This window comes from Neolamprologus multifasciatus, chromosome 7 (assembly GCF_963576455.1).
Source record: "Neolamprologus multifasciatus chromosome 7, fNeoMul1.2, whole genome shotgun sequence".
NCBI classification, from domain to species: Eukaryota; Metazoa; Chordata; class Actinopteri; order Cichliformes; family Cichlidae; genus Neolamprologus; species Neolamprologus multifasciatus.
Genome location: NC_140445.1, coordinates 29,736,370 through 29,799,602, shown reverse-complemented (window position 1 = coordinate 29,799,602; position 63,233 = coordinate 29,736,370). Strand labels below are relative to the sequence as shown.

The 63,233-nt window shown below is 38.6% G+C and overlaps 1 protein-coding gene across 1 annotated transcript; it reads left to right on the top strand.

The window, feature by feature from the left end:
* Positions 1-26,026: 26,026 nt before the first annotated feature.
* Positions 26,027-49,279, top strand: LOC146514527 (uncharacterized). Its single transcript, XM_085167531.1, has 4 exons — positions 26,027-27,219; positions 27,358-27,609; positions 28,106-28,195; positions 28,369-49,279. Exons 1-4 carry the CDS (start codon positions 27,090-27,092, stop codon positions 28,626-28,628), a joined length of 732 nt encoding a protein of 243 aa, XP_085023657.1. The 5' UTR covers positions 26,027-27,089; the 3' UTR covers positions 28,629-49,279.
* Positions 49,280-63,233: the final 13,954 nt, after the last annotated feature.

Below are 63,233 nucleotides of genomic sequence, written 5' to 3'. Positions count from 1 at the left end.
TAGAAAGAAAGAGAGCAGAACCTCCTTCTGTGGCACAAAGCACCCCTGGTAGTTGCCTCATCTACTTAGTTCCAGCACTATGACAGCTCTGTTAGATATTTCTGTGTGGGAAGGTGTTTATGTATATTTGGGTTTATTTCAGTGAATAGTTATGGGCAGTTATGGGAATCGAGGACTGACTCTTGTAGAGAATCAGTTCCCAGTAGTCAAATTCTGAGGCATCGATCTGCCTGAGTATCAATACAGCTTATGGATTCTACTTGCACTTCAGCTACAATCAGCTGATTTCAGTTAGTGTGTCAGAGTAGGGCAACAGCAGAGGAGTCTACAGCGTGGATATGGACATATTTTTATTCCACAAAAGGACGGTGCAGCATTATTCTGCTAACACAGCTTAGGCTCTTTGCAAGCATGTGTGCAGACGGCATGCTAATGCTAAGCTAGCCAAGAATCCATACTAATATCAAAGCTGAGGGAATGCTAATCCCAGCACGGCAGCCAGATCCTGAACTTCAACAGGTAACACAAACCTAATGTAAAGAGTAGTATAATTAATTACTTTTTCCTGAGAGTAATTAAATAACATAATTGAACTCATAAGAAATTGAATTGATAAGTGATATCGATAATGGAACTGGAATCACTAAATTCTTACTAATTCCCAACCCTATGTACATGTATATACAGCAGGTTCCCTTAAATGCCATTTACAGTCTGGTAGCTAAATGCTGTTTATCCTGGTGAGGCAGCTCTCGCTCATCATTTGGGGGGAAGAGGCTTTTAACCAGTGGTACACAGACAGGTCCTGTTCCTAACAACACACATTTTAAGCTCTGTAAACCCTCCATTCCTAAAAAAGAGGTGAAGGAAAGAAAAAAGGAGGAGGGGAGGAAATCACTAGGAAAATTCAACAATGGAGAAAGAGAGATGTAACAACTTAAAAAACAAAGACAAAAATAAAAAAACGCATAAGAAGACAGAAAGGGGTGGGGGAAGTGCAAGAGAACACAATTTCATTTTTGTGATTAATTTCAAGAGAAAGAAGACATAAAAGAATCATACAGCAAAGTAGTGCAAAGTAGCAAGGAGGGGGGAAGTCACTGGGTTGGTGACAGCTTTATTAAGGGTTTTGTGACTCTGCCAGTGGTAATATCCACACAAACTCACACAAAAGCACAGACTGCCAGACAGGGAATACTAGTGCAGAGGAAGTGTGATGTCAGTTGACCCCAATACAAACAAAGACCCACCAGTGTCAAATACATTCACCCGCACACACTCACACACACGCACTCTCTCACACACACACACACCCTTGGGGCACTTGGCAGAGCCTGAGCTTCAAACTGCAAACAGCCTGATACAGGAAACGACTAATTACAATTAGCACGCTTAGACACACAGATACATTTACATGCACTCATTGACATATGCATAATACCCATGCAGCTTTCAAACACACATACAGAGACAGACAGGTATTTCTAATAACTAAGTAATCATTTGAAATGCTACATGGCATTTTCTTACAGGGGCTGTCAACCTACCGCCTCAATGTTAAAAAAAAAAGAAGAGACCGAGACAATGAAGATGGAGAAAACAAGCAGACAATGCCACAAGTTAAACTTAAACCTGTCAAATAAATGAGTTCTAAATCATTACTGTGTGTGCATTGCTGTACTCATAAAGTGAGAACAATGTGAGAATCTTTTCTAGTCTTATGAGGAAGACATAAGAGTATATGATTATTTCTACATCTTTTTGTGGTTTTTTTTTTCAGTTTGAAAAAATCACATTGACTCTAAAGATCTATTAGCTGCTTGCTACCGATTGGACAAATCACACCCCAGTGACACCAAAATGTGTTTTTGCTATTTATTTATAGCTACAGAATAAGATTATGTGGTAAAAACAAGCGAATCAACTCTTCTGGAGCTTTAAATATTATATTGTGTCTTGCCATATTCTCTTTTTCCTTTCTGCAGGAAATCAATACCAGTGTATTGTTTCTCTGAGGTATGGATAAAAGGGGGGTTCAGACTGGGATTTTGTATTTTTCTAGAATTGTAATTTACAACATTCATTCCATGAATCCTTTAAGTCTCGAACAGCCTAATCATGCACTGTATTTACTACCAGCTTGTAAAATTTGCAAATTAGTTTACACAAAAGTGATCAAGGTTCTGTAAATACCTTCTGTTGACATGGGATGTGGCATTAAAAGTGTTTCCTCAAGTTGAAAACATGACCTGGTTTTGGAAGTCAGCCAACATCATCTAACACATCATTAAATTAATCTAAGTGAACACTGGTATTATTAGATGTTGGCCACAGAAAGTGTAATGGACAATGCAATTTTTAAATCCAGGTGAGCTCACTATTTGTCTCTCTGTCTTTTTTCTTAACACCTTAAAGCCTGAAGTATAAAATAACTGTCAGAAACATATATATATATATATATATATATTAAATATATATATTAACCATTTGACAAATTTGTTTAAAAACAAAATCCATATATGACTTTTAATTTGCACCATATTAGCTACATCTGGCTTTGCCTAAAAGCCAGATGTAGCAATTTTTACTCTAAATTGCCTAAAAATGTTTTGTGCAATTTAATTAGGATTTTGGGGGAAAACAATCCCACTAATGATGTAGAAGTCTCAAAAACTGTATATATCAAATATATCAGACAGACAGACAGCAATTAATTGTTCTATATAAAAGAAATAAGTCACTAGTAGTTTTGCATCATTTGACCTACTAAAATTTTAGGGGTATATTCTTTTTTCTTTGCATATAATGAGAAATTACAAAATACAATGACAAAACCCAACACTTCCATTAAGTGATACTATTGATCTTTAAAGGTGGCACTGTCTCACACTATTGATTTCAAATGGGTGTGTTCCTATCCAAGGCCTTCTAAAGTTTCTGCTGAGTGCTTATCCAGGGGTTTTAGGTGAAGTGAAAAAGAAATATTACTTCTTAAATAACATACTTAAGAAATCAAGTTGGAGTAGATTTTGCTTCTGACCTTGGGTGACCCCGCTTTCCAATGATCTGCGACACAAGATGACCCTTTCTACTTCTCTTATAGATGAACTGTGAATTAGAGTAAATTACTTTTTTATAAATGTAAGTATACATCTCCAAGTAAATAACACACCAACGGGCATTACCTCACTCCTGCCAGACCTTTTTTTGACTTTCAATAAAATCGCTGCTTTTTACTTCAGATTGGAGCGTATCAAAATATATAACTGCTTTCAGTACTCTACATGCTTAAAGATTACTTAACTGCCTTTAAGGATATTGATTGTAATTTTTCTTTTTTTGCGATGTGTTAATGGCCTTACAGATTTATTTTGCGTGTAACATACACTGTAATATGAGAGACAAAGTACATCACTGCATTAGAGAGAAACAACAGTGATCAAATATATGAATGAGTATCTGTTTATTCTCACATAGACATACTAGGTTAGGATTGGGGACAAAACATAACATTATTAACATACACTGACACAGGTAGAAAACTGACATACAGTGCTGTGAAAATGTATTTTCCCTCTTCCCCGATTTTTTTTGTTATTTGTTGACAGACCTGTTGAATCAAGAAATCGCTTAAATAGAAACTTTCTGACAAAGTGAAGTAGGCTAGTAGGATATCGGAAAGAAACACATCATGCCACATGCTAAAGACACTCAATAACAGATGAAAAATAAAGCCACTGACATCTATTAGTCTACAAAGGGTTACAAACATATCTGTAAGGCTTTGGACCTGCAGTGAACCACAGTGAGAACCATTATCCAAAAATGGAGGGGCCAGCCTATCAAAATTACTCCAAAATTGACTGATGAGTCATCCACGAGGTCACAAAAGAACCCAGAACAACATCTAAGTTAATATAAGATTTAACAATAAGAAGGATGTTTAGAAAACTGTGTACTTATTTATTATTTTTTTATTGGCCACATGGAGGCAGCAATAAAAACAGTGCATTTGTTTTGTAAATAAAGAAGGACTATCTAAATAACACTCGCGGAAGACTACAAATTTAAAAATTAATACATTAGACATCAAATAAAATAAAAAAAATTAAATATAATAAAAAGTGCCTGGAATGTTTTCCAAGATAAGTACCAAGTGGTAAAATTTGCATATAGAAGGACTTTAATCATAGATAACTCAGTTTACCAGTGTTTGAAAGATAATAAGGATTTGAAACACAGATTTTAGCTGGCTCAAAAACACATCATAATGGTGTTTCCTATAGTTTTCTAAACTCATTTTTGAAAACAAATATTCTAGCATGTCTGTCTGTATAAATTTCTAAAATCGTTTTTTTCCCAGTTGTCTATAAAGCAGAAGGTTGCACAGTGATTAGCTTTCCAAGTGTGTGTGTGTGTGTGTGTGTGTGTGTGTGTGTGTGTGTGTTTGGTGTATGCTACCAGGGTGGTATGTCATTGCCACAATTTAGCATTCTGTTCCTTTTTCCTCAGCTCCTCTAGGAATTCTCAAGTGACACATGACCGAGCCTCCAGTATAGTAAAAATGCTCTGCAATGCGTCCGTCAGTTTGCTTAGTTGTGCTGTGGTTCCCCCACCACCACCTCAGTGCATTCTTCTTGTAGGTTCTGAACAAAATACTATTCCTGGTGTGCTTCCACCCAACAAGCAAAGATGCACACACACAGTCACAGCTGCTCTGTCTCAGTCTAAGAAGTCATTGGAATTCAGATCATGCATGTACTTTGGGGTCGTGACTTTCTGCTGTGTACATGGCTCAGAGCTATATAGCAGGGGAAAAAGTGCACACTCTCTGTGATCTCACTCTCTCTCTGTTTTGGCCTGTCATCCGTCTCTTCCTCAAACACACATACACACACAGGGCTGTTTGAATTCTGATCTTTTTTTGCTCCTAATACCAGACCAAAGCGAAGTGGGCTAAACTTTCGTCTCGTTCTTCAACCAGATAATTACACCTGTCTCTTTCTTCATTTACGTCTCTCATCTTCCTCTTTCTTGGAGATTCAGACAGCACTGACCACAAGAGGAAGATTGAACTGTTTTACGTCAGATGTGTTAGAGAAGCTTTGCTAGCAAAGCTTTCTAAAGACGAAAATTAAATGCAACTGCATTAAGGAGAATTTCTCCTGAGCAACCTATTGTCAAGTTAAGAATAATAATGGAGTTTTCATGACTATTAGATCACAAGATGGCTTCTCTTGGTATAGATTCTGTGGAGAAAAATCCACAGGAAATCCATTTGTCTCACCACCACAGTAGTTAAGCTCAAACAAATGTATTCCTCCTTTGCTTTGGTAAAACGAAGCACCAATGATAAACTTCTCTTTTTACTGTAGGCTCCACCCCCCCCCCCCCCCCCCCCCCCCCCTTTGCCTGATAAAGATGTCTGTCACATCAGCTAGACGCAACCTCCTCCCCTCTTTTAAGCTCTCTTCCTCCTTTTCCCCCCTCATCCCTATCTCTCTGTTGCTCTTCTTCTCCTGTATTTCAATCTTCCAAATTCCATCTTTTTCTCTCTCTGTGGTGAACTGGAACAGGCTATGCGGCATGTTTCCCCACATTTCTGTAAACCCAGATCCTGTTGCCTCTCTTCTTCTCTCTCACCTCCTCATCCTGACACCCTCTGTCTTCATCCTTTTCGTCACCCTCTTTCTCACTCAGCCCTCTCATCCTCCCCCCCTCCTCTACCCATTTCCCCCCTCTTTGCCTGTATCTCACTCTGTCCTAGTTTCCACAGCCTGCGTTATGAATTATGTGCAACTAGCTTGCCTCATGAAAGAATCATCTTGGCCAATGAATAATAGATGTTGAGGAGAATAGAAGTGTAGGTTACAAACTGTGTTTACCCTCACTGCCTCATCTACTGCCTTATTAATTTCATCGTAGTTAAACAACTGGATAACTGACTCCTTTTTAGATGACTTGTTAATGCTAGTTAAGAACAGGAACCCACTATGCTCTCAAATCTGCTATAGATGGTAGGGCTAGTATACTGGGTCACTGCTTCACACATCTTTGATTTCATCATATAAAGGACTGACTGATTTAGTTGAGTTTATATTCCATTTAATGCTGTGATTCCCAGTGTTCCGGGTACCAGCTGCAGAGTTAAGTATTATATCAAACAAACCTGTGTTTACTCATTTTCTCCTTCCCTAAAATATTGGCTGAATGTCTCAGTGTATATCCGTATGAGGACTGGTGAGTGAGAAGTCTAAATTTCTTCATGTGCATTCATAGTAATGGGACAAAATATTTGACAGTTTTGAAAAAGCATAATTATAAAATGATAACATTTATGACAGGGGAACTAAAATGTTCATTTTACGGTAAGGAAAAGATTTTGGTCATGGCTGATAACTACCATTAAAATGGTTATGGTGCATGCGCGAAACCTGTACTGCATGGCATTCCCACTATTACTGCATATTTCAGTATTCACACTCAAAGAAGGTACAAATACACTAAAAAAATAAAAGGTTTACACTCTAATTAATTTTTAAAAACAAAATATTAGTCCAATAAAACAAGACAGGATCTCTACACCTTCTTGCAGACCATTACATGGGGAAACCTTTTGAATACAAGCGCGCTGATCCACACAGGTGTGCACACGGGTGTTCACTGTTCATAGACATAAACTACACCTTTATTGGCTGCTATTTCCAAGCACATTGTGCGCTGTCGGTCCTGCTTGCTACACAACAACATTCAATATTTAGTATTTACTGCTGTTTACACTTAGCTAGATTAACGTGATGGTGTTGTGTTTAGTATGTTGCTCTGTTTTTTTGGCTTGTTTTCTCTTCTTTTTCTTTCAACAGGTGATCCAGAAGATTTTTTTCTCTTCTTTCTCTTTTTAAGTGCCCTTTCTCACTGTCCCTCTTCCCTTCTGTTTTTCTTTCCTTCATCTTTCTTTCTCCCTTTCCTATCCCTCAGTCATGTCTGTCCCGTCTGTAACAACTGAAAATAAAATAAAATAAATAATAACAACAAAGGTTGATCAAATGGACCAATACGGCAAGGCCGTGATGATCTATTTGGCAAAGCAAATCCATTGGGTATTCTTGTTGGTCTTCAGACAACAATTCTGATGGCTAAAGAACGAAAAAAAAAACCAACAACAAAATTTAGATATGCAGTATCCCCAAAACAAGACAGTTTAAAATTACGTAATTATGTTAGTGAAGTAAAAGTCAGAAAACCAGTAGGGTCAATAGGATTCTGACTTCAGGGATTTCATCCGAAGCAACATTTCAGTCCACATAGTAATAGGTATAGAATGAATGAATGAATTGCCCAGCTAACACTGTGATCCCCACTGTTCATCACTATCATGGCTGAAAAGGTGAACATTTACTGCAGACTTGTCAGAATGAAAGATATAGTCTTCTGTATGTGGACTTAGACTAGGCTGACACCATTACGTTCCATCTCACTAGGTATCAAAGGCACACAGAGACTCAATCTCAACGCATTCCCACGCCCTCCCCCAACCCGCTCCCTCTCCGTTTGCACACTTGTATGGAGAGTCTGCTACATTAAGTGCTATTCCAGACCAACTAGTGTTAAGTGTTGAGTGCATTATAAAGGCCTCCAACAGAGAGTCTGCAGGCCTAATGACCACAATTTTCAAAAGTGCAGTGGTTATATATGTATAAAACAGAACAAAATGCTACACATAGTAACACTTCATAATAATGGCACATTGTTAGATCATTAAAGTTTATTTGCTAAATTTCTTTTAATATTGACAATAAGGACTCAGTTATGTTTACTAAGTGTTAGTTGATTTTTTTTTATTGAGTTATCTCTCAGCATAATTTTGATTCTTTACAAAGTTGCAGCTGATATTCATAAGAATTATTTTAAATTGGCAATGTACAAACAGGCAAGTAAGCAGATCAACACTAAGAACCTCTAGCCATGGGTTTGTGTGCTGCTTCTATTTCTGTTTGGCTTCTTCACTTATAGCTTACTTTTGGTTTTGCAGATGTTTTTATGGCCTAGTCACACTACAGAAAAAACAGGATGGCAACCTCCTTGTGACTGAGGAAAATCATTAGTTGAGCAGTGATTGAGTGAGTTTTCTTGGAAGTAGTTGTGGCATCTAACCTGCCAACAGTACTTTTCCAGATGTTGCTCACTCAATCTCTGAGTGACCACTTTTGACCACAAGGCGATTGCACAGGTGGCCTACTATAAGGCAACTTTATAAGGATCATCATTCCAAGCAGATAGCGTGTATGTGCTAACTTGACTCTATTCAGTCATAAACTGATAAAAGACTGATGACACTTACTGTTGTTTAACCACCGGCGTGAAAACACCAACGCTGCTTTGAAGATATGAAATGACTGGCAATGAAAGGCAATGATTCTGCAAGTTTATTGCATGGTTGCAATAATTTTGGCAATATTATGGTCTCCAGGCCACTGCATTGCTGAATGTTTGAAGTTTGGCAATACAGCTGTGACTAAACTATATGACTGAAACACTAAAGTCCTCTCCCTTATAAAAAGAAAGTGAATTAGAGCTAGACTTCACATACACCACAAGACATTTTTGGCAAGCTAGCTTCTTGTTGTGGTAGTGCTCCCTGGTCTCTCTGGGCTGTGGGTGAATGGCTACATTTCTCTTAAAAATATTTTCTAGAACAAACACCAACATGGCAGGTAAGTGTGCATTCAAAATTTTACTCAATGATCTTCCCAATACTCAGAGCATGTTACACTCTAAAGAGTCCCACCATAAACACTACCAGGTAGGAACCAAAATTACCTTTCATAAGGAGTTATAATAAATAACTTAAATGTCACACATAAATTTTAAAGTGCAGTAAATAATAATGAATTAAATATATAATGCAAAGTCACAAAATAATATTGTACAATAATATTGTTCCAGTCTACATAAATTAAATGATACAAAATTGAAGGGCAGTAACTAAAGTTACACTAAGATAACAAGCTATCATTAGAAGTCGTTAGTTAAATAAGGAAAAGGCACAAAACGTTGCCATAGATATAAGACCTGCACAGTTGGATATGCAATTAGACAATTAGACTCCCACAGAACATTACCTTGTATTTATATGAGCTTTTATGAAAATTAAAAGATGTGATGGCAGACATCATGTATTCGTTCTTGTTTATTCAATATGTTGGTTATTCTATCACACACTTGTCATACATATGCTCAACAATGATGCATGTATCCTGTGTACAATCTGAGACTGTCTGGCAAGTAAGCAAGGAGAAAGGGAGCCAGGAGTAGAGAGAGTTGTGTGGTAATTATAGATCAAGAGGATGGTAATTCTACTGAGTCTCTATCCCTATAGATTGGGGGTGGGGGTGAAAAAGGAAAGACAGTAGAGAGGAGAAAGAGGGAGACTCAAGGGGAGTGAAAGAGTGGAGAGAGGGAGCACAGACTTTGGAGAGAAGTGAAAGGGAGGAGAAACAGAAAAGTAGATCAGCGGGAAGAACAAAAGTGCAAAAAGGAAGGGCAAACAGGACTGGTAGGAAGTAGAAAGAGGGGAGGTGAGAACAATAATCATATAATCTTTTAAGGATATTTTCTTCTTTTTTTAACATTTGCACTTTTCTACCAGTCAGTTATTTGGCTTTTCATTCTGTGATGACACCATTTGATGTGACATAACTGTAAATATCAATATATGAACTCATTATCCACCAGAGTGAAGGGCACACATAAGTTCAACCACTGCGGGTACTCTGACATTCTATAGGGCCTGTAATAAATGGGCCTGTGTTTTTTTTGTCTTTTGGTTGTTTGTCTTACACACATACTGACTCAAGCTTCAACCAAAAGGATTAAGGACAATTTCAGACCCATTGCCATAAGATCCTACACTCTAGCCTCGGTTTGTATTATCCATGTCTGCCATAACCTTATTACAAATAATATATCTTGGGTTCATCAGTGGCAAAGTATTTTCTTAAACAATACTGACCAAAAAAAGAAGAGATAAATCCTACTAACCTTATCCCAGATGAAACCAGGGTCATACTGTATGGTATATAAGTCTTCCTATCATGTCATAGTCCCGTAACATGCAGTCTAACTTTGTAGGGAATAATATCAGACAACACAGCGAAGCCTTATTATAGCAGATTGGACAGAATCAGACAGCCACACATACTGTAGATATCTGGGATCATGAAGGCAGCTATGTGTTGTACGGGTTGTCATTACATTGTCAAACAAGGTGAGAGAATGTGTATAAAAAATGTTAAGCTGTCCATCTGTTTGGGCCCTTTGAGGTGTGACACGGTGGCTGTGACACACTTTGCAAGATAACAAGACAGGGTAGAAATTGTCATACCCAGCTCTCAGTTATGCTCCTGACACATGAGTGCTGTTGATCATGCCATTATCAAGTTAATATTATGCAGCCAGACTGTTGCATAAGGGCGGTGTGAAAATTTAATCAATGCTCAGTCGATTCCACCTAACTCATGTCAGTGTGTAATTTATATCTCTCCACTGTAGGTGGTAAGAAATAGTTTTAACTTTCAGTTAGTTTTGATTAAAATTCTGCTTGTTTGATTTGACATTTTTGCACTATTTAAAAAAAAACAAAAAACGTTTGTTTTACTCAAAATTTTAAGCTGTTAAAAGTTATAATGTGTCTTAATAGCAACACTGAAGTACTTAAAAGGCATTGATTTGCTGTTTATGTAACAAAGTGCTCAGAGATAATAGTTTCATCATAAACAGATTTCCCTTAGATTGTTTCACAATTATATCCACGCTCTTTGGTTCTGTCCACCAGTTCAGAAGTTTTGGTGCGAGATATGTGAAGACTTATCAAAGTGTCTGAATGTAACATTCCAACTTCCCCTTTAGTGTTTGTTGGGCAGCTTAGATCATGTCACTACAGAAAAGAATATAGCCCATATGGTTTTTCACTGCCCTATGCATAGCCAAGAAAACAGTCCTCATGAACTGGAAAAATAATCTTAATTCTAACCAATATAGAAATTATCTATTAGATTACATTAGTCTTGATACAGCCTCTGCCACCACATCAGATCAATTGCTCTGGGCTCCTTTGATCAGCTCCATCACCTAATGAGGGTGGGGGGTCTTAGTTTGGTCCTACCTTCGCTGTTGTGATTGGTGTGGGGGTAGGGACAGGGACAGGCTTAGGGTGTCGGGGGGGGGGGGGGGGGGGGGGCCTTAGGAGGGGAGTTGGCCGTCCGATTGGGGTCTGGAATGTGGGGCCTCCCTGCTGCTGTGGAGTTGGGGCGGTCTGCTTCTCTCCACCCCCAGGGAAAAAGGTAACACCACCTGGGTCTGGGTGCAGTTTCCCCCTCCAGGGGCAAGGGTACCTAGACCCGGGGTTTAGAGTACGCTTGGAGAGTGTGAGTTGTGTACAGTGTCTCTCTATGTCTGTCTCCACCGTTGGGTGAGTGCTGAGTAATTGCATATGAGAGCATGAGGGTGGGAATGGATGTTTGTATCTGTGTGTGCCTGTATTGTCTCTGTCTATATGTCAGGTCGGGTATCAGACGCCACCTCTCTAGGGACATCTCAGGCCCTCCAAGGTATGGAGGCCTATCTCCCCCCACCACTTCCCCTACCAGTGGCAGACGCCCTCAGACATTCGGTGCGTTGGTGGTTCTTTGTGTCCAGGGCGTCCAGGTACACACCGGCTCACTCCTTGGTGGCTGCTTATCGGGACCTGGAGCCTGGGGGGTCGCTCAGGCCACTTCGGGGGTGGGGTGGCCTCGGCCTCTCGGCCTGGGGCTCGGTCACTCTGGCACAGCTGGCTGCCAGCGGAGCTTACGGGCACGTCACTGCAACCCCCCCTGGCTTCTGCTCCACGGCTGTCTGAGCGACCCCTCATCTGGGTCTCTCCTCAGCTCTTTCTGGGATAGTGGCGCGGCTGCCCCTCTGTTGGTCTTCCTTGGTCTCCTTTGCTCTTGGGGCCTCTGGATGTCTGGAGTTTGATCTCCTCCATGCCTGCTTCATGCCCTGGGAGGACGGGGGCTGTGGCTCCCCACACCCTCTAGCAGATCATTACATGAAGGAACTTTTAAAAATAAGCGCGTTCATGCTCACAGGTGTACTTTTTTGTGTGTGACCCTTTTTGACTCCTACCTCAAAGCACACTGTGCGCTGTCGATCTTACGTGCTGCACAATAATGTTTAATATTTAGTATTTACAGTTATATTCCCATATATCATCGTGATGTTGTTTATTCTATTGCTCTCGTTTTCTTCTTGCTTGTTTTTTTTTTTCATTCTCAACAGGTGAACATTAAAAAAGTATCTACTGTTATCTATTATTAGCTAGTTTATTGTAATGGTGTTGTTTTTTATTATGTTGCTCTTTGGTGATCGTGGTGGATCCGGTGTTTTGATTGTTTTTCTTTTCTCTTCCCCCCTTTCTCACCATCTCTTTTCCCCTCTATTTTTCTTTCTCTCCCTCTCTTTTCTTTATTCTTTCTCCCTGCCCTATCCCCAGTCATGTCTGTCCCGTCTTAAAAAAGGAAAATAAAACAAATACATAATTATAATAAAGGTCAACCAAATGGACCAATATGGCAAGGCCATGATGATCCACTTGGTAAAGTAAATCCGTTGGGCATCTTTCTTGGCCTTCAGACAACAATTCTGATGGCTAAAGATCCAAACGGGACAGGCACCAAAAAAATAATAATAATTGTTTCACTTTTATCTTGAATTTTGGCAAGAGCTGGTTCAAAACCTACTGGTTTCAGCTAACTCACTGAAATTTGATTGCTAATGGATCCAAGAAATTTCTGTAGAAATCATTTTAGGTTACTTGTAGGATGATGAACTTGTGCATCTCCTTGTACAAAACAGAAAAGAACAGAGGAAGGAAGATAATAGTAAAAAGTGAAAGCCAGGCAAGAACAGAGTGCACCAGAAAAAACATGAAAGAGTTGAATGTCAGACATAAACAATCAGAAGTGAAAAAAGCCCAGTAAAAAGAAAAGAGGAAAGGCTCGGGTGTAGAATGGCAGAAAGAAGAATGATCAGCGATATGGGGTTAGCTACAGTGACACAGATTGAAAATGCAATAGAGAGAAGAATGGATAGAGAAGGTAGTAAATGAGAGATGAAATAGCAGAAAATACAGTAAAAGCAATCATGGGCAGGCTAGAGTCTGCCTGCTCTCTTGTTTCTTTAGGCTGAGATATCTCAATATTGACACAGCTACGTGTACACAGTACAGTGTCCTTGGATGGAGTCAGGAAGATATACCGCAGCTTGCATCCACACTTAAAGCTCGAACACCTCATTGATGTTTTTATCCCTCAAGGATCGACATCAGGACAAAGCCTGAAGTCTCACTCTTCTTCAAACCGAATATTAAAACTCTTTCTTATGTGGCCTGAATATGAAAATCAGATCAGATACCTGGCCTCTACCTCACCTCCTTAGAAGCAACTAGAACTCTGTCCTTCTATTAAGTTCTAATTTTCCACCTCATCTGCAATGTTAACGATTGAGCATATGTCTAAAGGAGAGATTCCTAAGTTCACCTTGATGTATTTGGAAGTAAGAGTTTTGTTTAACTGTTACAGTTTTGCTCAATATATTAATGTAAGTTGTATTCAGTGTATTATGCTACAGTATTTAAAGTGTATTTGAAGCAATTTGCTTTGAATGATTTTGGCAAAAGGGATGTAATGTGTAGTATAATCATAGTGGTACATAAAAAAGTGGTAAGGAAGGTTAATAAGAACTTTGTACATAATGGGGGAATAAGAAGTGCAATAATCGTACATCATGAGATTAAAATAATCTGGAAACTGTAAATACACTGATACTAGTGTCAGCCAAATGCTTGTTGAATTGTTTCTACCAGCAATTGATTTTCTTTTACTCTCTGCTCTCCTCACCTCTCCTCATTTCTCCCCTTTGACTGGTCAAAGCATCACCTCTAATTCCAATGGCTTCATTAAATGATAAAGAATGGCTTTAATGAGCTCCCTTGTCCATTCAGAGGAAGAAAGAAAGAAGACAGAAAGAAAAGAGAAGGGAAGAGAAGGTACGAAGGAATGTGGCTGTTATTAAAACTTGACCAATAATAACTTTAAGGTGCAAAAAAGTTTAGTGTCTTATTAATCTTACATGTAGCTGGACAACTGCTCCTCACAAAAGCCTGCATGCACGACATGACGTCAGTCCACGCTTCATGACACTCCAGCCAGACCATTAAATACCTCAATAGTCTGGATCCGAGTGATAACACCTTCATTAATACAAATCCAGTTCTCTTTGTCAATACTAATTAGCAAAGTTTGACAGAATTGTTACAGGACAAAGAGCCACAAACTTGAGTAAGGCAAAGTATTTCTGTGCTTCAAAGTTTGTTGTGTTGGGTGTGTTATTTACAAATCAGTTTAAACTCAGAGATGCTTTGAAGTCAAAATCAAATTCACAGTTTTTCTATTACATAAAAAATTGACTTGAAGCCTTAAATTCTCCTTCAGATCGCAGTCATGCATGTGAAGTGTGAGCCGTTAAAGTTTTCTTTAAATAGGTCTGAGAAAGACAGATTGTAAGTTTAAGGTGTAAAATAAATATTGTACATGGGTTCTGACTTGGCCGTGGGTTCTAAGCAAACACAATCAACTGTGCGGACCATGTTCTTCTGTATTTGTATTTGAAATTCATTGATGCTTGTGCAGTAAGTATGTTTAATGTGTATACCAGTAGAATAATCAGCCCAGCAGTATTTGTATTTGTAAAGAAAACCTCTCATCTCCTCCTGGGCTTCTCACCATTGCCATATCCTTGAGTATGTTATGGTCTGCTTGAGTCCCTGTGATGTAAATTTCATCATCACAGGGTGGGTGAGAGGCTAGTATTTGGTCCTAAAAAAGAACTACTGTGGTGTCTTCAGAGGTGTACATCTATAAGCAAATGTAATCCCAGCATTGGAGATTCATGCAGCAGGACCTCTGAGACAGTCTATCTTGTGAAAATGAACAGAATTAGGAGCTCCGCTTAGACGGGGGCATCATTCTTTGACAGGATCACATATGTTTGCCTCCATCCAACCATCAATTTTCTTAACTGCTTATCTAATTTAGAGTCCCAGCAGAAGCTGGAGCCTGTTTCTGTTGACATGGGGCAAGAGGTGGGGTACACCCTGGACAGGTCACCAGAGCAGTCCTAATCACTGCAAGTCACTGAAAATAATGATCCCTTTAACAATTTGATAACACTTACATTAGGAAAACTTTGCTCACATAATGAAGCGTGAACTTGATGCACTAAATTTCCCACACCAACCCTCATTCCCATGTGAAAAAAGAAAAACGCTCCCTCCTCCTAGCCATACCTCTACCTCATTCCTTCCCTTTGGTCTTCCTTGCTGGGGAGTGATGCAAAGGTCTTAAAAGATCAGGGCAGGATATAAAAGCAGAAACGTTGCTCATTAATTAAAGCTACCCAAATCGGATTGAATAATAATGGACAGTGAATACAGAGGGCCGCTTGATTCACCGGACGACAGAGCAGCTGGCCTGAGGTAACTCCCGTGGCCGCCATGTTTGCGTGCAAACTTCCACTTAGTGTTGATGTTCACAGCAGTGTAAACGCACAGGCTAAGGCATGCCTCAGTGTGTGTGCAGTCGTCGGGTTAGCGTTAGTGTTTGTTAGATTGTGTGTATGGCGGAGTTCATATTTTATTGACGTAAACTCCTTAGAGGGCGGCTAAAGCTGGCACTGTGTGTGCCTACAGAGAGCTGTGTGTTTTGGCTGAGGGGAACTGTAGCAATCACACACAGATAAAAAACATCACAATACAGAGAGCAAGGATACCTCAACGCAGTAACTGAGGGGGGTAAGAGAGCATGGAAGCTGTGGCGAGGGTGCACCAACACACATGCACACACACACGTAGACACACCAAATCTGGCTCTGCAGACTTATGTGCGGATACAATTTTACGGGATCTTGTTATAAAAAGATGGGCGTTTGCATTAAGTACACGCACACATAAGAACAAAGATGCAAACACACATGCAGTTACCCATAGGGAAGAGCGTCTTTTCTTCAAAGAGATGCAAGCACACAGTCAGTTTTTATGTAGCATGGACACAATAAAAAACTTTCACACTCATACATTCTGCATGAGGTTTATCTGACTTTAATAAATCCTCGGTCGCATGCATGGGAAGTTACATAAATCTCTCTTCTCCTCTCCTTACTGCACTGCATGCTGGGAATGTGAGTGAGTGCATGAAGGTTGTTGGTGAGTGTGTGGAGCTGATGACTTGGGACATCTGGACTGCATGTTTTTTCTGATTTTCATTCTTTACACCTGCTTCTTGATGAACTGTAAATTGTAATCAGAGTAGTACTTATTAGTGTCCCTTCTACTCAGCTGAGCACTCAAGCGTACTGTCCTGCAAGTGTCATTTACCCAATCACACATTCACACACACATTCGTGACCGTGAAAACATTTCAATAAGGAGAGGCCATTTGGTAGAACTGAACATGATTTATTCAGATACAGAATTCAATTAAGTTATTTGGCTATTAGGCTTAGGTGACCCATCATAGCAGAACAGGATCCTAGCAGGAGTTAGAACAGTATCCCCTGGAGCCTAGACATTGGTGTTGATGATGCTGACAGTGATGAGCACTGAAATTTAAATCGTGCAGAAAAGAGGCTGATTGGCTCCCAGAAGGCAGGCAAGAAAATGATTGGACTAGAGTAATGAAGTAATGAAGTATTTATATAGAGTTTGAAAGCATGGAAAAGAGGGAGTGAATAGACTAGAAGCCAGGAAAGCAGCCAGATGATTTCAGGTTTGCCTTATTGAACTGGGGGTGTCTTTCATGGTTAAATACAAAAATACAAGACTATTTATGCAAGCTTGAGTAGTATGACATGTTTTGAATTTGGTGTTATTGGCCAAAAAGACAAAGGACCCCCTGATGATCATCTACCTAATCACATGAGCCAAGGTGTGAAAGCGGGTGTGGGTCACAATCAGCCAGGGTTTCGGGTGAGCTCATTGTGAAACCTGGCCCCACCCTATCATGTGATTTCCTGAGATCAGATGGCCCAGGATGTGAGTGGACGTTAAGGCGTCTGGGAAGGGAACTCAAAACTGGATTATAGATGGCAGACAGTTGGTGTCATAAACCACCACCTCTGTTCAAAGATGGTCGCTCACAGTGGACATAAATGGCTTTTTTCACTCCTCTTTCAAACCATCTGTCCTCTCTGTCCAAAATGTGAACATTGGCATCCTCGAAAGAGTGTCCTTTATCCTTAAGATGCAGATGGACAGCTGAGTCTTGTCCTGTGGAGGTGGCTCTTCTATGTTGTGCCATGTGCTTGTGAAGTGGCTGTTTGGTCTCTCCGATGTAGAGGTCTGGACATTCCTCGCTGCACTGTACAGCATACACTGTATGTATATGTGGTGAAGTCCAGACGCTTTTCTTTCCAAGCTCCTTAGATATCCAAAATTCACAAATGCCATGAAATACTTGAGCTATTGAGTTCCAGTGACTCTATTTAGACAAAGGGAGAACTTAAGAGGCCAGAACTGTTTTGTAAACATGTTTATTTCTGCTGTAAAGCTGAATATTTTAACATGGGACTCTATGGAGATTGACTCACTTTTGGTTCCTCTGGTGGACACTGGAGGAACTGCAGCTCACACTTGTTCACACAGCTCACACAGACCTCTACACCAGACCTCCGATGTAGAGGTCTGGGCATTCCTCGCTGCACTGTACAGCATACACCACGTTGTTAAGTTTGTGCTTAGGAGTTTTGTCTTTCGGGTGAACCAGTTTTTGTCTGAGTGTGTTGCTGGGTCTGAAATGCACCGGGATGTCATGTTTGGAGAAAACCCTCCTGAGTTTCTCTGATACACCGGCTACATAGGGGATGACAATGTTGTTGCGTCTGTCTTTCTTATCCTACCATTGTTGATAGGAATACAAGAGAACCTTATTGACATTTAGGTTCCCTGATATCCACCATCATTGCAGAAAATGGTCTCACATTATAGACAGTCTATACATGTAAATGTCTCTCAAAGGAGTTTGATGGCTGCCAGGCAGGACAGATTTTATGTCAGTTAAGCATATAATAATAGTTTAGTTAATGCAGCAATATTATCCATTGGTTTATTTAGCTAACTGGCCCATGGCTTTTTTTCAGTTTTTGCTCTGACGTCTGGAGTCATTGAAGACTAAGTACAAGAGACAAGACAATTTAGCTTGATCATCATTGGTTGTACACAAAACACAGATTATAATATTTTACTAAGTGAACACACGAAATAACTCAAAATAACTGCTGCTGATTGTCTGAGGTTAATCGACTTCCTGCACAATTTTAAAACAAATTCTGAATTCTTTAAAATATCTATGAAGGTTCTCAGTCATCCAGGTCATCGTAGTCAAAGGAGCTTGCAAAGAAAAGCGTCTGGACTTCTTTAAGTTGCTTGAAGACATTTCACCTCTCATCCGAGAATTCTTTAAAAGCATTTGTATGAGGTTTTTCTTATACTGTAGACTGTTTGATTTCTGAAACCTTAACTCTGAGCTGCACAAGGGAAGAGACTATAATGGACAACTTGTTTTTTATCTGGGACATTATTGATCTGTCCAAACTCCAGGAGTTGCATGGGAGAATTTTTTTCTGTTGACCAGGAAAAAGCATTTGATAGAGTGATCATTGTTCAGAACATTTGAAGACTTTGTTTTGGAAAAGCTTTTATTTCTTGGATTAATTTGTTGTATTCACGTGCCACTGTTTGGCTAAAGGTGGGCGAGGACTTAGCTGACCGGTTCCTGTTCAGAGAGGTTGCCCTCTATCTGGGATGCTGTATGCTTTCGCCATTAAACCCCTCCTAAACCAGCTCAGTCAAGGTCTCATAGGATTGACCTTTGCAGGAGAAGTACAAAGCAAAGTAAGCTTGTCAGCTTGTCAGAACAACCAATATACCAACTACCTTTAACGAAATGGAGAAGGGATGAAATGTTTAGGTGTCTTGCTCGGAATTTATGATTATCATTTCAAGAGAAAAAAAAAAATTATTTTGGAACTCATTATTTATCGTGTTTTTATGTTCATACAACAGTCTGATGTTTTTTTCTACAGGAGTATTTTTCCTTCAGTATCGCCATAACCATGGACCTGAGCCTTTGGCCCAGTGTTTTCAGTTGCAGTTTTTGTAGTCTTAGTTAAGAGTATCCTTAGTTTTGTATTTTTCTTTAACTGTTTTTAAAGATTTATGATAGTGGTTTTAAACTTTTGAATTGTCTTATCAGTCTGTTTCCCCAGTCATGTCTTGGTCTGTCTGTTCCCTTTGTACTTTATGTAGTCAGTCATGTCTCTGTTAATTCTCCCTTTGTCTTTGTCAAGTCTGTGTGTCTCAGTCTTTATCTCTTTGTTGGTTTCCTGTTTTATTTTGATAGTGTCTTGTCTCATCTGCATTGTGTTTTATTTTGCTTCCCTTTGTGTTATTAAGTGATCAAAATGATATGCGAAAAGATGAGTGAAAAGATCTTTAGAAGATTAAATATTAGCTAAGATTACACGTATATTTCACAGATGGGTATCTGGAGTTTACAGGTCAAATCCTTTCCATTTACAGAGATATCTCAAAGATGTATCCGTCAAAGATCCTGTGAGCATTCTTCTGGATATCGTCTGTATCTGCGATTAATACAAATGTATCACTACCTCATATAGTGCTGCATTTTAGTGCTTTTATTTCAGTGGTGGATGGTGAATGTGTAGAGTTGGTGGTATGCCAAACTCCAGTAGTACAGAGAGAAAGTTAGAGCAAACAGACAGTTTTCAGACATTGTATCACAAGATGATCAATAATGTTACTTGTTAAAGTAGATCAGTAAGGTTTTAAACATGTTTCGCAGTAGTGATGGTAAATGTGATTCTTTTTACTGAATTGAGTTTTAATGAGTCACTCACCAAAGTGAATCGGGTTTTTTGAGTCATTTCATTCACTCAGTCAGTTGACCAGAGAGTGCAAAAAATTTACATTTTCACTCAAACTTAATTTGTTTCTCTTTTCATGTAAATCCCACTGCTAAGATGAATGATTCTAAAAAACCCAACTATTTTATAGAGCAAAAAAGAGCAAAAACATTTCTAAAATTAAGCAATTTCCTATCAAAATTGCTTAATAAACATTTATTTTGTTTATTTTTATTTTATTAGTATTTTCCTTAAATGTGTTAAATATATATTTTCTCAACTAAATGTCCACTGAAATGTGAGCCAGGGGGCGGTAATGCGCCTTAACATTGGTTGCCAACCAAGAAGAAGAAAAAGCTGTGAGCCAGGAGGGAGGGGGTGAGTGGCTGGTCGTGTCCAAATTCATGGGCTGCATCCTCCTGAGGCCGCATTTGTAGACCGATTACGTCACAGCGACGCGCCGAAGGCTGTCCAAATTCGTAGACTCCTCCGAATGCAGCCGACAAATGCGTCCTCCTTTTCCCCGAATTTGAAGGATGGGTCGGGTGTGTCCTTCATGGCCTACCATATCCCAGAATTCATAGCGTGGCCCAGCCAAACTCCAGTTTCCAACAATGGCGGCCGCTACTAAGTTTTAAAATTACTCATACTAATCTTTCTGGGTCACAAAATAAACTTTTAACATATTTTCAGGCGAGAAAGTAGCTGTGTAAACTTCAAATATCTGCTCGGTTTATCAAGATATCGCATATTTGCAAAAGTGCTTTGACGTTTTCGGAGACGTCCGCTACCCACCAGCTCGACAGCTAGCCGGGAGCTCGAGGGTCACTGATGCGGCTGAGAACGGCACAACTCTCGGCACATCATTTTCAGATCACCGTGGACTTTCGCTGCTCGGGTTAAACGTAATATATAAGTCACTTAGACAACCTAAAAATGTTATTGTTGGGCCTTTTTCAGTGTCTTGTTTGTTCGTGAGTAAATCGGTTTGGCTGAGATTAAAGTGATTAGATTAGATTAGATAAAATAAAACTTTATTAATCCCTCGGGTGGGTTCCTCCTTGGTTTTTACACAGCTGACTAAACGTCAAACAGAAAACTGATTAAACAGAAGTGTGAGACGGTCGAGAATTTACGCCAATGTCCTGTTATATTTTAGATAGCAAGGAGCAGACGGCCGAGTATATTAAACTCCACTGAGACAGCGGTGACGCTAATCAGAAGGCTAGACCGTCCAATTTCCCCAGCCATTCACTTCCGGCCTACCCGACCTTCTGAGGACCCGACCCACGTAGACCGCGAAGGCCGGGTCCTCAGGAGGATGCAGCCCATGAATTTGGACGCGTACTTCTGCACGCTTGAAGTACGCGCACTACGCGTACTGCGTACGGTGCGTACTATAAGTACGAGAAGTGCGGAAGTGAGAGGCCTGTGAAATGGGACGGTCTAGCCTTTGTCGCGCTGTTCAGGTTGCCTAGCAACCATGATACTAACCACGAGAAACGTTACATACAGCTTTGTGTGACAGAAATGAAGGAGAAAAATGTTTTGTTGGTCATTCATTTTTGTCATGACATCACTTTGATTAGTTGAGCATCTGAGGCTGAGACCACGGGACTGTAAAACATGATTGTTGGGCTTCATTTCTGTACTGAACAGTCATTTCAAGATTAGTTAGTAAATAACAATTAGTTAATGTTGTTGTTCATGAGACTAAAGTCATCTCACTGTGGTAATGTAATTATAATATGGCCAATATTATAGTATTGTCAGATTATTATGATATATATATATATGTATTTATATATATAGGCTGTAAAACCACGTTAACGCTGAAAGCACAAACATCACTAATGTCACATAACTTTGCTGTTGGCCACATGTAGGCAATGTTTTAATGTTCTTCGTTATTAAACATTCGCACATGAATAAGTGACGTCATATTCAGTACTTTTGACAGTTCACTCTTGGCCGCTCCCTTCTGTCGTATTTTGCGGCAAAATTATCCACACCCACCACCGCGCTATGAATTGTGGGATATATGGGACCACGAAGCGTGCACCGGACCACGCTTGATATTTGGGGAAATCGACGGCGCATTTGGAGTATGCATTTGAAGTACACTTCGAATTGGGACAGCCGTCGTCGCGTGGCGGTGACGTAATCACACTTAAAATGCGTACTTCAAGCGTGCAGACCCTGAATTGGGTCACAGCCAGTGAGTGAGTGATTTGTTCGCTCTATGATTCAGCACAGGAGGGAGGGGGTGAGCGAGTCCTGAGTGATTCGCTTACTCTTACGATTCAGCACAGGAGGCAGGGGGTGAGTAGCTCAAATGTGCGGTTAGCATGTTAGCAGAGCGATGCTACTGTGAACCGAGGCGCTATTTTCTTGATGTGAGCTTCTACTCAGCTTTTTTCTTCCAGTTCAGAGCAGAAATCTTTTTGTTAAGATAGTGAATGTTGTTTTTCTCCACAATTTTAATTATAAGCTAGATACATTGCTGCTAACAGCAACAGGGATGAGTCAGTGAGTCAGTCAGTTGGGCTTGTGAATCATGATTCATGAGTCAGTAAAGTGATTCTCGAGTGTTGAACGATTCGTTCATGATTTGCGCATCACTATTTCGCAGACTCAAACTCTGTAGAAAAAGTCAAAAGATGGTAGGTTATAAGCACCTTGGCAAATAGAAAGGATTTTGGGTACAAAAATGACCAAACCGAGATGGAATTAAGCAAGCGGTTGTAGCTAAACAGATAAAAACTATAAACATAGACATATTATTCCTGCAAGAAACACACAGCTCTCATAATTATGCTGTTGACTTGGAAAAGGCTTGGAAAGGATTTATTGTTATTTAAAGTTATGGTACAAACCTCAGGGCAGGTGTTGCCATCATTTTCTCATCTAATTCCAATCCCCAACTAATAAAAGTAGCTGGGGACTGGAATTGGATCACTGACTTATAGTTAACAAAAATTAAACAGTTGAGGAAACCCAACTACTTTCTTTTACCAATTTGTCTTCTGTCATAGCAGAAAATAACCTTATAAAATTTAACTCACATATTAAAGAACAGACATGGACTAAGTCACAGAAAGTAATGGAAAGACAGCCAGATTAGACACAATTTAAGAAAGACCAATAAGGAATAGAACACAGGTAGTAGAAAGATAAGATTATTGCTTGACAATAAGACCAACAGTAGGAAAGGAAACCTTAAAGGGATCTTTAATTAAAGAGATAGACAGAACATCTTCTATTAATAACATATAAGTTCCAGCTATATATGGGTTTAAGTTAGAAAACAAGTCACAATTTGGTGACACACCCGAAGCTTCCTGATAGCCATAACAACTAATCTAGCACAGTGAAGGAGACCATACAGATCTACAGTGAATGTGAAAAATTTACTTTAGTTACATAGATATCATATTGGATGAACCACCCAACTTGAATGGATCTCAGAAGCCTTCTATAGAAGCACTCCTTTTTTTTGAGCAGATGTCTGTTGGTGTCCAGCAGCTTATTGTCACCGTCCAGCGGGATTTAAAGGACTTCCTGCAGAGTTCTACAAATGATTTTGATCTGTGTAAGAAAAAGACTTGCATGAGACTCACTGGGCTCTGGGACAATACCACTGAGCTGCACAAGGGCAGTTTTGTCACTACTTCCAAAAAAGGGGAGATCTTAGCTTGCTTAACCCTTTAAAGCCAATCGGAGTGGGCGCGCGCCGTTTTGTGTAACTATTTTTAAATCCATGTAGAACCGGAACCGCGTAAGCTAGCGCAATAATTGTTTTTTGAATATGAAACCGGACGAGTTGTACTTACATCTTATGCCATCAGCTTGTCCTAGGTCACGGTTTCCTTCCGCATATAGCTTTGCAAAAATTGCATAAAAAGCGCTTGCAGGAACAAAAACATAATATTCCAGAAACATGCTTTGCCGATCCGATCAGCTGTTCGTAACACTTCTCACATTGAAACAAATGTCAGTGCGAACGATGGCATGTCTGCCATTTCCTGCCTGAAACCGGAAGTGACGTCATTTTCGCGGAAAATGTAGTCATGTTTGACTTTATGCTTTTCTGAATAGTTGCTGGGATGCTTAGAACTCGAATTGCACTGCTGGAAATAGTTAATTTTGATGCATATGCTGTTTTCTTTGCAAATTTGCATCATAGGATTGTTTTTCGTTTTTCCTGTAGTATATAAAAATTGGTGTATCTCAAAAATAAAACTATGAAGACACTCAAAATAAATTTCCTGTTGCTGTAAACTATTTTTTGCAACTTTTTTGTATTTAAAGTTTTGAGGGATAAACCTCAAAAAACAAAAACGATTTTCAATTTTTTTGTAGTTTATTGCACTTTTTTGCAATTAATGTAGTTACTATGGACTTACTATGGACATACATATTATTAAAATTTGAGCTATAACAGTTGTATTGATGTATAGCAACTTGAAATGCTCCCAAAAATGGCACTACAACATGTAAAAATATAAAGTTAGCTCTGGCAGACTTGGTTCTATGGTAGGTCTTAAAGGGTTAAAAACTGGAGACCAGCGTTTCCCTTCTGAGCAAATGAAACAAAATCATTGTAAAATTTCTCTCAAATAGACAGAAAGGATAGAAAGAAATGTTTTGTTATCAATTACAATCAGACCTATTAAATCTGGAAAATGCAAAAATGGACAATAATTTGCAATATCTGGCTGCCTTGAAATTCTGGTATCGCTTCATGGTTGCACTAAACCTCCAAATGCATTGGTGCAGGACAAAAATAAGAAACTGGTTGACAATTTGGGGACCCTTACCATTGAATTAAATCTGCAGTACTGTTTTCAAAGTGATTGAAATTTGTAGTTGCATCACAGCTTTTTGTCTTTGGACTGCTCAGCATTTCCTGTACCACAAACCACAGATTTGGTCTAAAACAGTTTCTGTGTTGTGGGCAGTGTTGGTCAAGTTACTTGAAAAAAGTAATCAGTAACTAATTACTTCCCCCAAAAAGTAATCCCGTTACTTTACTGGTTACTTATTTTCAAAAGTAATTAGTTACTTAGTTACTTTAAAAAAATGATTTACAACCTGAATAGGTAATAAAGCAATAGATCTTTCAGCCCAGTTCTATTTTTCTGCATAATCCATCATATAAAATGTAACCAAATCAAAAAGTCTCTTTTTGAAACTTGTTTTATTAGTTTCAATCTTTTAACTTTACGCATGAAGCAAACATTAAATTATATGCAACATTCTCTGACTGGAAGAAATTTGTTTAACATTTAAACCTATTTTCTGCACATTCCAGCACATAAAATAAAATATTATTATTATTATTATTATATTTTTTTGTGTTTACACTCACTCTTTCAAATAAATGCAAGTGAAACACAGCAGAAAATAAATAAAATCAAAGACTCAGCAGTCCTGTTGCTCTATTTTCACCTGTATAGCAGGGTAGGGTAGGCGGGAGTTTCACATTCCCGTGGCAGCGTACTGTCGGTGCTTGCTCGGATGTTTAGGGGGTTTTTCGCTGTAAAAAGAAGTTTTCTTCCCACGCAGTGAAGAGCGGACGCTAATGTTTTTGTCACTTTTTACGGAATCAAGCTCAAAGTAAGGTCAGTACTTCCACGCTTTAAACGCTGCACGGTCATACTCTCTCCCGTACTCGATATATTAACCATTGTTGATCTGCACACAGCTGTTGTGACGAACGTGGCACTCGCTTACGTCACTGTCATGAGACACTCGCAAAAAAATCACGGTTTTAGTAACGCAGTAACGCAACGTGCTTACGGGAAAGTAACAGTAATCGAATTACCTTTTTTGCAATAGTAATCCCTTACTTTACTCATTACTTGAAAAAAGTAATCGGATTACGTGTTACTGCCCATCTCTGGTTGTGGGATCAAAAAAATTGACAGTATGGCTGGCATTCCCGGTGTCTTTTGGTGAGCATTAAGTGTAAGTTCTGCAGAAACTCAGCCACTGGTTTGGACGATTTTTTCGTCTGCGTGTTCACACTACAAATAAAATGTGACAGCAAACGCGCTCTAGTGTGAACGCTCAAAGCGGCCCGCATGCGCAAAAGAAGACTTCACACACAACACGCTCTGTTTAGACCCAGAGCAAACAGTATTGTTTGACAGATGGCCCTTAATATAAAGACTTTGGACTTTACGTTTCCCAATTTTTGCTTTAAGTTATTTTGTTATTTACATAATAATGTAAATAACCTAATAATTATCCTTATTGCTGTTTAAGAGAGGAATGGTGCTTCAAAGGATAGTTGCAGATTTCTGTCAGAATCTGCAGATTATACAGTACAAATAAAATGTTCACGTTTCCCCAACGTTGTCTTGTTGTCTACCCAACAGTTTCACTGACAAATACACCGGATGGCCAGGAAGCGTTCGCGATGTCTTCTCAGGCGCTTCTCCGGCGCTGATAATTGGCTTCTGTCTTGTGTCGGTGACGTAAAAGACGGATTTAATGCGACCTGACCATTCAAACAGCAGTCGCTTTCTAAAACATCGGATTCAGTACCACATACGAAAGTGACCCAGATCGGATTTGAAAATATCGGATTTGCGCCGTTCACACTGTCATAGCATGATCGGATATGGGTCGCATAGGGTCAAAAAAATCGGATTTGATGCGCTTTCACCTGCAGTGTGAACGTAGCCTTACGGTGTGTTCACACCGAACGCGATGGACGCGAATAGAGCGTCAGGTTTACATGTAAAGTCAATGGAAAAGCGCGATGACGCGCGATTGTGGGTCCCGCGAAAATTCGGAAGCAGATTTGCGTCGCGAAAACGCGAAAACGCGTGAAACGCGCGTCAGTGTAGCGCGTCTGGCGCGTTTGACTCGCGAATAAAACCACGCGCGTGAGTTTTTGTGTTGCATTTTGTGCATACGCGCGTTTCGCGTCTACCGCTCGAGTTGGAAAAATCTGAACTCCAGCGTCAAATCGCGCCGCGACAACCAATCAGGAGCCTGGTGACGTGGCTCTGACCTAGGTCAAAGGGGCAGATCCAGCCAAAGCCCTTCATTCTTCATTCAGTATGGAGGAAAAGCTAATCAGTGCCGTGGCTAATCACCCGGAGCTATATGATGCTAGCTACTACTTCTACCGAGACAGGAATAAAAAGGACCTAGCTTGGAGACACATAAGTGAGGAGATCGGGCAACCTGGTAAGTTCATTCCTTCTTTTTAATTTTCAGACTGACCCGATTAACCCGCGCAAAAGCTAGCAAGCCCGCCTACTGTCCCGCTATTTTCCCACTGATGTACAAATACCTTTCCGCTAACAAGATAATGCGTTTATTCAGAGGACATCTGCAGGAGAAAGTGGAAGAGCCTCAGGGACACTTATAATAAGGAGAAGAAGACAGAGAAGGAGAAGAGGAGTGGGTCTGCAGCAGGATCGGGGAGAAAATGGAAGTTCTTCGCGGTCATGGGGTTTCTGGACCCCTTCCTCACCCCGCGGGAGACTAGCGGTAATATGGTGCGGACCGTGGAGAACTTCTCCCCCGAGGACCAGGGACAGCCCGAAGAGGCAGCAGGGGAGTGTCAGTCAGAAGGTATGTTTACATAGAGTTAATGTAGGCAGTTAATTTATGCGTGTTGTCCTACAGGAACATATTTTGTTTATTAATAAACAGTATACAGTAGTCCCGCTGTTCATCCGTCACTGCCTCGCCTTTTCGCTGATTTTTTTTATTGCACCGTACAGCTTTCAACAATGCGCATTGCATTCTGCAGCCCAAATGACAAATCTCCTCCATGTCGTGTCTCCTGCGCTTGCCAAACTTATTATGTTTGGTTTTGATAACCATCACGTCCAATAGAAAAAAACAGCACAAAAACACTCATAACTATGACCCTCATTCGGAAATACACACCTGCACCGGGAGCAAAAAAGGCGCACAAAAGTGAGAATCAACTTGTGAGAACTGTGACTACTGTTCATGTGCTGCAATAAATGAGAGACCACTGTATATAATAATAATAATAAGTATATAATAATATAATATTCTCTATGACTATTGTCTTTAACATTTAATATTGTCTTCATAGAGTCAAGTAATCATGCAGCAGAGTCCTCAGCTGTCTCTTCTCCTGGCTCTCCAGTCCCTGGTCCCTCAGCTCCTGCTGCTGCACCCACAGGTATGAACATCAAGCACTGACAGCTTTTTACTTGCTTGAATTCCCTTGTGATCACCTTTACTAAATATCTACAACCAATCTGTTTATATCATGTTTTTTTTTTCAATTTTGAAAATGAAAATCTAGTAGCAGCCTTCTCATTACTTTGTGTTGTTTTGTGCTGTGTTTTACAGGCCCACAGAGGAGGACAGCTCGAAGGCGGGCGAGGGACGGGTCCCAGGACGGTCCATCGGCGGTGGAGCTGGCCATCCTGGAGTCCCTAAAGAGGCCACGCCCGTCTCCAACTGAACATTTCCTCCTCGGCCTTGTTCCTGCTCTGGAGAGCATGCCGCCTCAGACACGAGAGTTCGTGAAATTTCAAATTTATAAATTAGTTTTTGAAAACAGCACAGCTGTGTTAAATTTGGAAACATTGGACCCTAATGATCAGTAGTTTTCTGATGAGGCAGCAGCTCTCCAGGGCAGAAACAATGTTCTTATTTTTCTCCTCCTTCTCCCTGAGGCTCTTCCACTCCAAGCTGGGTCCTTTTTATTCCTGTCTCTCTGTAAATAGTTAAATTTCATATATTTATGATAAATGTTTTTGTTAATGAATTTATATTTTTTCAAATAAACATTTATAATGACAAAATGTCTCTGTTCTACTACACAGCAAATATTGGCACCCGACTTGACACAAGTAGAATTTATTTCATATTATACTAATGACAAAACATACTAATACAGTGGGATGCAAAAGTTTGGGCAACATTGTGAAAAGTAATTATTTTCTTGTACAAATCATTGGTTGTCACAATAAAAATAGTCAGTTAAATATATCATATAGGAGACACACACAGTGATATTTGAGAAGTGAAATGCAGTTTACAGAAAGTGTGCAATAAGTGTTTAAATCAAGCAGGTGCATAAATTGGCGACACAAAAAAAGAGAAATGAAATAAATATTTAGTGTATATGAATGTGTGTGTCTCCTATATGATATATTTAACTGACATTTTTCATTGTAACAGCGATTCATACAGGAAAATAATGACTATTAATAAGGTTGCCCAAACTTTTGCACCACACTGTATATAGGAACATAGTGAAGACAAGTTACTTAAGAGAGTAAAAAGAGGTTAGTTTATTTTGGAGTAGAGCTCCATTTATTAAGAAAAAATTAAAAGGACAGGAACACTCTTTAGAGGTTTGTGGGTGGCTCTTAAAAGAGCCGTTGTGGGGAAGTCACTCGGACTTCAAACAGGCTACTCCTTTGGTTGCCAAGACACAGCTCCCTCCGCCGAGAAGTGAGCCATGAATTTCTCCCTCACCAGGACAGCCTCTCTGGAGGAGTTGTTTGCTGCCATACGACCCAGGCCTTGCAACGGCTCCACCACAGCAGGTGCCACACCCCTCACAGCAGGTGCCCCTCTCTCGTCCACACAGCGCAGAAAATTGTGGAGAACACACGTCGCCTTCACACACTTCTCCGCAATTTCAGGACGGAGCTCCATGGAGCGCCGATACAACCTCCACTGTGAGGAGAGGATACCGAAGGCACCCTCCACTATCATCCTGGCCCTGGAAAGGCGATAGTTAAAGATCCTCTTCTCTAAAGGGAGGAGGCGTCCAGGGAAAGGCCTCATGAGCTCACGCCGCAGCGGGAACGCTTCATCAGCCACAAAGACATGGGGCTGGGCTCCACGGTGTTCTCCACCGGGTAGAGGCTGGTCAGGAGGCAGATGGAGAGTCCCAGCCCGAAGAGCCTGACCAAAGGTGGAGTTGGCCAGAATACCACCATCGCTGGTCCTCCCGTACCCCCCAACATCAATGACGCGGAAGCGATGCTCTGCATCCACAACCGCAAGGAGAACAATGGAAAAAGTTCCCTTGTAGTTGTGGAACATGGATCCTGAGTTGGGGGGTGCCTTCGTCTGGACGTGCTTCCCATCCAGAGCTCCACAGCAGAGAGGGAAGTTCCAGCGTTCCTGGAATCCCTCTGCGATGGACCGCCAGTCTTCAGTTGAAGGCACAGCCATGAAATCGTCCACTAGACAGTCCCAGATGGCCGTCGCTACCTGGGGGATGATCTGGCTCACAGTGGACACACCAACTCGAAAACTGAACGCAATGGTCCTGAAGGAGTCCCCGGTGGCAAGGAACCTGGACAAAATTGTTTAAAATGAGTATTATGTGTACTGCAGTTACAAAATACATTATTGAAATTACAAAATTACAAATTGCAAAACATAAATCTTACATAAAACATTTTGTAATTATAAGAATAATTACATGATATATATTAGATATAATCTAAAACAGTCTGCGGTGATTATATACAAATATTCAACTATCCCAGAATTAAACCAGGTCTAAATAAAAAGGAGTGAGTATCACTACAAAGGTTAACTCAGTGGTCCTAATGCTACAGTTTGATATCAGCAAACACCGAGCGCATACATTGATATGACACCACAGCCATGCTATCATTCAAACACTGATAACAGCATAAATCGAATTAAATCGGGACTTGATGAGACCTTCTGAGTATCACTAGAAATATTATAAACAGTCGTCTCCGTACCACAGTTTGCTTTCAGTAAAAACCGAGAGCATTCACTGTTAGCATAGCACATCCACGTTAGCAGTGTATAAATGGATAGTTTAGCATATATTAGCACAGGTATCAATAAAGGACTACCATATTAAATACTTTTACTAACCTCAGGCAGATGGACAGGCGCTCTGCAGGTGGGATTGAGCGCCTGTAGTTGGTGTCTAGGCGGGCGATTCTGGGACCGACGCGGGAAAGCAGGTCCTCAAACTGGCCGAGTGAAAGACGGTGATATCGCTGAAATCGGCCGTCATCCAGGCGCAGCTCCTGGAGCAAATGGTGAAACTCACCAAACTGCTCACGCCTCTGGAGGACCTGATGGACCCAGGTACGGTGAGGGCGTCTTTTACGCCGCTGCTCTGCTCTCCACAGTATATAGAGAAGGGAGACTCTCTCTTCAAGCGCTAACTCGACAGCTGCCATCTTGCAAAGATACCGGTCTGGCACAACTTCCTCCCACATCCCTCCCACATTTCCGGTTCACGCGCGTCAAAATATCATATTTTGAAGCGCGATGGATTTTTCTTGGACACGCGTTGAGACGCGAATGTGCACGCGTCAAATTAGGGGCGTTTGGGGCGTTTTTGTTCGCGTCCATCGCGTTCGGTGTGAACACACCGTTAGAGCCGGATCTTTGACGTGGACGAAGATCCGGCTCAAGCCGGCTCCTTATCGCGAGCCGTGGGTTTTTTTCTTTTTCTTTCTCTCACCCCCTCTCTCGCACTTTTTCCCGCTTCACTCCGCACGCGAGCCTTGTGCTTGCGCTGGGAAGAGGGGGAGGGGCGGTAGTTACAGTCACAGTAGCACAGGAACAGAGCCAGAGAGAGAGAAAGAGAGCCAGCAACAACGTCACATTAGAAAGGTATAGTAATCATCCACAACTATTTTCAGTTGCGGATGATAAAGGATACAGAAAGTTTATTCATGCAGGCCCATATGACAGAGAATTTGCATCTTCTAATTAATTAAATTTATATTTAATTGTGTTGTGGTTTGCAGTGTTTTGTGTTGTTTCACTTTAAATTTGTTTAAAAGGAAAAAGCTGAAAATTTAAATAGTTAAAAGTTGAAATGTGAATAGTTGGTTTTTGTATTTTATGATTTATTTATTACATTTTATGTGGAGTGAATAAATAAAAGTATATTTACGGTGGCTCCTAGAGACAAAGCATGTAAAAACTCCAAAACACGTAAAAACTCAGAAGCACATAAAAACTCCAAAACACGTAAAAACTCAGAAGCACGTAAAAACTCAGAAGCACGTAAAAACTCAGAAGCACGTAAAAACCCAAAACACGTAAAAACTCCAAAGCACGTAAAAACTCCAAAGCACATAAAAATCAGAAGCACGTAAAAACTCCAAAACACGTAAAAACTCCAAAACACGTAAAAACTCCAAAACACATAAAAACTCAGAACATGTACAAAACACAACAGAAGTGCTCCAGGATGCTAGGCGCAGTGTTGAGCTTTTGTTACCTAGTGGCTACACAAGCCAACAAGTACCAACGACTGTATTTGGTGTGTGGTAGTAACAGGTAAATGAACATTTTTTTGAATTATTTGAATATATATGAGTGCTTGTGTGTAAATACACAAACAATACACACATGCTTTCAATTGTGTAATTTAAGTGATCTAGGTAGCTCTGTTTTGGAAGTTCAGTTAACGCTAGAAATGTGTTTTGGAGTTTGTACGTGTTTTGTCTCTAGGGGCCACCGCATATATTTATATATAAACATATATAAATAAAACCACTTTTTTTTTTACATTAGTAATTCCTTTTGTGAATAATTTTATATTGTTGTCAATAAGAAATTACTTAAAGCAACAAAACAACCTAAAGAGCCGGAAATCCCATCACTAGTTTGGATTGCTTTTCTGCCATTGTGCCTAGCTGCTGCAGCAGAGGAACATGAGAACGATGGAGCACTTTGATCTTTTAAAACACAAGGGCTGACAGAAGGTCTTGCTAAAGCCTCAAAGAAATCAGAAACACAATGCAGAGAGTGTGAAAGTTCTCAACAGCTTTATTACTTTGGGTCCCAGAGTTGAAGCTGTTCTGTGCATTTACACCAGTTTCTTCTTCTTCTTACTTCTACATATTTCCTAAAGAGAAACGCAGTGCAGAGCTCCAGTGGAGGGTGGTGCATGGGGCTGTAGCTACAAACAGAGTTTGGTGTCTGCTGATGTCAGAATGGAGTTTATCCATTTTAAAATGGCAGGTGAAGTGGCAGACTTTGGTAATTTCCTCTCTGTTAGGGGGAAGAGAATCTGTGTACAGTGTTATTGACTTGCTTGTTGTCATTTTCTGAAAGGTTCTATTGTAGTGTTTACTGGCAGGTATAGGGTGAGGTCATGAAAATGTACAACAGTGTTAAGTAAGTTGTATGTTATAGTATATTTAAGTTTTTCTCCCTGCAACTTTAAATAAACTGTTTCATTAAAAGAGTGGTCAAAGGCCTCCTCTCCTCTAACACCTGTGATAGCAGCTGGGTGCGAATTCGTTCTGGAATAGCTGCCTAATATAATCACAGCTAATAGCATTATACTTCACTCTATTTACATACTCACTGAATAAATTTCATCGTTGCCATCAGAGAGCTATGAACCCTCCCACACCTGCATTTGCTGCCTTCGTCCCTTTATCTGTAATTCACATCTTCATTCGCACATTCTACTTCCTGCCGTCTTTATTACCACTTTCACCATTTTGCTTTTTATCTGTTTAGCAACCCCCCCCCCCCAAAAAAAAAAAACAACAAAAAAAACAAAACAAAACAAAAAAAACAAAAATCTAGACTTTTTAGATTATAGCCTATGATCTAATATAGACCGTAATGGAGCAAGAGACACACATACAGTGATGAGAGATCTTTGCAGTGTTCTGTTCTAAAGCTGTCGTCAGCAATATGAAGCCAGCAGGTAACCAGGTTATAGGAAAGGAGATACATGGCACCTTGTACGTGCTGGTGTGTATATGAGTCCACACGTGTCCTTGTCATGGTAAGGACACAAAAGCATGACTATTATTGATGAGCAAAAGGCACACACACACGCAGGCACGTATGACTTCGCCGGTTTCAGCTGAAACAATTTCTGTGTTTCAAACCATTTTCCAGGGTTTTTAGTTCACCATTTATGAGTTTTTTCAAAATACTCAAAGGATCAATTAAGGTTGGTTTATTATTTTGTTAAATAAGTTGAAAAAAAAAAAAAAGTTAAACAAAGAAACAAGTAAATAGAGGAACAAGGTAAAATGAGGTAAAAACCAAAAGAGAAAGAGGAGCGAAACCCCCAACAATCCCTCTCTGAGCAAGCACTAGGCGACAGTGGGGAGGAGCAGTCCTGTTTAACTCCTTTAAACAGGCAGAAACCTCTGGCAGAACCAGGCTCAGGAGGGGGCGGTCAACTGCCGGGACTGGTTGGGGGGTGAACAGAGCAGTGTTGCCAACTTAGCGACTTTGTCGCTATATTTAGCGAGTTTTCAGACCCCCTAGCGACTTTTTTTCTAAAAAAAGTTGCTAAAAAAAGTTGCTAAAAAAAGACGTGAAAGCGCGTATCGCTTTTACTCTCAACAAGCAGCGGGTGCTGTAACGCAGTCAGTTCTTGTTTTACTCTTATGCTGTTTTGTGGATCACAAGGTTTAAAACTACTTATAAACACACACACACAAAGTAACTCCACCAGTGTGCCTATTTCGGGTCACTTTTGCCGGTCCAAGCCCGGGTAAAGGAGCAGGGTTGGAATTGTGACATTAAAAAAAACAATAATTGCTAAAAGAAATTTAATTTGTAGTTCTAAATAAACTCTAAATGCATTTAGGACGTTTTTTACTCACTTTATGTCTCTTCCACGATGTTATTTCTCTCTCCAACAACATAGGTTACAATTACATTAGCGTGACCAATTATGCAAATTAGGTGATGACGTCATTTAGGGACTTCTAGCGACTTCTAGGACAACCAATAGCGATTTTCCTTACTGAGGAGTTGGCAACACTGGAACAGAGGTGGAGGAAGACAAGGCTACATCAGGTAAGGAAGCAGCAGTGTTCTTCCTCCGGAGCAAGCGGAAGCATTTTTCTTCTTTTTCATGCACTTTTCTATGAGCGCTTTATTCTCCAGAATGAGGATTTTCAACTCATCGATTGTTTCTGCGTTTTGCTTCTCAAGTTTCTCGCATTGTTGCTCCACTTCTTCTAATGTTGCTTGTTTTTCTTCAAGCTTTTCTTTCAGTTCTTTGGATGTTGCCTCCTGTGTTAGCTTTGCATTGTGCAGGTCTGCATTACTCGGTTGTACTTCTTTGTGCATGTCTTCTAACTGCTGATTTCTTCTCTGGATTTCTTGGAGTGTACACGGCAGGTCTTCATGTATTTTGTCTTGTTGTTGCTTTTGCACCTGCATTTCAGTATGTTTGCGCTTCAAGTTGTTGAAGGACAATAATATCCCCTTAATGACCTCTGAGTTGTTTCTCGCCATTAGATTGATCCTTTTCTCCATCTGTGAGCATCATTTTTCCTTTTCTCCTTCCAGTTTAGTTGTTTTGTTCTTCAAGTCATTACAAAATTCTTGCAGTTTTAGATTTTTACTCTAAAAAAGTCCTGGTGAATAGGTTTTTCTTCTTTCAGTCTTTCTTGCTGTTCCTCTTTCTCTTGAAGAAGGTCTTGATTTTTGTGCACTGTTTAATCCAACCTTACTTTCAGCAATTTGTATTTTTCCTCCATGCTTTTGACACTGCATGTCTCTTTGCTTTATATCCTGTTTTTCCTTTTGTTGGAAAATCTCTTTAGTTTTTTCCACAGCTTCATCAAGCTTTCCTTGGAGGACTCGATTTTTTTGTTCCATGTATTGGAGATCCCAGTGGATCTTTCAATAGTAGCTTTCCTGTCTTGAAGCTGGTTGGACATTTCTTTTAGTTCAGCGCTCTTTTGCTTGTTTTCTTTAATCAGGAACACAATCTGCTCTCGGGCTTGACCAAACTTTATTCCCCAGCTCTCATTAATAATTTTAACGTCAGGCTGGTGTTGCTGTCTTCCTTCCAGGTGTTTATTTTGGTTTTTGATTTGTCTGCACTTCTCCAGTTGAAGTTTCTTGTCTTCAGTTTGTTTAATTTTGTTCTGGAGATGATAGTTTCCTTCCTACTTTCCTGTAATGCTCTTTGGAGGGATAAGATGTCATTTGGGGAAATTGGCCAGCCACGCCAGTAAGGACAGGTGGCGTAATCTTTTTTTCTTTGTTGGGGTTTTCTTGGATACATGTTGGAGTTTGTATACGATGACTCTGAAAATGTTTCCAAATGTTTCCCTGGTGAACGTTTGAAGGTTGCGAACACAACTGCTGAAAAGAAACAAATTAAAAATTGCTGCTTCTCACTCCTCTTTATGCAAAAACTTAAAAAGATTTAAGATTCTAAAGGTGTCCTTATGACATCATCACTGCGTAAGCCAATGAGATCACATTACATTTTGAAATGGGGATATATATATATTTTTTTTAACTGTTTTCAAATTTAACTTAATATTTGACCAGTTTTAGACCAGTTGGTTAGTCTACAACCCCCCACCCCCAACCCCATTTAGTCGACTAAGAAATTAATTCCCACTAACATCCCTAATGTTATGTTGTTATTGCAATATCAAACAACTGGAAAAAAGACTGTTTTTTTTCTACATAACAGAGCTATAATACATATTTTTTTTAATTATCCTAATTTTATAAAAGGGAACATTATTTGAAGAATATGTATCTAATAAAAAAAAATCTATATTTAGCTAAAAGGCATAACAAAGAGGGTAAAGAAAACAACCTTTTTTGCTTGATTTAATGAATAAAAATAACTCCAAGCAAACTAGTGACAAAGATACTTTGGCAGGTTGTCATATTGTAGAACTATATAAAATAGAGATGCACCAGGTGGAAGCTGTGGCCGAATATAGTATTCAAGAAGTAGGAATGTAATATCTAAAAGGTCTGTGCTCATCTGAGCTTCACAGCTAACTGAATTAAATGTGCAGTCGAGGCATGCAGTATGCTCACCACTTTTATGTGTTCAGTATGTGGATCAGAGTGAATGTGGATAGACAAAACATATAATGAATTGTGAAGGCAGAACGGGACAAATGTTTGTGGTACATTTAAGTTAAGCACCAAAGGCATGACATTCTCATATAAAATCAGATAAAATACTGCAAATAATTTTTTCTGCATTTGTGTGATTGAAATGAATTGAAAATGTGTATGCAGTGACACCATTTGAAAGATTTGGCCTAAATAATTTTGGAGTGAATGAGCCTAAACGTGATGACCTAACTAGTGACACCGTGTCACCTGTGACACACACACACACTTCGGCTTTCTTAGTCAGTGAGCCAAAGTCTTAACTCTTAAACGTAAACAGTTTTGATACTTAAAAAGAAAATAGGTAAAAAAAATTAAAAAAAAAACCTTTCTGATGGAGAAAATGCTGAGATCTAATGGCTTCTTACTCACTGTTGACATAGTTTTGATATATTATTTGTGCTTTCTTTGTGAATTTTTGATGTTGAAAAAACTGAATATTTAATCACTGAAGGTAGCAATGAGACGTGCGTCAAAGCAGGTTTTGTGGGTTTTGATGACACTTTATTCCTTTAATAATGTAGCTATTCTGTGTTTATGATAAACGCTTAAACTTTCAACGCCATTCTAAAAGTTTATTGCAACATTTTTCACACATTTTTGCTCACAAACATTTTCTAAAAGTTACATTTTACATTCTAAAAGTTATATTTTATTATATATCATAAAACACCAGAACATGAGATTTCACTGATATACATTTACGTCTCTCCATCACAATTTAGTACAACAGTATATCTGATTTATTCACATCAGTTATTCAGTCAATAAAGGCTATATATATATTTGGAATAGCTTCTAATACAACAGAGAAATAATATATTTCTAATTATTGTCTCAGTCTGCTTAACAAATGTCTTGTTATTGAACTGTGCATAGTAAAAATAAGCCTAAAAAAATCACTTTTGAGCAGCAAGAAGACAAAATGACTGTTGTCATGTCTGCATTATTTGTACTTCACATCAGTGTTTTCATACTAGACTGAAAGACAGATGAACAAAATGAATAATGACCACCTCAACAATGTCAGCCATTGTAGCAAAGCAGCCAGAGCCAGCCCTGCTGTCAAATTAACTGCTATGATAAATAATATCTTCATCATTCATAATAATCATTCCCACCACCCAAAACAAACAGGGCAGCTGGTAGGCTAGACATGGGCCAGACTGACCAATAGGAGCTGTTCATACTGAAGAGGCCAGGGAGCATCCAACTCTCAACTGTAATTATTCTCAATAGAAGCCTCATCTCTCATCACCATGACCTGACCTCCATCCTGACACTGTGAGTATGTGTGTGTGCTTGTTGTGTGTGTGTATGCATATGCGTTAAAAGAAGAGAATGAGTGTATAACACGGTAGAGTTGGTGCACAAGAGACGGATTTGGAAGATGACGTGAATGGATGAGGCATGAATGGAGGTCCCAGGGTGTGAGGGAGACATGACACCTCATTATTCAGGTCTTGGTGTGCATACATGTGTGTGTGTGTGTGGTATGTTGCACTAGAGGGTAGGGGGTTTAGGCATGCCAGATGTCTCATGAATTGAACAGAAACACAAATACTGTACAGCCACAAACCCCCTGCCCACCATTTTTGTTCACATACTGGTCTTCATGACTTGTAAATGTCTTTGAACAGTTTGCATGATGTTCACAGCTGCTCAGTTTGACAGAATACACGTTGATTTTCTGCCTATGGAAACATCTTCACATCTAGCCACACTTTAATGTCATACGTACAGTGGCCTACATCAACAATCAAATTCCGTCTTCTCATCTTTTGCTTTCCCATTGTAAAAATGAAACCTCGACTGGAGCTTGTTTAATGTTGAGATTAGAATTACAACGTGTTGTCCATTCAAATACGGCATGAAAATAAAATCTGTCATGGTTGCAGAAACAGGTGTGAAACCATCTGGGTTTGTCAAAAATTATTAGCTTTACATCAGCCTGCAAGCACAGCTGTTCAGAATCTCAGCGCTGTCCATATTAGTCACAAACTGAAATATGCGATAGGTTGAAATTTTCAAGTGGGAATTTTAGGAATTTTCTCTGCTCATTTCCAGTATAGACTGATGTTGGACTATCATGCTGATGTGCACCAGCAATATGTGTGTGCGAGACCTGCACTGTGAATTGCATGTTCTTCCATCTGGTGTGCAATTTTGTTAAACAAACAGCTTTCAAATTGGAGGGTTGGTACCAAGACTTGTTGTTAGTGCTACTCATTAAGAGCATCAAATCATTACAGACATTACTGTCACTGTATGTTTGAGCAACATTGCTACTAAAGTCAACAATACAAGAAACAAACAGCAAAACAGCTGTTCTCTCTTGTCTTTTTCTAATGTGCATCTTTTTTTCATAATACAGTCTGGGGTGTCTACATTTCTACCAATTCCCTGTGCTAATCAGTAATCGACTTTAATTGTCTTCTGGCCTCTTTGACACCACAAGACATTTTGTATGAACCATGAAAATTGAGCCGTGTATTCTTTTTCGACTGGCAGATAATAGTGGCCTCTCCTCACACACACCTGACCTATATTTAGATAAAGGTCTTACTAAGCTAAGCAGGGGGTCTGGTGATGATAAATATTCCTCTCTCTTCAGGTCTCAAGATCTGTTTCTAATTATCAAACCAGAACACCTAAGAGCACGGCAGTCAACCACTGTTATTAATTACCCAGTTGTTAAATCAATGTTCAGTCTATAAATATTCTGTTTACAGAACAGCAGGACATCATCAACTGATAAATACATCCTGCTCGAGTGGGTAATAAACAGGGTTGCTGGCTGAAGAATAATTGGGTCAACAAAGGAAAACTGTAAGGTGAAAAGTAAGAATAATAACATCTCCAGTCCACGACTTTTCTCCACTGGTTTTTCTCTGGAAACATTGCTGATTTAGAGAACTGCCTCTCAGTTTTATATGTGCAAGAATTTCTCAGTTTGAACAAATGTATAAAGAATAGACTGTGATTGCCCTCTACAGGCTGCTATAAACACTTTAAAAGAACATTTATAACTTCTACACTGTTTATTTCATTAATAAATTGAACAAATATCATATATTATACCTTTTAGATGATTTATTCGTAATTGTAAACTCTGTGTGATTTTTTTTCTTCCCGTGGAGATCATCATTTATTGTGCAACAGCGAGTAATGATTCTCTGAGGAGTGATTAAATCACCAGCACACACTCACACACAGATACACACACACAAATCCCTTGTCCCTTTATTCCTCTCCAAGTCACATCAGCATGCCAGCTTTGTCTTCTACACATCTCACCGTATGCCCTGCCATCTGGGGACGATTTCTCCTCCCTTTGTTTCATCCTTTTTTGTCCCCGTCCCTGCCTCTCTAGCTGCTTCTGTGAAGACAACTGTGAATTTCCACCATCGAACGTTGTGCTGTGTCTCAGGTGAGTGTTGCCTCCTTCTGCAGGCTTGGCAATTGCCTATGAGCTCTCAATTTCCCCATCCTGTGTAAGGCTCTCCATCTCTCTTTGGGAACATGTTAATTGCTTCTGGACACTGATCAGTGTTCATTAAATAGGCCTGTATTCACCATAACAGATGCTCAGTCACAGTGAAATAATGCCTTTTTCTTTGTGTTTTTGCTATCTGGAAAGCTGAAGTGGACCCGCATGTAATTGCTTATCTATTGTGTATTTTTTCAAAAATGCTCTTTATTTAAAAGACACATCATTATTGCTACATGTCACTGTCTTGCCAAAATAACAAAATAGTGTGTTGTTCACCAATTATATATTAAAAATAGAAATAGAAAATGCCATGTAAGACACATTAAACTGCATAAAGTGCACATAAAACATCATCATTTATATTCTCTATTGTCTTCTACATCAGAACTTTAACAATATATTTTCTGCCTATCATTGTTCAAATTAATGTTGTTGTAATATAGCTCCTTTTTAAACACAGTGGTTCTTCAAAACACTTTACAATGTGTTACACACGCACACAAATCAGGGTTGATGGTGCTTGCCTCCAATCAACTTATAATTCACCATTGGCTGTTTTTGAATCATACTACAAATTCAGGCACTAAAAGACAACTTTCTTTACCACCTAATTCAATTCTAACTATATAAATAAACAGCAAAACAGACAACAGACATTTTATTAGCTTATTTTCGGTCACATCTAATTAAGAAGATTCATAATTGAGGTTTTGGGTCTTTTGTGTCTGTGCACAATGTGATCATACTCCAGAGAGCTGACAGGCATTTCCCAGACGACAGAAAACACCTGGATAGTGATGAATGATGATGTTGCATTGTGCTGTTGTCTGTTCAACACACATGCTTACGTCAGATATGTGCTGATTGCAAATACTGGCCTTGGAAATATATAACTAACCTGCACTACATGTCAGTAGAGCCCCAAAACCTTTTAAGTGTAATTGTGTGCATATTTGGTCGGTCAGTTCCTGATGGTCTTGGAGGAGATTGCAAAGAGATGAAGCCATATCTACTGGTATGAAGCCAATGCCATTCAACGTTTTTTTTTTTTTTTTTTTTTTTAGTATTTCTGCTCTTAAGCTACCCGACCTTCAGTCAAGTGGCACTTAAAAGAACTTTGATATTGCCTTAGTTTTTTTTTTTTTTTTTTACCAGCATTTTAGAGATCACCTGGATCATTTGGATGGAGACCATAAATCGCCTGGCAATGAAACAGCAGTTGGACTGAAATGGTGAACTGAGCTGTTTTAGTGTATAAAATTTTGTAACACTGGAAGATTGCAGTATACTGCTATCATGTAAAAATGAAATGTAATTCCACTGCAGATACTGGACAGTGCACACACAAGACGATGTTAAACCTGTTAAAAAGGCCACTAACAATGTGTCACGACCAGTGAAGAAATGGCATGTACAAGTGTGAAACTAAACTTAACCCCAGACTACAAAACTTTGTTCATCCACCGTTAATGATGTTCTACAAAGATTTCTTCCTTTCTGGGTCAACTCCATTAAGAGTTCATGCTGACAGGCTCATCAAACTGATGATGAGACCGTAGTCTGATTAGTGTCCAGGTAGATTACATTATATTAGAGTGGTATCTGGCTCTGAGTGACCACAGTAGTCATTAATGTCCCGATACCCAAAAGGGTTGAATTTCTTTTTCTGTGCTCTCCCCATATTCTTTCATGTGATCCTCCACTCCCAATCACATTGTCCATCAGTAAGACATAATTATCTTCCAACCCCTCAGGATAGTAGGGTGGATGAACAGGTAGGAACATATCCTATCAAAGGTATATTAATAGTTAGATAATATAACAGGTTTTCTTCATTTATCATGTATCTCTGTCTCCAGAGCTCACCAATGTCTCAGTCCCATATCCCATGTCTCCAGGCTCCTGATGAATGGCCTGTTTTCTCTTCTTCATCTTCAGACTTGGATGGTAACTTTGTCTATGGTGTAGAGCAGCAAAGCAAATGTTTGTAAGGCTGTGCAGGTATTCATGCAGTTTTGGCTTGAGTGTGTAAGACAACATGTTAACTGGCCAATAACTGACCCGAAGTGTCAGTAACAGACAGTCGCTCATGCACATGCTGACACACACACTCACACACATTGACAAAGAGAGTGAAATAATGGCTCATGTTTCACTTCTCCAGATGGGCCTCTTCACTCTGCCTTTTAACTGTCACTTGAAACCATAAACACATGGGCAGACTTTCACATACACACACACTCACGTAAATACAAACACACACACTAGCACGCTCGCACACTCAATTAACAACAAAAATAAAAATGCATCTATAAGAATACAATTTACATTCAAATGTCTTATATTTCTTTTTTGTTTGATTTACAAAATTGCTTAGTTATACTTCAAGTGCTGGAATGGCAATAGCTGTAAAATGGGCACTGCTAATTTCTAAAATTAGTAATAAAAACATGTATGCTCACCTATTAACATAAACATTGCTAATATAAGGAATAGGAAAAGCAGAGTGTTTCAATCAGTAGTATAACATAAGATAATTGTATTGATGTGTTGGTGTAAACCAGTAAAAAACTAAGAAACATGTCCTAGGTTTGTCATTTATTTAATTTGAGTACAGAAGACGTCAACCATGCAGTCTTGAAAGGTGATCTAATCAGCCAAAAGATGAATACAGCAGTTTGTGTTTTATTTGTTCTGGCAGAATATGCCTGAAAAGAAAAGGTGCCAAAGACCAGTAATTATTGTGAGAAAAAAAAGAACACGATTGAAAATCTTAGGCTGTTCAGGAGCTGTTAGATTAGATTTCATGGACAATTTTGTGGGCTTTGACCATAACTTCATTTCATGGAGAGTTCTTAATGTTTTTTTAATATAAAAATACATTATTACCACTTTGAGACAACATTGAAGCATCCTCCTAAGACCATACACATGCTGATAATGGTCCATTCAAGTCCTTTAGAAGATCAGCCACTGACCTGACCATAAAATACTAATTGGATTCATTAGTTAGCTCAGTCCAGTGAGATTCATTGCAATGAAATGGTGTGTCTCCAGTGTTGGATACATGTGTCACACATTTCTCATTTCAGTGAAATGTGCATTTGACTAGCATTTTTTTTCCTAATTACTATAAGTCAGAATAGAAAAGTCAAACTGATTAAAAGATTCAATAAAACAATCACAGGATATGGTAGTATTACATTCTTTGAATTCACACACAGAAATGTTGTTGCAAACACCACTGAATTTCAACTGAATGATAGTCCCACTGGATGGAAGGGCAATATGAATGCATTTGAGTGATTACGTTTACAGTGGGAATGGATTATGAAAAATGTTTTCATTCTAATAAATAAAAAATCGCAAACTAATTTAATTCTATTGTCAGGATGCTAGGATACTAAATTTCCATTAGAAGACAATCACATTATTAAATCTTGTCTCCTATTATAAATTGAGGTCCAAATGAAAATTACCAAGTGAGAAAGACTTTTGAAACATCTGTATTTTAAAAAAAAAAACTATTTTGTGTCACTAATGTGCCACTTCTTGAAGCAGCAGGTGAATGTGCCTGATCAGGGAATTTCTGGTAGAAGAACTACCAGCACCCCCTTCTGGCAAAATAATGATTCTGTTGTATTTGGGCTATAAGAAGGTGCAATTTTAATGTTATTTGATGCTTTGTTCAGTGAAGAATTGTATATTTATCATAATAGTTTTTACCATGCAAATCCCAATGTAAAGTCAGTCAAAGCTGCCTTATAATTAATATATATCAAATGAAAACATGTTTGTCTTGGCAGGTAATGATTATCATACTTAAACAGTAACATCAGTTTTGTTTTTGACTAAAGACTAAAAAGCAAAATTGTTTCAATTAAATAAAAATTAAAATATATAACACACAAACACGACCAGTCAAAGATTTGGACACACCTTCTCATTTACTGTTTTTTCTTTTTATCTGGGCTCTAATCTGAGGTGCTGTTAACTTGCAATGTCTGAGGCTGGTGAGCCACTCATATGAGTCCTGTGAGTTAGTTTCGTCGTTTAGCACTAGATGGTTTTTGCGACAGCACTTGGGGACATATTCAAAGTTTTAGCACTTTTCCAGACTGACTGACCTTCAGTTCTTAAAGTAATGATGGACTGTTATTTCTCTTTTCTTAAGTGACTGGTTCTTGTTATAATATGAATTCTAACAGTTGTCAAATAGGGCTGTCAGCTGTGTGCCAACTTGACTTCTGCACAACACAACTGATGATCCCAGCCCCAGGGCAAGAAATTCCAGAAATGAACCCTGACAAGGCACACCTCAAGAATAAAACGGTGCTTGTGTGCACGTGCATGCATTGTTTTATTCTTGTTTCAGGCTACCGTCCTACAAAGAGCACATTCCGTATTTTTTTGCTGAAATGTCCCTTGAAGCAGTGAGCACCGGTCTTTAATTACACTGCTGTCTTCTCTAGTGAGTTACACTGATGTAATTTAAGTAGCCCTGCTGCCAAGCTTGAAACGATATGCTAAATAAACTTAGTCCATATCAAAGTATTATGACACCAATTGAGTTTCATCCAATATTGTATCACTGGAGATTTAAGATTTCTTACCCTGCTTTTCTGTCACCACAAATTCTTTTACACGATGCTTTTTTTTTCATGTTTTAGATAACAGGATCTAAGGGAAGTATGGGAAGATGTAACAAATTAATTTACCAGCTCACTGAAGATCTTTTCCCACCAAAGATTTACGAAGATCTAATATGGGACAATAAAAAACATTTACCTTTATTTAGCAGAGAAAATATTTCTTTCTAAAATTTCTTCAGTCAAGTATGGCTTAAGGTTCTTTGTCCAAGTCTGTGAACTGGATGAATCGTCTACTGCTCACCAAGAGTAGAATTTACTGTTATCAAGGTTATACTGTGCATACTTTTATTATTATTCCAAGATATCCCTGCTCCTTAGTCAATGGTTTAACTGGGCATATCATAAGCTACAGCACAAGTAGTACAAATTTAATTTTAATAATGGTACGTCATAACTAAATTTCAGAGAGGGGTATCTCTTGTAATTTGCTTGATTATATTAGCCAAAAGTTTTCCATTTTGAGAGGAAATGCAAATGTGTTTTCCTTTCTAATATTGGAGCTTTGCATCCAGTATCAACCATCTAAGATGAATTTATCCATCTATCCATTGTCATTCATTCAGCCTACAAATAGGAATACTAACTACCATCAGTGCAACTGATAATGTCACCACTAGATGTCAGAAAGAGCCAGTGTATTTAGTGTACAAGGCATACAAAACATTGGCCTGGTTTCCATCAGGGACTTCAAGGACTAGCCCCTGCTAAGTCATTATTCATGATACCCACTTCCCTTCCAAGAAATCAATTCACTGCTTCCATCCTATTTGAAATTTATTTATGTTAATTTCTCAGAGTAACTGTGCTTGCCTGGCACAAAAACACAATTTACTTTTGACTACACAACATGTGCAAAGGCAAGTGGTGAATTTGCATGCAGTGCAGAAGGGAAGTCCTGATAGGATTAAATCTTGAGAGTTTCACATGTAAGGGATGATGATAATCCCTTACACGTGAAGCACATAGGGACGTGTGGGGTAAAATAAATGATAAATGTCATCACCAGCACAACCACAAAGGAAGGAGAGAAAAAAGATAGTGAGAAAGGTGATGTAATGAATTAAAATGTATTTTAGTAATACTTCGAGACTTGAGGTTGCAGGAGGAGAAACAAGAAAAGAGGAGGAGAGAAACATTTTTCCCAAGGTATTTTGAAGATGAAACATCAAAGAACAAGTGATGGCATTTATTTATAGATTTATTATTGCAAAGGGGTGTTCTTACAATCTTATCTGCTGTATAAATTGAAACTCTCCATAGTTTGAAAAATAGTAGCCACACATGGAAAGAGCCTTGTTTGGCTGCTCCATAAAACCCAACAGAAAACCTGTAAACCTATTGTGCACCACTTTTGTATGTATTCCCCTACAATATACCTGACTGACCCAGTGTTGCAAGTGAAACTGAAAGCCAGAACTACAAGTTTACAAGCATACACATGCAACTACAACTCTGTCTTTTCTAATTAACCATCTCTCTAGTTTCATAAATTACCAGCTGGTATTAGCTGCAGAAGCCAAACTCCTAACCACTAAGTCAGGATAACAACTGTTTACACAGACAGCAGGAAACATTTTTAACAGACATTTTCTGTAAATGATTACTCTCTAATTTAAAATAGAATCTGTTTCTTCTTTAATTCCACTCTGTCTTGATCATTCCCCCACTCATTTCATTTTCTTCCAGTCTTGGGTCTTACAGGTCAAGGATATTATGTCCTCTGAAACAGAATACGTGATGAAATTATTCATCTTTTCATTGAAATGATTTATTCCTGAGGCATCTAATCAATCAGCATATGTCATTACACTTTACACTCAAATCTTTGCATCATAATTATGTGTTTTCTGACTCATCATTTCTTATTATTTTCACTAGATGATCAATAAGTTATTTTTTTTAAAAGAGCAAACACGTTGAAACCAGTTTTTCAAACATACATTTTTCTACACACCCAAAAAATGTGTGTGGTAGTTTCAAGTGAAAGATGTCATCTTACCACAATGGCAGCTGAGCAAAAATGCACAAAGTTATATCAAATAAACAAAATGATGCAAATCCATGAATCACTTCAAAGGTAAGAAATAACTTCATACATGTTTCATTACTATAGTTTATGAGTGATGATCAAAAAAGTGCCTACATATGTATGTTTGTGTTTTTTCCCTCTCTGATAGGGATAATCAGGTTTATTGTAATGGTCAGCCTGAGGTGGAAGGTGTTAGCCCTGTTGCACAAAGCACTGTGGAGGTTTCTTCTTTATGATGACATTTTCAAACTCTTTCACAGTGAAGCAGTAAATGCTGCAACTGACAGTTTATCCCTTGACTCAAGCTGCCATATTAAATGTTTTTAATGTCACAGTAATATAGTACAGTTTTGGATTTGTGCTAAAATATGGTTCGAGTCATATTGATTTTATTAATAAAGTTGTAGTTTGCAGAGTGACAGCAGCTTCCCACAACCATCTACTTTCTTTTGCCCCATTATAATTACAACAATCTCCACAGGGAACTGAAAATAGTGTAAAACCTGCTCTTGGTACATAATAAACTCCTTGCAAAACAATAGAGAACAATTTTACATGTATGCTGAACACTATGTCACCAGCATGCCACCTAGGAGGACAAGGTATAAATGAGGGAAATTACTAAGCCAAAGTTGTATTTCTTAATAAGCGTCTATTCACTTTTGGTTAAGACTAACTCTGTCTCTTAAATATCCAAATATAAAACCTGTGCCATTCATATAATTTTCATATTCTTTTTTTATCCCAGTGATTTTTAAAAAGCAACATAATTCAATACAGACAGAGAAACGCCTTTCAGACTCTGTCAGAGGACAACAAAAAACTGAGATATGACAACCAGCAAACCCTGAAGTGAACAACTTAAATTTGAGTTTGATCAGTGACTCAGAAGAACCTTTAGAATATCACACACCAGTGGAAATCATATGTCTGCACTTAAAATAATACAGAAAAAAAGCAAATGATCCTACCTTCTTTGCCATCTCTGCAGATTAAAGAAAAATCTCAACTGTTTCCCAAATGCAGATCAAAACTTTTTTGAAACGATGTCACCTTCATCAGCATGTATCACGTACAGCAGTGTTTAGGGGCATGTGTCGGGGGAAAAAAGCTGAACTAAGTGTTACAAAGAGCTCTAATGAATATTTACAGAGAGAGAATAACTGAGGGGAAACATGCAGAGAGAGGTAGACAGAAAGAGCTCAAAAGGCTCATGTTACTAATATGCACTCTTCCTCCCACACTCCTCAAACACAAATAGGTTTCAGGGACTCCCACTAATCATACTTCTTCAGACGTATTCATATGTAAACAGTCTGAACGTGAACAAATATCATGTGAGCTAACGGCTGCAATATTGGAGCCCAGCACATCTGAGCGCTGACAAAAACAGTGAATTCAATTCCGTTCAAATATTTGACTTCGTGTTTGAGGCATATGTGAGTTTAAAGTATTACAGTGCATGCCAGTGTTTGACTGTGAAGGGAACTAAATGACATTAATTCATCTCGACTTACGCTTGAGGTGTGTCAGCAGGATCCAACAGTCTCAGTGAGGTGATGACACCTCCTGTGGTGAGGATTAACTCCAGCCCCTATGGAATATGAAAGAGATATAGAAAAGTATATATGTGTGCGAGTGAGAGTGCTGCCGAGAATAAGTGAGTTACACCACAAAAGAGTGTATTGTACCTGTCCTTGAATGTATGCCTGCATATGATGATTTTTATTCTTCTTCTTTTTTATTTCTGTCAAGATAACGGCACATACCTTGTTTGCTTAGTGGAGTTGTAACGCTTGTTTCTGCCAGTGTTATGAAAGTACATGATGTGTATTTAGTGTAGAACTCCTGTGTGTTGTGAACACACATTCATTTGTGTGTGTCTGTGTATACACATATGTTCTGCTACAATTCAATGTAAGCAGAGTAAAGGATGAATGTGTATAGAGTGTGAAATTTTGGTGTCAGGGTCTGAATGTTTGAACATGCATACATCTTTTCCAGTTGTTTATCTTTCTACTGCCTGTTGTTTATTTTTTACTGGAGACATGTTTCTACCCAAACCTTGTATCCTGTTACCAGCAGATCAGGTTTGTTTCCAGCTGTCTTCAGACTACAAGATCATGTTTTGCAGTGACAGCTGCACCTCTCCTAGCATGTGGTAGTCAACGCAATGCATGTGAAAGTGATGGGTTTTTTTTTTCAAAAAAAAGATCAGGATAGAGTGACTAAAGAAATGTTTCAGGTCACATATTCTAGTGGGTAACAGGAGATTTTGACACGTGTATTTTCAGCATATCAGCGTTTTACATCAACCTTTGTGATTTTTCCTCTTGATATTATTTTCACCTGCACTTGAATCGTTTATTTATACTATGAAAAACTAAAAAATTAAGTCATCACATTTTCTTTTTACTAGTTGCTGTTTTCTGTTTCTATTTATCTTGAGGAATAGTGCAAATAATTCAACATTAATAAAAATGTAAATGCGCCACTGTTAGCCAGTACTGTCTCACATTAATCTGCCTCTCTTTGTTACACTATTAAAATGGCAGTTGTTTCAAAGAAGCGTTTTGCATATTAATTACAGTTAACCACATTACATTTAAATTACAGAAGACCACAGCTATGAATATTGCCCGAGTTTATTTTCAAACAGGAAGATTAGGTAAATTATGAAACCAAATCCCCAAACAACTCATGTTTATTCGGGTCTTCCCCCACATGTGCGGTTGTTTTTGTTTGTTTGTTTGTTTTTACATTTTTCTGTCATTTTATGTTTTTTTTCCAACTCCATTTTTTATAAACTCTTGTCTCTGGGTGCCTATGCATCTCTCTCTTGCTTTGTTTTACTCTTTCATTCTCTGTTTCTGTTTGTGTCTCTGTCAGTATCATTCTGTCTCTGATGATTTTGCTCATTCTATGTGAGCCTCTCACTCTGTGACTTTTTGAAGTTCTACGTGATGAGACATATTCCACCCATTCACTGCACCCCAGTAGCACCATGTTATTGTTTTTTTCTGTTCTTTATTATATAATGATGTCAGTCTCAGTCTAATGCGCTGACATAATAAAACTCCCAATAGATAAAATTTAAGATGTATTCAAATTATCAATGCAAAGTTTCCATCGTCTCATCAGCTTTGGCCATCAGAGTATAATACTGTTTTTACTGCAGTGGGATCAAAATATCAAAAACAACATGAAAGGGTTTTATTTGAAATGAGAACATAATTTAACTACTGAAAACTACTGGAAAGTTTTTCACACTGAAACAATAAATGGTTGTAAGTGATGGCTATAATAATGTGCTTTTGTTAACCATGCAGAGCCGTTGTCTGCAAAAGGGTTTGTATATGTTTCTTCCATCAGTGAAAGAAACACACAGCATCATCTTTATTAAACATTTAAAACATACAGTAGAATATAACATATAACAAGATTTTATGTGTTTGATTTAGTTTTACTCTATTGCAGTCAGACCTAGCGATGCCAAGACAGTACTCAGTTAGTGATGATATGTTCAGAATTTCATTAACTTGCTGTTTACATACAACTAGACCATTCTGAGGTCAGGGGTTGACTGACAAGTCCGACTGCCCTAAACAATCAATACAGAAAAGCAGGGTCTCGCCTCTAAGCTTCTTGTACATTCTAGATGAGTAGTGTGACACTAGAAAGGTTCAGTAAAGTGCTGCATGACTTTCTGTCAAGTGCTAGATTTTATATTCCCACACGGGGCCATATAGCACTTATGATGCTGGGTGACACTAAAACTTTCCAATAAATGACTAACTTGTCAGTCAGTATAAATTTATGTTTACAGCTCTTGGTTCAGCTGTAAAAAGCCAGCGAGGAGGCAAAACAGAACTAAAAGCCAGTGTTTTTATTTTTTTCTTGGTCAAAACTAAATTGCCCATACCCCTTCACACACACACACACACACACACACACACACACACACACACACACACACACACAGTGTGAAACAGTACATGTTCAGTTTCTTTTGTTAGGGGTTGGGCATAGAACAAGTAAATGTGCAATTTATTAACAAGGGTTAGACAAGAAGACCTTAGAAAAGGCATTAGATTAAATGTGGAGCTAACAAGGGCATGTACAGAAGGAGAGTTTGGGGTGCCAAATGCCCCACAAGATAGGTGCTAGCCCGCCAGTGCCTTTGGACCTGTGTACCCTTATCCTTGCAAGGAAAGTGTGACTTAGTACATTTACTCAAGTTTTGCTCAAGGTTTAAGGTACTTTTACTATTTCTGTGTTATTCTACTGTTTCTGTGATATTTTTGGATGCAGACATTATGTGTACTCAATGCCAATTATTTTAAAGCTTTAGTTTCTTATTATAGCTGTTGACAGAGGCAACATGTCCAGGGTGTACCCAATGGTAGCTGGACCTCAGCACCTCCTGATCCTGAAAATGGATGGGTGGATGTTGCACAATTGTGTCAAGGAGCTCTTATATCAATTAATTGTGTAGCACATTTAGGTGCTAAACAATTAATTAATAACTATAATCCAATAATGTCATATATATGACTGTGAAAGTGAAATATCTGATCATATAACTTGTGCACTATTAAGTTAGAGTTATGTTTACTAGACTAGACTAGACTAGAACACAGGGCTGAAAATCATGCTTAGTGTTTGCTGTACCTATTTCCTATCTCCCTGTTTTTTTATGAAATGTCTGAAAAAATGGTGACACTGAGAACAAACAGATCAACGGCTTGCTGCTCTTGTATAGTATGTGCTTTACTGCACTACAGTTGAAAGTAGAAAACATATCTGTATTTTTCGAACTGTGAAATAAACATGCATCAACAATGTTGGTGTAGTTACTGCCTTTGTCAGAAGGGGGAGACAAAAGTTCTGCACTGCAAGTTAAACAACCCTCTGCATGTGATTAAAGCTCATATTGCCTTTTAAATGAGACTTTAATGCGCTATGTTTCCCCACAATAACATACTGATTGTCACTACTGAGATTAGAATGGCTGAAAACCAGTGTCTGCCTTTCACTGCTTGTCTGTGTTTATGTTAGCAGAGCCTTGTGTGTACATCTGTTTATGCTGGCATAAAAAGGTTGCCTGCTTGCCTGCCGAGGTTCATTTATCTGTGTTTATTTGTTTGTGTGTGTAGCTAATCATTTCAGCTTATTATCTGAGTCTGCCAACACCTCACCTAGTCCATCTATCTATCTCTCATAAGGTACACTTAAGTCCGGTGTACACTGCTTAAAAAAATTAAAGGAACACTTAGAAAACATAGTCAGTGTCAGTGGAAAAAAAAAAATCCTTATTTATACTATTGGAAATAAAAAATATCAGACAACAGTGGACTGACTTCAAAGACATCTTAAAAATCGAAGTGAAAAAACGATGAGGCGGGCTAGTCTATTTTCCGACATTTAATTGCAGCAACTCAAAATAATACTTAGTAACTTGTATGGCCCCTGCAATCTTGTGTGAATGTGTGACAACTTCAGCATCTTACAGAAATTCTGTACAGGGTGTCATTCCTGGTTACAGTTTTGGGGTTGCTGCCCCGAGTGTCTGAATACCATGAAGACCACTGTTGGCATCACCTTCCACATCTTCTCTAGCTCTTCTTTCAACCCCTTCTCAAGCTTCTCATGTTACTGTATTAACCCAATAGAGCACTTTGTTGTTAGACTGGTGGAACTTGTGATTCCTGGGGTATCTAAAAGTAGAATGGGAGGCAGCCTTTGGGGAGCGTTAAGGGTTCAAGACCATCCTTTGGATGCAGGAGACAGACCCTTAAAGGTTTTGTTTTTGATAATAACATGTAGTTAGTGCTAGATCAGGTGTCCCTGAAGAGCCTCCCTTAGTTATGCTGCAACAGCCCTACGCTGTTGGCAGCTTTCCATGATGCACCACTCTGCCTTTAATCATTAGTTATTATCAATCTCTGGTTCTCTTTCACAGCATGTCTTTGTACTATCTTCCACCCCTCAATCACAGCCAGTTGATGGAGATGGCTTTCCCACTCTGAGCCTGGTTCTGCCCAAGGTGTCTTCCTGTTACAAGGGAGTTTTTCCTTCCCACTGTCACTAAAGCGCTTGCTCATCTGATTGTTGGGGTATTTTCCATTCTCACTCTGGGCTGAAGTTGTCTTTCTCCCATGAGGCAGTCATCTACAATCTGGTTCATGTGTTTATTATCTGAATGTGGGTGTGTGTATGTGGATGTGTGTGAATGTGATTGTAAGAGAGAAACAGCTTCAGTATTAAATCGGTTAGAGATACAGATTTTCCTTTATTTCCTTTGGGATTTGTCCCCCACCTCTTTCTTTTCACCTGACATTTGTTTCCCCCTTTTTGCTGCAACCTTTTCCCCTTGCTTATTTTCCTACATCCTTTCCTGTATCGAACATTCTGTTTTTTTTCCCAGTTCTAATTTTTGTAGCCTCACCACCTTTTTTCTTTCCTCCCTCAACACCATAACCTTTCCTCTTGCCTCTTCACCCACATCCAGTGCATCAGACTTGCTCTCTGAATTAGCTTTTTCACTCTTCCTTTCCTTTTGCCACTCCATCTCTTTCTCTTTATCTTGTTTTTCCTACATTTAATGTGAAATAAACATCAGTTGGCCAGGAGGAATCTGGATTTCACATCAGGAGAGAGGTGAGACTTCAGACATGATACACCCTGGCATAACACAAACATCTGCTTGTTCTCCTGCACCTGCCAGATTACTCTCATTTTCCTTTATAGATTACGGCATTTTTCTTAGCTCTCTCCAGCTTCTCTAAAACCCAAACAGAAATCCAGCCATGCTCTCTTTATCCGTCTCTATATTCTGGTCTTACCTCACCTCTCAAAACTGTCTCCGCTCCCTTTTCTAGTCTCAGGATTGTCGATGACTTGTCATTTGTCAATCATTTTAAGCAGCTCTTCCAAGCTAAACATACACACACACACACACACACACACACACACACACACACACACACACACATATGGATGCTTATACACAGCTGTACATAGTAAAATTCAATTTCACACAGCAACTACACACACAAGTAGATTGAAATGCCATGCACAATATTGTACAACCCAACACAAAACATCACAGTAGAACAACCTTGTTATAAGCAGCACCATTAACTTCCAATTCACCTGAGGTTAGGTCACAATAACAATGTAATACATGAATGGGGGCTTGGCACTGAAACCCCATTTTACATTTTATTCATCATTTCTTTCCTTCAAACACATAAAGCAGTATGCTAAAACCACTCAGATTATTAAAACAATTAGTAGAATTTATCAACAGGTACTGATTCATTATGTTATTGCAGGGTTAGAACTTCAAGTGCAAATCAGGCAACCCATGTGAACAATGCATCATGGCAACAGGTACTCCATCTCTTCTGCCTCTGGGTCATCTAATTTTTCCTCTTACTGAGTCCCAATTCACCAGCTGGATATTTCACACTGTGTATGGAATACATCATGACGGGGGACAAATACTTTTCTTGTTTCAAATATGTAGTCTTATGCAGTCCCATTTGGAGAACATAAAACAGCATGTCCTGAGAAGACCTCAGTATATGGCAGTCCTGAGCCTTCTTATAGACACCTTTTAAGTAGTTAACTTGAAAATGTTGGATCTGACAAGCAGATAAGAGCACATAGCCGGCCCACACGAATCAGTCGATTCTTTCGGTAGTCTAAAAGACCAAAACTGCATATTTTACATGGACGGTCCTCGTCTGTAATTAGATTAAACTCCTTATGCCTGTTTTCAATGTAAACCTTTACACAGAAGACATTTTGACTTGTCCTGGAGGGGAAATTGAGGATTTAACTAATACTGCTCCATCCCTCCAGAGTCTTCTTTTGAGTTCACGGTTTGTGCGTATCAGTAATGCACTGCATTTCTGCACTGCACTGTGAAGCGCTTGATCTGTGCTGAACAAAAGGATGTGAGGGTAAAAGTTTAGCAGCATCTTTACAAATGAATTTATTTTCTCTTTTTTCTTTTTTGCTTTGTTATTCAGATTATCTACATATTAACACACTGTGCACAGGGCAGTTCATGAAGTAGTTTAGTGATGTGATGAATATGTGTGTGAGGCACCACTGAGGATCTAACAGCCTCTGTATGGGTTGAGCCGGGACATGATAATGTAATTCTTAAAAGTAAAACAACATTTTTGTGGGAACACAAGAATATATGTTATTAGCACTTAATTGAGGATCCAGATGTGTCCTATCCTATTAGGACAGATCCCACTAATGGATTTGAATTTGAACTTTTATGTCTTATACAACATATGCTTAACATAGTGACTACTTGTCTTCTTCCTTTCAAATACAACATTTCTCCACATTTAGTGTAAACTCCTTATATTTCATCAGCTATACTATATTACATATCTGTTTGTTCCATTAATTAGCTGTTCCTCCCCTTGTGTAAGCAAGGACAGGAAGGATTAAGGCTTAATGGGTCCCTGAGCTTTAGTGTCAAAGGGCCCAGCCACACATTACCTTTAACAGTCAAGCTGTTTGTGTCAACCTTAGTCTCTTCATTGCTGGGAGATATTCTAACATGAATGACAATAAATGACAATTTGTGTCACAGGAAATACAATAACAGTGTGACAATAATTCCATTAAGCACACAGAGGGAATTAGAAAGGTTAGATAGTAGACAAGGTCACAGGGCTAGGAAAAGACAGAATTCAATAACTAAATAAACTGTATTTGTGAGGACCCATTAGTGCATGCAGAAAGCAGATTTATTGATTATAATCCTTCTGCTGATGAAATAGTAATGACCAGTTTGAGAGCATTGATTCTGTGTTAATAGACTGTCCTTGGACAAGACAGACTATGAATCATGGATCTCTAGTGTTGACCTGTGTCACATAGTCACACAGAAATATGTGGGCATGCATGCTAAACAAACACCTACTATTAGGAGCCCCAAAAGAAAAAAAGCCTGTTAAAATCAGCAGCCTCTGCACTGTGGAGCTCCAGTTTTACTCAATAAAAAAATAATTTCCAGCATTACTGCTCTTCATTAGACATAGTTACATCATCTTAAATCACATTTCTAGTCAAATGATCCAGTCAGTGTCAAACTGGAACATTCGCTCACTGGCCATTTTGTTAGGTACAATTGTTGTAATGCTACAATTCACATGATGTCACCAAAATTGGGCCATAGAAGTCTGGGAAAGGACTCATCAGTCCCAATTTCTGCTGCAACATTCAGGTGGTAGTCAAAATTTGGCATTAGCAAACTTCAGACCCCTTAGTACCAAACGAGCATAGTGTAAATACTACCTACTCAAGTATTGTTGCTGACCATCGTTCTATGGCCATAGTGTACCCGTCTTCCAGAAGAATAATAGGCTGTGTCACAAAACCCAGGTTAATTAGTTGGTTCCTTGAGTTCATTGTAGTCAAATGTACTGAACAGTCACCAGATCCCAATCCAATAGAGCACTTTTGGGATGGAACAGAAGAGTCACATTGTGGATATGAAGCTGACAAATCTACAGCAACTGTGTAATGCTATAATGTCAACGTGGACTCAAATCTTAGAAAAATATCCCCAGCGCCTTGTTGAATCTATGCATGAACAATTAGGCAGCTCTGAAGGCTCCAACCTAGTAGTAGCAAGGTGCTTAATAAAGATTGTGGGGGTGTATAATTAGACTTGCACTGATCAGAGAATTTCTGTTAATAAATGGCTGCTGTAATTGTGTGCATTATACAGAGAGTGTCGCTGTACAGAATATACTTTATGCATTACAATAACCTTACAATTGTACAAGGTTAATCACTTTGAATAGTAACACATGCAAATTGCAGCTTAATTTTGACTTTTAAGTTGCATAGAAATATAACACTGAACAACAAGATGTGCATCGTCACCATCAGGGTGACAGCATCAGTTGTGTCAAATTTGTGAATCTGACCTCAGACTAGATTCAGTTTTCTTGTCCCTGGACATTTTAGTAAAAAAAAAAAGAAACATAACACTTTTCCCCTCACTGGTTAGTGCACAACAGACCAAGACTGACAGAGAGGGGATGACTTAAGACAGATGTTGCAGTTTTCACTACGTGACATTTGCCTCAGTGCCACAGAGCAACTCAGAAAGTTTAATGTCAGTTCAGTTCTCCTGAGATGTCCAAAAAATACATTAGCACATGTAAATAAATCATATTCTATCCGCACATCCACACTGGTTTGCACAAATTCCCAAAAGTCTATATTGCCAACCATTAAATAAACCACAATGATGCCTGTGTCTCTGCTTTTTTAAGACCCACACCAGAATCAGTAACTTTTTAGTTTCAAAACTAGTATGCCTGGTTCTTGGTGTCCTTTTTGTTTAATTCATAATTTGTTTAAAAAAAAAAAAAGAAGCTCTACAACCAAGTAGCCTAGTTGGTAACTACAAGTGGTTCTTAAATTTTGTATCAGCTCAGGGTTCTTTTAAAATTTTCCAAATTGGGCCTAAACATTGAGTATTCAATACAGATATTTTCACTCATAATTTAAGTTATATAACATATTCACAATTGCACTTACAGTTTGAATGTGTCACAACCTTCAAATTCTGCAATGTGAAGTGTAAAAGTTGGGGACCCCAAATGGAGAGACAGAAGGTAGCCAGTGTCAAACAAAAGTCAAGGCAATTATTTAAGCTGTTGCAGAAATCTATAAAGCAGAAATGAAATTCAAGGGCAAAGCAAAACAGCAAGTTGGATAGAGAAAACAAACAATTTACATAATCCAAAGGGGTACTCAAGGAATTTAATGAGACACAGGTGACTGGGACTGCAATAAAGAAATATTAGCCAGTGTTTTTGTTGCTTAGTTACAAAGTGTCACACTAAACAATTGCTCTGTTTGTTTGGTTAAATACATCCACTGTTTCTTAATAATTCTTAACACTGCTTGTGTTATTAATGAAGGTAGTTGTGTGAGCTCTATAATTCAGAACATCTACTGATAATTAGTTTGCTAATGATAGTTTTCTGCCCCATCGGTTAATGATAATGTATTCTTATCTCTATTGTTGTCCTGTTTTCACATCAAGACTCAGTGTTGGGGTTAATTAAGGACCAACACAACACAACAGACATAAGCTACAGAAGTCCTCTGAGAATAAATTTCCATTCAAAATGTAGATATTTTAATGTGTGTTCATGTTTATTTTTCTTTTTTAGTAACTCATCAATGTAAAAGCATTGTAATGTAAAAGCAAATAAATACAAATGTTATGGACTTCCATGAATCACTAACAGCTTAATGCCAGCACTGCAAATGTTACCGCACTAGCATGGTAATTCTATACTGGTGAGGGCGTGCCACTGCAGCTGAAATAAATGACCAGTCTGTTATAGGCATTTCACCTAAATTGGACCATTTGAGTTGTCATGACTTATGTTAAAAGACAACTCTCGTTTTAAAAATCACAATTAATTCCATGTTTAGCAAGAGAAAAGTAAAAACGGTGGTATTATGTGGGTGTAAATCATCTCAGATTTTTGTGCAGGACATTCACTTGTTTGCTGTATTTTACCATTTAGTTACATAACCCTAAATTATATATGTATAATCCTTAAGTTGTAGAAACTAAAAAAAACAGCAGCCTGACTCTGAAGGGAATACACTTGATCACAGAATAACAATTCATTTGTAATCAAGATGAGGAACCTATACTTTGTTAATGTCTTATGCATCCAGTAATTAAGCATCAAGCTTTGACTCTCTGTCAGCCTTTTTAGAGAATAATGTAATAAGGCTGGAACTGAGATGCCCCCATTGCCACTACAGACATATATTGCAAGGAAACACCCAAATGCACTCGACTGCATTTTTAAGCCAGTGCACGTGCACAGTTTAATGACACTCTATTCATCTGGTTTTCTTTCAGCTTTCTGTCAACACAGCGCTTTCACAGCCACAGCTATGCTAATTAGATACAAAGGCTATAACAATATTAGCCTGCTCCCGAACAGAGAGGGCAGTAACACTATTACAACAAAGCAGCTAAGAGTTATTATTTAACAAAGACCTTAACAGAATTAGTGTAGGTGGGAGCTGTTTTGTTTTATGCTGCTGTGTTGACAACGCTCATTTAAGTAAATATTGATTTATATAAGAGGCAGACCAAGGCATTATGCACATATTCATGAACACCCACATTCTTTAGTGCTCCACACTGAACTGAAAGAGTCTGACTCACCAATCACATAAAATTTTGGGGTTTTCTCCTACACACTGGATGTAAATACAAAAAAGAGTAATATTTGATGCCTATAATTTAAAAGGCTCAGGAGCATATTGCGTTTAGGTTTACTCACTGTCTTAGTTTGGTGGTATTAGTCAAAAATATATTTTAAATATAAATTACTAATGAGAAGTTAAGTGACCACATATTGTCATAGACTCTATATGGCACTATATGAGTAAAATTAAAGTGAACTGACTTGAAGTTACTGAAGCAAACAAAATGGCATGGCCGTATAGTGTGGGATAAGCCACTATCATGGATAACAGCTAAGACTTCAATATTGCATTAGCAAATAAAGTATAAATGTGATCCTTGCTGGATGATTTTCTAAAAAAAATAAATGTTTGAGTGTGTTTGTGTTCGTCTAAGTTTGCAAGAAGTTGTCTGGACTGTTAATGTACCACTATATACACAAAGCCACTGACAGGCTGTCAGCTTTGACTTCCTTCCTCTGCCGGAGGTGTGGGCAGTAAGAGTGACGGTAAGCAAGGTCTAATCTTGACAAGAATGTCAGTTATAAAACCTCTGCACTTAAATGTCAATTGAAAGACAAGAAACAAGGGGTGATGGAAGAAAATGATGGAGACGGGAGGAGATAGGAAATGTTTTGACACTGTGGTAGGTACATGACAAAGCAAGCAAAAGAGGGCAGGGAAAAGGGAAAAAGAGAAAGGAGAAATGGAAAGAGAGCAGAGCAGCAGAAATGGAAACAGGAGGAGAGAAACTGGATGAGAAGTAAAAGTATGCCACAAACAACATGTATAGATGTATAGAAAGAGGAACTGCGAGAAAAAGGCAAATACACGAGAAACAAATAAGGATACAGAGATTTCTACTCCTCTGCATATACTTCATATATCACACCTCATCCACTATAATAATCTGTTGATTTTAATAAAAGTATAACACAAATAGCCATAAAATTTTGTGCACAGCAGTATAATTTTTCAATGCACATATTTAATAATGGCACCGAAGACGTGCCGATTTAATATCCTGAAGCTTTGCAAATAGTAATTTAGAAATTTCAAAGCAGAAGCTGAAATATGAACCCAATTCTGAAAATGTTGGGGTGCTGTGTAAAATTTAAATAAAAACAGAATGTAATGATTAGCAAATCTCATAAACCAATATTTTATTCATAAAAGAACAGATGAAACTGATCAAATATTTAATGAGACTCTTTAATTAGAAAATATTAGCTCATTTTGTATTTGTTAATTGGCAGCAAAAGGCTGAAAAAGCAAGTGGTACTAAAAAGAAACAGAAACAGTTGGTGAAATATTTTTTTTCTTTTAATTAGGTTAATTGGCAACAGGTCAGTATGAGTGGCAGAGTTTTTTAAAAAGTAAAGTCAGATAGCAGTTTACCAATTTGCAAAAAGTGATATCTACAAAATGTGGAATTATTTCAGACTAAATGTAAATTGCAAAAAAAATGAATCATTTGTATAAAACAAAGAGAATCTAGAGAAATCTCTGTTTGCCAGTGATTGGATGCCAATGATTTTTCAGGTCTGCAGATGGGCACTGCATCAAAAACAGCCATAAATCTGTCATGAAAAATCATTTTATGGGCTCAGGAACACTTGTAGAAATCAATGACTGTGAACCCATCTATAAATGCAGGTTAAAGAAGCCATATGTGAACATTGCCCAGAAATGCTCCCATCTCCTCTGGGCCAACACTTAGTTAAAATGGATTGAGGCAATGGAAAAAGGATCTATGGTCAGAAGAATTGAAATTCATATTACCAAAAAATTTAACTCATATGATCCTTTGGACTAAAGAGGAGAGGGACCATCTGGCTTGGTTTCAGCATTCAATTCAAAATCCTGCATCTCTGATGGGTGCACTAATAGAAATGGCCACACTTTAAAAGGTACCAATAAGGCTGAAAGCTATATACAGGTTTTAGAGCCGCATATGGTCCCATCCAGATGGAGTATTTTTCAGGGAAGGCCTTATTTCAGCAATATGTCAATAAATCGCATATAAATCTATGACAATAAGCATGGCTTCATAGTAGAAGAGTCCAGGTGCTGAACAGGTCTGCCTGCAGTCCAGGCCTTTCATCAACTGTAAATATACGGCCCAACATGAAATTAAAAGATCCGAAAAAAATTATTCATGCGACACACGGCCCCGTCCCAAATTTTAGGATACCAATCTCAAAATGAGCTTATTTTTTCTTAAAACTGGTTTCCTCAGTTTAAACATTTGATACATTTCATGTGCTCTGTTGTGAATAAAATGAGGGTCTATGAGAGTTTTAAATCATTGCATTCTGTTTTCAATTTACATTTTACACAGCAGCACAACATTTCTGGAATTGGAGTGGTAAATATCTAAATGTCACTGTTATTAAAAAAACTTTATGCAAATTGTATAATGGCTATTTTTTGATAAATTACATAAAAAGCAGAAGATGGAGTAAAAAAGGCTTGCAGGTGCACATCCATAGGACAAGATTAGATTTATAAATTGTTTCCATCATTTTTTAGAAGACTGAAAACATGTAATGGTTGACTGGCAAACATATGTCTGCGTACCTTCTGCATCTGAAAGTGTCTCCCACACAAATAGTAAAAACAAAAATCATGACCAGGGCTTGGCTTGCTGATAAGCAGGAGTGGGAGGTATGAGCCAAGGACAACAAAAGTAAAGATGATGAGAGACAGTTGAATAATAGGAAGTGTGGTGCAAAGAAAATATATGCAGGGAAAACTTCAAGGGAAAATGAGCAAAAATGAGAACAGAGAGAAAACAGAAGGACAAAAGAGAAGCAGATGAAGTATCTTAAAACAGGAGTAGTAATCTGATTCATCTTGAGACTTGAATTATTTGTGCAATTTATATGGAAGGATGACTTGACCAGCAATCCCAGTCCTCTGCAAAGCATGAGGTAATGAAGGCAATGATCAGAAAATCAATGATAGTAAAAGACTTGATGTTTGCTCAAGGCACCAGATGTAGATAGGGTATTATCAGGCAAGCCTACAATTTAAAAACAAAAGTAAATATTCCTGATGTCCTATAGTATGAAATGTTACAAAATGACCTCTTTTTGAGGAGACTGAAAACTTTTGGTCAAACAAATGCAGGCTAATTTGGTCAGAATCAGACCATAAAGCTTTGCTCAAAAGCTACCATGTAATTACAGATTAAATTAAACTGTGGTGATGTATCCATAATCTTTCATCAAAGTATTGTGATTTATAGAAAAAAAGTACAGTAAGAGTACAGTGATTTGTAGTGTAGAATTTGGTCCACCGCTTTACTGTTTATACACATATAATTTACTGACAAATAATGCTTTCAGATATAAAATTGTTAGATACAAAAATCTAAAATGCTTCATTTAAAATTGATCTTTTATCTTGTAATGACATTTAAAAGACAGAACTCCTCAAATACATGAATTATCATCTTTTCCCCAAATGTGAATTTGGGAGAAGATTTAATAAAAACAGTAATATTATTAGATTTTTATTGTTACGCAATTTTGCTTTTTTCCCCCCTAGTGCAGAGACCAGAAACAATGAAGTACAGTTCCAAAAGTGATTGTGTCAGACAACCTGTAATGAGCTTTGCTAGCATCACTGCTGTAGACCCAATTAGCTTAAAAGGGGTCTAGTGGTAGACTGGCTGAATAGGATGGATCAGTAGTATATATGTGCTTCCCTGAGAGTGTGTGTTGGGAGTGGAACCACGTGTGGGCATCTGTATGTTTGATCATATGCTTGTGGGTGAGCAGGAGCTGTAGTGTTGCGTCAACACAGATATATTACCCAGATTTATGCTCACTTGTCAGGAACACATGCACACACATCTGCACTGCCAGACACACTTCCT

Excerpts from the sequence above, each read along its gene's own strand:
- LOC146514527 (XM_085167531.1), top strand. The coding sequence starts at position 27,090 with ATGGAGGAAAAGCTAATCAGTGCCGTGGCTAATCACCCGGAGCTATAT. Across the intron at positions 27,220-27,357 it reads TGAGGAGATCGGGCAACCTG|AGGACATCTGCAGGAGAAAG; the intron begins GTAAGTTCATTC and ends GCGTTTATTCAG. Across the intron at positions 28,196-28,368 it reads TCCTGCTGCTGCACCCACAG|GCCCACAGAGGAGGACAGCT; the intron begins GTATGAACATCA and ends TGTGTTTTACAG.